At 26.9% G+C, this 60,948-nt stretch overlaps 3 protein-coding genes across 5 annotated transcripts; 2 read left to right on the top strand and 1 right to left on the bottom strand.

Annotated features, from left to right (window-relative positions):
* Positions 1 to 801: 801 nt before the first annotated feature.
* On the bottom strand, positions 802 to 5,076 carry LOC132935532 (uncharacterized). The gene is made up of 4 exons (XM_061002124.1): positions 4,764 to 5,076; positions 4,469 to 4,606; positions 1,557 to 1,710; positions 802 to 1,468 (listed from the first exon to the last, which is right to left on the bottom strand). The coding sequence occupies exons 1-4, from the start codon at positions 4,819 to 4,821 to the stop codon at positions 1,333 to 1,335; spliced, it is 486 nt and encodes a 161-aa protein (XP_060858107.1). The 5' UTR covers positions 4,822 to 5,076; the 3' UTR covers positions 802 to 1,332.
* A 5,032-nt stretch (positions 5,077 to 10,108) lies between these two features.
* On the top strand, positions 10,109 to 32,690 carry LOC132934378 (latrophilin Cirl). Of its 2 annotated transcripts, none has more exons than XM_061000692.1 (17): positions 10,109 to 11,782; positions 20,204 to 20,295; positions 20,384 to 20,576; positions 20,641 to 20,747; positions 20,830 to 21,120; positions 21,581 to 21,779; positions 21,871 to 22,021; positions 24,650 to 24,977; positions 25,044 to 25,404; positions 26,008 to 26,227; positions 26,292 to 26,457; positions 27,107 to 27,312; positions 27,403 to 27,503; positions 27,591 to 27,759; positions 27,825 to 28,022; positions 28,108 to 28,338; positions 28,407 to 32,690. In XM_061000692.1, the coding sequence occupies exons 2-17, from the start codon at positions 20,217 to 20,219 to the stop codon at positions 28,986 to 28,988; spliced, it is 3,582 nt and encodes a 1,193-aa protein (XP_060856675.1). In that variant the 5' UTR covers positions 10,109 to 11,782; positions 20,204 to 20,216; the 3' UTR covers positions 28,989 to 32,690. The 2 variants fall into 2 exon arrangements, with proteins under 2 accessions (XP_060856675.1, XP_060856674.1); XM_061000691.1 differs by having other exon boundaries at positions 20,372 to 20,576.
* A 4,893-nt stretch (positions 32,691 to 37,583) lies between these two features.
* LOC132934865 (coiled-coil domain-containing protein 39-like) lies at positions 37,584 to 54,920 on the top strand. 2 transcript variants are annotated; one of them, XM_061001252.1, is made up of 17 exons: positions 37,584 to 37,776; positions 41,858 to 41,977; positions 42,271 to 42,417; positions 45,720 to 45,878; positions 45,944 to 46,165; positions 46,231 to 46,422; positions 46,491 to 46,706; positions 46,789 to 47,004; positions 47,068 to 47,232; positions 47,293 to 47,392; positions 47,483 to 47,637; positions 47,787 to 48,216; positions 48,279 to 48,385; positions 50,142 to 50,354; positions 50,701 to 50,924; positions 52,180 to 52,259; positions 54,678 to 54,920. In XM_061001252.1, the coding sequence occupies exons 1-16, from the start codon at positions 37,669 to 37,671 to the stop codon at positions 52,232 to 52,234; spliced, it is 2,829 nt and encodes a 942-aa protein (XP_060857235.1). In that variant the 5' UTR covers positions 37,584 to 37,668; the 3' UTR covers positions 52,235 to 52,259; positions 54,678 to 54,920. The 2 variants fall into 2 exon arrangements, with proteins under 2 accessions (XP_060857235.1, XP_060857236.1); XM_061001253.1 differs by lacking the exons at positions 50,701 to 50,924; positions 52,180 to 52,259; positions 54,678 to 54,920 and having other exon boundaries at positions 50,117 to 50,249.
* Positions 54,921 to 60,948: the final 6,028 nt, after the last annotated feature.

The raw sequence follows: 60,948 nt of genomic DNA, 5'->3' as shown, positions 1-60,948 counted from the left end.
TATGTTATTGTTATTGGTTTATCTTGATAATAATACCTAATTAATAATTATTAATTACCAATATGAATGAGTTTTATAATACTTATAAAATCAAAATTTTTCTTCTATACAACAAATCTTATCTACTTATTTAATTAAAAATGTGATATCTTTAATAACAATGCCATAAAAATGTTAATTTATAAAATAAATAGTAAAATAATTATGGCATTAAAATACAAGTACCTGAAGTCTGAAGTACAATATTTTATACAAAACTAAGTTTAGACAAAAACTAAAAAAAGTAAAAATTTCAAGTTTCAAAAATAAAAAAGGGTTAATTAAAATTTTTGTAGCCTATAGTTATTAGCTTATTACTTATTGTATCTGCATCCTGCAATATTTAAATAGGTAACTTATAGTAATAACTAATAAATAATAATATTAAAAGAATCTTGAATAAGGTTATAAGAAAAAATATTATAATATTTAGAAAAAATGTAATCAAAAGTACCAAAAGGCTAAAATAGAATATAATATATACTATGCAATATGTAATAATACTTATATGTTAGTATTTTTGAATACAATTAAAAATATTAATATTTAAAAATTTTAATTAAATATATTATATCAAATGTATTTTCTTCTTTTTATATACATTTATGTTTAGATCTAACAAAACACAATTTCTACCAATCATTTAAAAATTGAAATTTTACCTTAAAATGATTTCTTCATATTAAGCTAGAAATATTAGATGCATGAATTAAAAAATATTTTCAATACTTATTTAACAGTATAAAATTATTTATTTAAGAAATAAAACAAAAAAAATGTATAGATGATTTTTGGTTTTAATAAAAAAATAGTATAAAATGGACGGATTTGGTAACCTTAACTAATTTATAATTTAATACAGTCATACTTAGAAATTATATATCAATAAACAAAATTATATAATAAAAGATCAAACACATTTGGACGGATATGAAAATTAAATGTTTGGTGTTTTAATTTATACCCTTAAACATGAATAACTTAATTAATGGTTTATCATTATAAAACTATTTGGTAAAACTGCTATAATTATTATAAATTGTTAAACAACAATTTCTTATCACAATATTGTTCTTCTAGTTATAATAATTAAATATAAATTATATAAATTAAAGTAAATGTACACCAACTTTACAATATGATTGAAAACAAAAATATTTCCGAAAAAAATATTATGAACAATATTTTAAATTATTTGTAAATAATAAAACTAAAAACCTAAATCAATGTTTGATTTTTTAGTACAAATGAACATGAATCTTTTGCATTAAATTAATGTTAATACAGGAATAGTCATTGGTCAATATTATGAATAAAAAAAAATATACTTATCAACACTATAAGAAAATTGGAAGATGTAGACATGTTAGCTGAGTTACACCAATGATCAAAATAACAAAAGCACCAGGTAGTTGAATCGTAATAGTCTCTGTAAATATTATAAATAAATAAAATAAAATAAATGTATTAATTAAATAAATAAAATGTAATACTTCATGTTTATTTAAAAAATATACCGTTTAATATCCAATTCAGGTATTGAATTATTCACATAGTGGCCTAGCTTAACATCCAGAGAACTTTTTCTGCAACCCTCATACTTGTCGGCTGGAATATCATTTCGAACACCTTTTAATGAACTCAAACAATCACGAGTAATACGTTCTTCAGCTAAAAAAATTTAAATAAAAGTTTATATAATTATAATAATTATTATATTAAATACTTATTATTAAAATTAAATGTTATATAAATATTGTTTAATAAATATTTAACAACGAAATATTAAGAGGATGCAATCTCAATATCGGTTTTCTCTCTTAGATCCACGCTTGACCCAGTTCCAATGAATAAAATAGTAGGTATTGTACACATAATATAAAATAACACTTTAAATAATTTAAATATTACAATTTTAGAATTATGCATTTCAATAAGAGTTATTTGATTACCTAATTCTAATGATAAATATAAAATTATTTAATAATATTTTCAAAATAATATATATTTTAATAATCCAGAATATTATATTACTATGTTCAGTAAAATTAAAAATAATGTTAATAATATATCAATGAATCCAGCATAAAATGTGATTATTTATTAACTAAACTTTTTTGATCTCTAGAAATTTATATTAATGATGTTTACATATTCGATACTAGTATTCATATTATAAACTTTAAATAATATCTTATATCTTAGAGAAAATGTCTTAGTATATCATGATTGTTAGTTAGTTTATTGAATATTATTAATATTTAAGAGGATATCAGCAATCACTATTTATTTTCTCTCTGACCCATGTGAAAGTGACTTAAAAAAAAATAGTAAGATACCTATGACATCTGATAGGATTACACATTTTTTGTTGAAAAAATACCCCCTAAGTTACATAATATTGGCTATATTGTGTTTATAAGCACAATTAATGTTCTTTGGAAATGTCGTAAGTAACAAAAAAAATTAGTAGTACTAAGTAATAATGCCATATCTTACATTTACTAAACATAAATGCCATATATATTTTTTTATAGATATGGCATATTTCGCTATTTTGCATATTTCCATGTTATAGACAAATTACGGTATTATTCCTTAGCATTTCTACCTTTTTTTTTCTGAACTAACAACATTGTATGTGACAATTTGTAAAATTCTGTTTTATAATATTAATAATTATTATATTTTTTATGTTATATCTTTATTATATTTACGGCATTTTATTCTAGCATATAAATTTAGAAGCAATTTATAATTATTAAGCAATATTGTCATAAAATGTACTAACTTATTTGTAATTATATTACTTATATTACAAAGTAATAACATAAAATTAACTTTTATTCATGTAATAAGTGAATAATACTTGTTTAATATTATTTGATTGCATTCCTTGCTAAAAAATAAAGGTGTTCGGTAAAATATATTTTATACTAAATCAAATAGAATAACAAAAAACAGAGGGTATATTAAATGAAAAATACAAATATGCATTTTTCTTTAAACAGTCTAAACTAATAATATTGGTTTTTACGGCACTTTTGCTTATCAGGGCAGTATAATTATGGTGACCAGGCATAATTTTTTAAAAAAAGTACATATTAAAACTTAGCTCCTCCTATATCTATTTACTATTCTAACCGTTTTACCCATGTCATAGCCCATTGGTCATTTTCTTCTATAAAAATTGCTTTTTTTTCATCTGATTACTCTATTTTTCTTATTATTATTATCAAGTATCAACTATAAAACCAATTATTTGAAATTATAATGTCAACTCATTTAGTCTTTATGATGAAAATACTTTTAAATTTAAGTAATTTACGAAAAAAGCACCGGACATACGCTGGGGGATAGTATCATCATTAAATTGCCGGTTTTCATGGGCCATGGGAGATTTCTAGACACTGAATCTTGACTTTCAAACGTTCCCCACCTTCGAAACGAGACCGCCAAAGAGCCAAGCCATATCAGAAATTCTTATCACCTTCTATATGTATAAATGCGACATTTATAATTCGAATGTGTCTCCAAAATCGGTACTCACTTACCTAACCGCAGGTGGATTGCATACCTGGTGATATACGTTTCGCATATAGTCCGCGATCCATAGTCGGATCGCCTACCTATGTGATTTTATGACTGATAGCTAGACAATCAAATAAACCTATCGACTCTACACTTTTTAACAATTTCAACAACCGAAAGCAGCGGAGAAACGGGAGATGATCCTGGAGATCGTATCCAGCCTATCCATTTACAACGTTTGTGACGGATTGCTAGACGCTCAAACTTTTAAACATTCCCGCCAAAGCGCCAAGCCTTATCTCCAATGCATATCACTAATCCTTATCACAAATCCTAAACTTTCGTCTTACAGCTTTTGCGACTTTTATAATTCCAACGACATTGTCTCCAAAATTGGTACCCACTCTCAGCGAGTCCAACTCTCCCAGAGTTTCACTTAGAGCTAGTCACTGATAAAACAAAACAGATAACAAAGTTTAACTAATATAACATACAGTACATAGTACATTAGACTAGTGCCAAAGTTTTATTTTACAAATGGAATATAATGTCAAATAATCAATAACATACTTAAATGATATTTTAAACTCTTAGAAATATTATACTTTATAATTTTGGTTATAGGTGATTTTACTTTAAAATTACTCAAATCAGGAATAGAAAATTCTAATATCATCTTAACAGAGCTTACCTTCATCATTATAACTAATTCAACGCAATATATTTAAAAATAAAAATTCTAAAAATGTACTCTTCATTAGCTATGCAAAATTAAAAATAATTTTAAGATGTTTGCTTAAAAATTTGTAATGAAATTAATAAAGTAAAAGTCAACAATTTAATGAAATATTAATAAAATGTTGTTATGTATAATACAAATAATGTTATGTATAATTACCTCCAACTTTCTCAATGATTTTTACGCATAAATCATCTTCTTCAGGACAAGAAATTGTTTTATACCACAACCATTTAAATGGTATGCCACAACCTGGATGTGTTGAAACACATTGGTAGCATAATAATGATGATTGAGCTATAAAATAACATTAAAAAGATGAATTTAGTTATATCTCCAAGGATTACTACATATCCTACTATTATAATGCTATAACATAATACATAAAAACATTTAATATAAGATAGTACAACAGAAAATACCATAAGGCCACTCCCTGTAGAGTAGTACTCACCATGTAAGAATATTGTAGAAAATATAGCTAATGAAAAAAAAGTTTTTGATTTTGTCATATTTATTATGAAGATACAATACAAAACTATATGTTTTACTGTTTAATTTTAATAAATATTTACTGTTCAAAGGTAGGTAAACAATTTTAAATGAATTAGTTAAAATTAATATTTCAATAATAAGTGAAACTCATTCCTGCTATATAGTAATCTATTATCTCAGATAACCAAAAACAAAATTTAAAATAATAAAACCGACAAGTCGATACAGATATTATACAGTCGTATACTCCGGGCACGATTTAAGATAGTACGGTTGCCCAACGATGATAAGACGGCATTGGATTTAAATCGTGATTTCGGTTCTAGCGCTTCTAGTGCACTATTTTATAATTTATAATTTAATACCACGGACAGAAATATATCTTAAACAGCCACAGTCTGCGCTGCGTACGCTATGGTTGCTACTTTAACCCGCGTAATAGAGGGATTATTCATATTTTTTTGCGTTTTTTGGAAAATATATGCATTATTTTGAACCATGACCCTCATTAGATTTTATAGCTTGTACGATTACGTATTTATATATGTGTAAGTATATTTCATAAACATGTTTTTCTTAAGAAACAAATTTGAGTACCCAGTGTTTAAAGTGGGAAAAATGTTGAGGCGGGACTAAAGTCACCAAAAATTGAGGAGCGTTCCCGAGTTTTTCCAAACTTTTTAAAGAAACCCCTTTTAAAACAAAAAAAGTACACCATAGGGTACCAAAAACAAAAAACGAAAACTTACCAACTAGTAACTATTAAATAATATTATTTATTAGTCATTAGGTACTATCACGGACTAAGATATAATCACAGATATAAACTAATCCATACTATACTAATGTATTAGTATACTAATATACTAATGTATTAGTATATATCTGTGGTGGGTACTATATATCGTGTATCATTATCACACTATCACGGTCATTCTCAATATCACATCAATATTAGAGCCTTAGATCACCATAACATTTTGACTATTTTTGAGCTGTTTACGGACATTGTCAGTTTTCAACTATTTTAGTTTCTTTTTCTATAATTTTCAATAACATTTTTTTGTTTGTCACTCTCCTCAGAATCTAATATAGTTATGTTATAACTTTTAACTTTTCCACAAATATTTCCTAAAATACATTATTTCATTCATAGTTGATCTTAGATAACTTTTCAACCTTTTTAAGGTTGAAAAAGATCTCTCTGGAGTGGCTGTAGTTATTGTCAAAGTACAAAACTACCAAATATTTGAATTAAAAAATGAACTCGGTGATTTTCAACCATTTTCGGTACCAAATGATAACAAAAAAAATTACGATATTTATTGAAAATGTTGATAACTGAAGCTTCGAAAATTTTTTACAAAATCCTTCGTATTGTATGATAAAATTTGTTTTTCTTAATCATGTAAAAACACGACATTTAACATGTAAGAGTCACGAGTCAATGAGGGGGGGGTCCAAACCGTAAATATGCCACTGCACGTCCCTCTTGTATACTGCATGCTCGGCCAATATGGCAATATTCTTATAGTTTGTTTAAGTTGAAACTTAGAGTGGAAGAAGATAGTTTTGAATTACAGAAGAAATTAGATATAGGATATAATCCGATATATAGCCTTTATAAGTTCTTAAAAGTTTAAAGTTTAAACTGCTTGGGTTCATGTTACAAATAGCTTAAAATAAATCAAAATATTTTGAAAATTGCATTGTGTATATTATAATATATAGTAGTAAATACTAAATAATATTATAATAATATACCTACCTATGTAATGTTAAAACGCTTTAACTCACTACGAATAATATTTTCGAATTACAACAAAATAACAAAAATTGTTAACTTTTATTTAAATATCTAACTTTGTCTAAATTTAAACTTGAAAGGCATAAAATAAAATTGTGTTTTTATATTTTTGAGATTTTTAGGTTAAATAACGAATAATTAGGTTTGTAAGAACTAAGAATGGCTCATGAGTCATGAGTCATGAGGAATATTCTATTAATATTATTTTAAGCATTAGCTATTAAAATTGAAAACTGAATAAACTTTCAACTATACGAAAATGAAAATTTACGTGCCTAATAGTGCTATTGTGGAATGTTTAAATTTTCTAAAATTACTTATATTTTTCAAATATAAAATAACAAAAATTGTTATTATACGTTTTTTTGTAAAAAAATTACAAAAATGTACAATAATTGTATTATTGATTTATAATGAATAATAAACTTTTTCATTAATACCAGCTACATATGATGAGATAATAATATTATGACCTAGAAATGACTGATTTAATTATTGTTATTATTGTGATTTGTGAAACAATACAATGGAATTCGTGGAATTTGAGTCTTCGACGGCGGCGAACGAACACACGATGAAAACCGTCCGAACAACACACATGATTGCATTTATTATTGTACATTTGTATCTATATAGTATATCTATATTGTAAGATCAAAGATGGTAGGAAAATAAGTCTTGAGGAAAAATGTCGCGACTCCCGGAAAAAAAGTATCAGGAAATAAAGTACCGAGGAAAAAAGTATCAATACATCATTAGTTTGGCTTGGGATCTAAAATTGAAATACTTTATTGAGAATAAATGTATAAACTGATTACTTCAGTTATCCCTATATTATACTATACGAATCGCGGACATCCCCCCCCCTACTGTTTTCGGTGTAGTAGGACATTTCCCCCTCCGATATATTTTTGATACGGTCATTTTTCCGCATTTTTTTTAAAGTTTACTATTTAATAATATTATTTTAATATGAAATTATTATTTTTCCTATTGTCTAATATTTTCAAATATTTTCATAAATATAATATATCATTGATGTTTATTTTTTATCAACTGAACTACTTGAATCAAATTCAAAAGCAATTATTAAATTGTTAAATATCCAAATTGGTCTTAACAAAAAAAAAATATGAACAAATTCTAAAATATATGTGTTTAGAAATAACAAAAGAATCAGTGATCAAATGTTTTTTACAAAATGTAACATTTTTATATCGGAATTTTCAGTCATTTTTATTAATTATTAATTATATTATATTTTAAATTGTTATTGTTTTAAGTAGTTTAGTGGATACATAAACATAAACAATTATAATCTATTATATTTATTAAAAAAATGTTTATAATATATTTTATATTTTATTTAAATAATATTGTATTATTAAATTCAATATTATTAGTCAATAATAAAATTTAAAAAGAGAGGGGGGGAAATGTCCGCATCAAAAATATATCGGCAGGAAAATGTCGTACTAGACCGAAAACAGTCGGGGGGAAAATGTCCATTTACCATATTATAGCCTGGGATTGTGATGCAATATTTACCTTATTACCTTTTCTGGTGTTTCAAAACATCGCTCCTCAAAGAAACAAAGAAAATAGTGAATTTAAAAATGCTTTCAGTGTTGAGTGTTCTGTCAACGTATTACGTAAGGGTAAATTGTAACCTGGTATAATAATATTGTAATTTGTATTTTGTATGAAGATTGCCAAAAAAGTAAAAAAATGTTATATACCATTGGTACCTATTATTATTCAGCATAAACAATAAGTACCTACATGTTTTGTCGTAGATTTTTGAGTTGAGCGTTTTTAAAAAGTTTACAACCTATACTTTACTTACTAGTGGTTAGTACTAACTCATTAGTCATAACTTGCTTAATTTTTAAAATATATCATAAAATAATTTTGATAAAAGGTCAAATCACTCTGATATAAAAAACACAACAACAAAATAAACAACACAAAATTGGAGCTGTTTGAACTCAAATTGTCCATGTTGTAGGTATACCTATATTGTATAAATAATACTTTCGTAATACGGAGACCAACATAATATTATATGCAAGTGGGCTGTTGTGGACAATTTTTAAATGTGTTTTAACCTGTCGAATTTAGATTGGTGATAGGTACACTGTACTGATTATTTAAATGTAATTTTTATTTAAGTGTTGTTTATAAAATACATTTTAAGGGGACGTTACTGCAGTGACATTTGTAGTCTCCGTCTTACAAGCGCGTAGCATAGCAACTTTTACGCTCAGCAGAACAGATTTATCTCCGTTAGTTTAAAAATTAGAGTGAATTGAGCTCTTATAAAATGTAAAGGTAAGACGTAGGCTTTTTATTATATTTTAATTTTAAAGCGAGTTATGTGTATTTTAAAATTGTAAGCTGTTTGTACATCTTAAAATACTTATAACTCGCTTTAAAATTAAAATATAACAAAAAGCCTACATCATTGTCTAGATAACAATCTTACTTTTAAATTGTATAAGAGGTCAATTCGCCCTAATTTTTAAACTAACGGAGATAAACGTGTTCTGCTGAGCGTAAAAATAGCTATGTTACGCACTTGTAAGACGAAGACAGCGAATGTCAATGTAACGTCCCCTTAAGTACAATTTCTTTTTAATTTTTTAGCTTTTAAAGGGAATCCTAAGTTGTCACATATCATATTATATATCTAAAAGCCAACTGCATTTATATGTATTCAATATATATATATATATGATATATCGATAAAGTAACATTTTGATTTTCGGCTTTCATTTCATTATCTGCACTAAAGGTACTAAATAGCTAATTAATAAGTGTAAATGTGTAATAGTATCTAGATTTTGATATTTTATCTTTTTTATTTACCGTTTTCCACAGAAAATATATGTTATAAATTAAAAATTAAAATAATTATTTATATTTTTTTATATTTGTTAAATGTTCTGAATCCTAAGTCTTAAGTTTATAGAATTTTTCTGCACTCAATATAATATTCTATTGTTAATAGGTACGTTTTGTGCGCCGTGTATTGCCGACTGCCGTCAACGCACAAAGACGGCGATTGGGACAGACGACAGTGTGACGATGATAATAATAATAATAATAATAATAATAATATTAAATATTAATATCGTCGTGATCGCTGCCGTAGTGCCGCTACAGTGTAGCACGGTCACCCTACGACGATGCGTACGCGGCGGCCGAGACAGGAATCGTTCTGCGTCGTCCGTCGGAGGTGAATTCCGTACTTCCGTGGGCGGCGCGACGCGCAGGTATATTATAGTATTATACACACGAGCAACGCACCACCGCCAGTCACCACATGAACCGTCGTTGACGCCGCTGCACCGCTATCGGCACCGCCCGACCACCGAACACAACTGTCGACGCGACGCTTGACAGGGGTGTCCAGACTACAGTTCAGGAACTTATTGAAAAAATCTACGGATCATAGTATAATAATACTAAAATTTTTATAGTAATGGTCTAAGGACGTCTCTCCGCTCGTCACCGTTAAGAGAAAATATTGTTGTAAATCACGATCACAGATCTATAATCGTGTAACATGTTGTAAATTCCAACAGTGCGCGGCGGAATGCCCGCGATTTGGTCACCACTGGTATGCGGCGCGTAGCGCGGCGGCCGTCGTGGTGTTGGTGGTTGGTCCGTTAGTTCGACGGGCGGGTTGAGTGGGACTGGTGGGAGACATCACCACAATATTATAGCGGTTCATGGTACGGAGCGGCAGAAAGGTAGCCGTGTACCTGCGTCCGCGGTCCGCGTTTTCGTACATGTCGTCGTCAATCGCTGTTGCCGGTACCCGTTATTCATTTTTTTATTCCTTTTTCCTCATTTCGTTTTCTCTTCCTAAGAATTTTTTTTTTTCCATACCTTTCAGTTCACCACGAGCAGTGCTATTACTATTACTACTACTACTACAGTACTATTACTATTACTACTACTACTACTACTACTACTACTATTACTACTACAAATGCAGTCGGCGCACAACACACGCTCCGTGACCGTACACACACGTATTACATATATATCATATATGTATAATATTTTATTATACGCACACGTTTAGTCGGGAAGAACCACTCACACTCGCACGCACACGCACAACAAACTTACACATACGCGCATGCACGCACGGCCCATCGTCAGAATGGTTGGACCGCACAGTGTATAGGTATAATATAGACCCGTCGTAGCAGCAGCTATCTTATTGTTATTATTATTATTATTATTATTATTATTATTATTATTATATTGTTCGTGCGGTAGCCCCGATTAAGAAAAAAAAATAATGATATTGTTGTCTCGTTGTCGCGTCGATCATCGGTGCGTCATACGTCGGGTGTAGCCGGGGATTGCGTTCTCGTCGTGTTTCGTTTAAATGATACCGCCGCTGTCGCGCTTGCACCATTATCGACGACAACAACAACAACAACAACAACCACAACGACGGCGACCAGTCAGCACGGACTCCTCCGAACGTCGCCATCAGACTCCTGTGTCGCAGTGACCGCCGCTGTCCGAAATAATTGATAATAACAATCCGTCGCCGTATACATTGTTGTTGATATTGCCGTTGACCGTACGACGGGTGTTCAGGTGTGTGTGTAGTGTAGTTTTCGTGCGGTGCGCGCCGCCAGTGACGTCTCTCAACAGTACCTACCGCGCGGCTCGCCGTCGATATTTCATAATTTCGTCGCCGTAAACTTGAGTTCTAGGTATTTAATTAATCGTTATCCGCACGGTTTTTGTGCGTCTGTATGTGGTGATCACCTCCACCCCCCCCCGTGTATGTCTGGTGTCGCGTGCGTTCGTAAGATCGTGTCCCGTCCAGCTCCCGTCTTCGGGCCGGTGACTAATGTCGACATCACTACGACTGTTGCGCAAACGTCGTACGAGAAACGTAGATTTTCATCGTTTGTCTAGTGACAGTCGCCCGGAAGCGTACAGCCGTCTCTCAGATGTTCTCTGCTGAACCCTTTGAGTGATCCGCTGTAGTACAGAGTCATCCATCCTTCGGACAATGTGCAAGTTGTCGCACGTCTGTTGATCAGCACCCATCCCGGTCACACACTGTCGAAAACGGCACCAGTCGAACACGAACAAACATGGATTTGCGACTTATATTGTTATAGCGAACATAAAAGGTAAATAGATTTTTACTTTAATCAATCTACCTAACCTAACCTTTGGTCAGGAGTACTGTTTACAAACTTAGATAATCACCGATTACAGATCTAATGTGCCACCATTTGTTTAAAAATAAATTATATTATTACCAACAAAACATGTCCTATAGGTAGTTGATATGGGCTATCGATATCCTGTGCAATATCAACTTAGTTACTAAAATCCAAAAATGTGGATTGATTGTAAATTGAACAAGTAACCCATGTTTTTGTTTTTGTGTATTATCAACCATTACTTAAACACAATTTTTGCTAAATAAGTTTTATATCTTGCAAAGTTATTTAATGATGTATTTATAGGTACCTATAAATACCTACATAAATAATTTGTGAAGTATGTAGATCATTAATCCCAGTTAAATACAATTACTTATTATACCTAAGCAATATTTAAACTAAGTTAAGTAATTTTTAAGTAAAATATATATTATTGTACAATGTTTAGTTATCTAAACAATTAATACGATTATAGTAATATTTAATACATGTGATTGACTCTAATCTGGCCACATATTTTACTTGTTAATTTAAGTTTTAAACTACCTACTGTAAAAGTTTATTTGTTACCTTACTTTATGCAGATACCTAATTCAAGTAGGTACTCACAGAAATGCTTATTATAGTTATATTTATTTTTATTTTAGTTATATAATTGTATCACTTAATAGTTGATATTGAGTAGTTAATAAGTATAATAAAATATTTGTAGGTTTAATATGTATTAATAAAATACACAACTGATCATTGTATTTTAATACCCATTTAATACCTAGTAATATTTCTCATAACATTAAAATTAGTTTAACTGTATAATCACCTTGATAATACCTAACTCATTAAAAAATCATTTTTATGTTGAATGTTAATGCAATCTATTAATTTTGTTTTTAATTAGGTAACTAGTATTTAAGTATTTTTTTTGAATTTTTGAGTATAAATCACTGTCTAAAATAATATTAACTTTACACCAAAGTAAGTACTTAGTTAGGTAAAATAATTAGGTGTCTGTTTGTCAAAATAGGTAATTTTATGTTATTTTTATTTTATTTTCAAAAATTAAATAACTAAATAGTATACAGTGTGTCCCAAAAGTCCCGTATCACCCTTAATATCTCCATGTAAAATCACTATATTTAAACGCGGTTTTTTTTACAGTACTAAGTATGAAAATTCTGATTGAATGGCATAAAATTCATTTATTTTTTTCTTTAAATTCAAAAATTTTCAAAAAAATTTTTTACGCATTTAAGAATTTAAAATTTTTAAGATAGCCATTTTGTTGAGCATATTTTTTAAAACAGTTCAAAAAAAAAAAATACTAAAATTAAATAAAAATTAACCAAGTTAGAGCAAGTTATGTTTTTGAATAATTGTAGTAAAAAAATAAATATTATTATTAGATATGAAATTAGATATTCATTATTGAAATGTGAAATAATAATATTTATTTTTTTACTACAATTATTCAAAAACATAACTTGCTCTAACTTGGTTAATTTTTATTTAATTTTAGTATTTTTTTTTTTTGAACTGTTTTAAAAAATATGCTCAACAAAATGGCTATCTTAAAAATTTTAAATTCTTAAATGCGTAAAAAATTTTTTTGAAAATTTTTGAATTTCAAGAAAAAAATAAATGAATTTTATGCCATTCAATCAGAATTTTCATACTTAGTACTGTAAAAAAAACCGCGTTTAAATATAGTGATTTTACATGGAGATATTAAGGGTGATACGGGACTTTTGGGACATACTGTATAATATGTATAATAGGTAGGTAGCTGTCTTAAATAAGTTATTTTGATTTCAAATTATATAGGTACCTAAGTATAGGCTACAGTTGTCTACCTACTTAAATTCTTCTTGTTACAACTGAAATACAAATTAATTATTATGTACAGTTATTAGTCTGTATCAAGGGATAAACCACTAGTGACAATGGCATATAACACTACAGATTTCTGATTTCTGAAGATTTACAATGATCTCTATTAATTTATTAGTGTTAGTATTGAGGTTTGCATTGAGTAACTGTATCCCCAAATATATCTTTTTTTGCTATAAGATATTTTTTCAATGTTGCAGGTACCAAAATTAAATTAGGTGTTTTGGTATGCCAGAAAAGTATTTAAAGATATGTTTTTAATATAGTTTCTGCACAACAAATGTATCATCTACATATTTAATATTAAGAAGGATATTGAGTATTGGTAAAAATTAAATTATCGAATCATTAGCGGACAAATGTTTAAGTATTTAAGTTAGGTATTATGAGTTGGATATAAAATCAAATAGGTACAGTAAAAATTGTTTAGTGAGTCACAAAATAGATGCACACAAAATAAGTCCCAGCTGAATATCCTCAGTTATTTGTGTATCATTTTGTATAACCTCGTTTATTGTGCCCAAACCATGGCGTTTGATCTTCCAAAGTAATTTCTACTGTTATATACAAGTTATATATCTTTAAGTACAACATTCACAATATAAAATGTCGAGTAACATTTATTTGATACTAAGATATTTTAGGATATTACTAAACATTTATTTGAATTCATAAATAAAATAACCTTTTCCAAAATAGGTATGTATGTATTTTATGTATAAGTAGCTATCTATTAACTTTTGAACAATATGTTTGATAAGGTGTTTGATGGTTACAAACTATAAAGTTATGGACAGTTTCAGGGTGGGTGGTTACTGGTTAGGTAATTAATAATAACAACATTTTCATTAATAAATTATTTTCAATAAAATTTGTCAAAAATTAATTTTAACCCCTCTCCCGAAAAAAATTCTCGATACGCCCCTGGATAGTGTACCTATAGATTGAAGGTACCTTTATTAAATTAAATATTTTATTATTGGATATTTAGATGACTAACTTGTTTAACATATTTATTATGAGGTACATTAACATTTTGCAATTGTTTTCTAATTTCATAAATATTTACTATAATATGTACCTATTCTATTATCACCTCGATTATCACATAGTAATAAATAATAATAATTATGAATATACATTATTTGAATAATGGTATTTATTTTACTCTAGTACCTAGGTACTTTTCAAAGTTCTTACAAAATAATTTTTTATTTTTTGTATTTAAAAATGTAATTAATATTTATTCAAATATTTATACGGTTTAATAAAAACATTTATTCTGTGACACAATTATTAGGAACATTTTCTATGTATTTTTTTGTTTGGGATAAAAGTATATTATTTTAACAATCAGAAAGAGAAACATTTTATAATGTTAAAACCAGGAGTTAAGGTGGGGGAGATGTAGGGGGTCAGTCCCAGTACATCTGATAGCTGTTAAAAAGTGTCCCCTTTAAAAATGTAGCATTATTTGTGATTTAAATTTAACATGAAATAAATTATAAATTTGATCATTATTCAGGGTTAAAGTGGGATGACTATGCTTACACATTCACTGTTCATACAATACATATACCTATATCAGATATTATACATAAAATGATATATCGTGATATATGGAATGCTTAAAATTATATGGAGACATAAGGTCTCCTGGAATTTTTTTCCAGCACTACACTACTTTCATTGGAATATTTCATAAAATATATATTTTTCGAGTCAATATTTAGTCTATATTTAAAATATGCAACAATATAATAGGTATGCATTATACTTCAAACTCAACTTCAAATATGCAAAAACACAGAATAAAAAAAAGATGAGGTAATATGAGGTAATTTGTGGACATTATTGACCAAATTTTTAAATGAACGCTGCAAAAAAACATTCTAACGCATTTCAATCATAGCCCTAGAAGTAATTGTATAACATCAGTTATAAACTTAAATAAGTGGCTTGGCGTGGCGCGTTGGCTGCTACCAGTCGTGGAATGCGACTGGGAGTAAGTAACGGCCACAGCTAATAGCTCCCGGATGGGTGACCATCCGGGTTCATAGTAGTTAAAAACCTTGCCACACATACACGTGTTTGCTACCTACCGTAACAACCGTTAAAACAATCTTAAAATCAACTTACCGTACCAACCTTACCCCTACCACAGTTCATAATCCCTACAACAGCTAATGGCCATAGTCGCCGAGCTTAAGTTCAATGAAAAAAAAAAAAAACTTAAATAAATAAATAACTATACATTTCAACTTGTATTAGGTAGGTATGCAAGAAAAATTTAAACTGCTTCCAAGTATATAAATAATAGGTATATACGGGGGTATATATACATTGTTCTCTCCTTTAACAATGAATTACATTCATACAGAGTTCATTTTATATTCAATAAAGTATCATTGTGACATAAGTCGCATAAGTTGTTTTTAACATTATTATGCGTAGTAATCATATTATATGTTTATAGAACTAGCCAGTTAGAAAAAAATATTACATAAGACAGCTATTATCCTAGCAGTTATCTACCACTTATCTGGTGTATATTGTTATACCATTTTGTTATACATACATATAAAAGTTGACAACTATTATTATTAACCAATAATTTTTGCTTACTAGGTTTAGTAAATGATTTTATTTTATCAGTTTATTTTAAATTTATATTTTAACATTTAATTCAGACCAGCGTAATAAGTTTGCCTCATTATATTTTAACTAGTAACCGAGCTAGTAACTAAAGGATTTAGTGATGAATAATTAAAAAATTAAAAATGGATACAATTAATCAATTTTATTGACAAATATATAAAAAAAAACTAAAAAAATTGAAAACTGACAATTTCCGTAAACAGCTCAAAAAGAATAAAAATTTTCAAAATTGTATGGTGTATAGAAAATGAAAATATAAACATTCAGTGAAATTTTTATGGGTTTACAGTTATTTGTTTTTGAAATACAAAAAAATAAGAAAATCGCTACATGAAAAAACAAGTAAATATCCAATGTTGTAAAAATATGAACTTCAAACGCTCATAAAAACTTAATATGTTTGCGTGTTGATATTTTTTTTTGAAAAAGGTAAACAATTTATGAGAAATCTTGTATTACATTTTCAAAGCTTGGATTTAAAAAGAAAAATTTTTATGAATTCTTAACTCAAAATAATTAGCTAAATTTCTTAATTTTTCAGTATTTTGTCAAGATATGAACTTAAATGCTCATAAAAAAAAACTGTGTCTAAGGATTTTTAATATTTTTTAAATGTCATTGTAACAATATAGTAGGAGTTTTGTATTAAATTTTCAAGATTTTTACCCAACAAATAAAGTTTTGTTGATATTTATAGAAAAAAACTAATAAAATTGGAAACTTACAATGTCCGTAAACATCTCAAAAAGAGTCAAAATATTTTTAAAACTTTATGGTGTATAGAAAATGAAAATATTAAGATTCTGTGAAATTTGCATGTATCTCCAGTTATTCGTTTTTGAATTACACCAAAAACCGAAATCGATTTTGCGTAAAAATTCCAGTTTTTCCTTAATTTTTCTTTAGTTTTTGAAAACTTCTGGTAAAATGTTTACTTTTGATGTCCCCAAGTACCAACTAGATTCACTTTTCCTATCAGAAAAGATACTTTTGAAGAAAATTTAAGTACTTTTACTGTCCTATAAAGTAATGACTGACACACACACAAAAAAAAAAAAAAAACATCAATTAAAATCAATATATTCATTGCTCCGCTCAGAATCTAAAATAATTTGGGTAAACATTGGGTGTTTTTTTAATTAGGTACGACTTACAAATTACCATAGTTATTGAGAAAATAACCAAAAAAAACAAAAAAAAAAAATTGATTTTGTATGATTTCTATGCATTACGTGTATAAGCATTTGTTCAAGTTCAAATTTTGATTGTCAACATTTGCAAATTATTTTATAGTTTAAAATGTATAAAATTTCTATAACTAAGGATTGAAAATGTGATACAAAATTAATCACATATAGTTCAGTCTGTTACCAAAAAAAAAAAATTTAAACACAACTTTTTCTAGAAATTTGAAGTTAAATTTAAACAGTAGGCAATACATATTATTTAAATAAATTACATTAGTGCATGTATACTATATTGTAAGTGTTTTAATTTGTTACCAGCAACCTATGATATACAAATTATGGCAGTAAAATCAGATTGATCCATAAAAGAAAATTAATATAATTTTTACTTATAATTACAAATTAAACTATACATTTGTTTATTATCATATATTTGTTAAGTTTGAAAATTACCTAGGCATACATTACTACAAATAATTGCTATTTATTTTAATTATTTGTCTACCTATAACAAAAAATAAAAATAAATTATAATTTAATAATTAATTAATTATAATATTTTATTATTATTTTATTAAATTTATGCTTTTCAGCTTTTATTGAGTATGATCAATAAATCCTAGAATTTCCAAGTGATCGGGCTTTGTTGGTAATACATAATATATCCATTGTATTGCAGAAACTCTTAATTGTGTGTTTTTGATAATTTATATTATAATATTGCATAAAGGAAAAAACAAACACTTAGATTAAATTATATCGATGGCGACAATGCAAAAGGGCATAAGCGACACTTTTTATGAAATCGACTTTTTGTAATTAGGGCATAAGCGACGTCATTCTGTATCAATTGCTTTTACTCATTTATCAATACGATTATTATTTACAATATAAAACGAAAATTTAGATTTAGACATAAGCGCCAAACAATTAAAATTAATTAACAGATATGTGTATAAATAGGGAATGAGAGACATTTAGTTTTAAATGTTAGCATAAGCGCCATAGGATTTTACTTTATGGGGCCTAAGCGACAACATCATTATTATAGTTAATAATAGATTTTATATAAAAAACCATTTTCTGTTGTCTGTTCGGTTGACGATAAATAATCTTAATCTTAAAAATACAATATCTTATGAAGTTATTAACATTTTTATTCCAAAGAGAATATTTATCTGTATTTCTATTAAAATAACATGTCATTTATTTATGATCATAAATTATAATATTATTATCAATGAAAACTAACTATGATTGACTATTTGTGTTTTATAATAATTATTAGTTTTGCGTGTGAATATTCACACAATAAGAAGAAAATTAATACGACATAAGTGTCAAAATACTAGTACTAAAATTATAGGTAAGGAAATAAATGGGGCATAAGCACCAAATTATATAATAATAGCCAATTCTAACTAATACTAATGTTTAACTAAAAAAATTGAAGAACAATTGTCTTAAATAGAGTATAACTCATCTTTTTTATTCTTATCATATTTTTTTAAATTAAAAATATAATCTACAAAATGTAATTATTGTTAAAAAATAGTTTTTTGGCTCTCCTGAATAATTTTGAAAATGTTGCTTATGCGAGTTATGCCCTTTTGAATTGTCGCCATCGATATTATGTAATTGTAATACAACTATTTCTACATATTTTTATATTATAATATATGATTTTTAAATAGTTGCCCATTGTAGATAGGTAGAGTTGTGAGTTTCAATGAAATTTTTTTCATTGAAATTTTCAACGACTAAAATTTTTCAAATTCTTTCCAATTTTCAATTTTTTTCCTACAGGAGCTAGGTACATGAAAAAATTTTTTTTTAATATAATATAAATAATGTATTATACACGTCATGTACTGATGTACCTAATAAAGATTCAATTAATTCTAAATTCTAGATTTTTTTTTAAAATTTATAACCCTTACATTTTCAAGTAATAAAATATATTAAACAGTTAAAATTTTTATATTATAAGTAAGTCTATAAGTGTTTTGTGAATAAATGATTAAATTAATAATTATCAAATGGCCTATAATTTAAAAAAAACATAATTACAAAATCCGTGTAAAAAAAATGTTTTTTAAAATTTTCAACTTAAAAAATGTTTATGAAATTTACAGCTTTTTGGATAGGTGATTTTGACTAAGTTTATTTTTTGATCAATGTATTAATATTGTTTGAATTATTATGAATTAGTAAACTTGTTTATAATCTCATTATATTAATGTTAAACGTAGAAAGTGTAATATAAAAATGGAAAAAAAAATTTTAATTCAAAGTTTTTTATTCATCTATTTTTTTTTTACTAAAATGTATTTTAAATTAACGTAGGTACCTACTTATGTTTATTTAGAATATAAACTTGATCGGATACAGTTATATATAAATATATAATACATTTATTATTTTTGTAACAGTTCTTAATAAATATTTTATTGAGAATTCAATTTACTATAGGTAATAATTTGAAATGTTAGTACTCTTTAAAAATTAAAACACATTAAATGACTTAATAATATCACTAGTGATCACCTATTGGTTATTATTTAAAATAATTGAATGAAAGTAAAAAATAAAAGTATTAAAAGTTAATGACGAGGCTTTAAATAATGTGTTGTTTTATCTTTGTTTTTAGTGTCAAAAAGGAGATGGCAAGATTGAGCAGTGCAAATGTAAAACTTGTATTCTTCTTGTTGACTGTTTTATTTCCTGTCACCTTAGCTAAAGGTATTTTACTTATAGTTAATTATTTATATAAAATAATGCGATTTAAGTTACAAATATTTTCACTTTAATAATTTAGTTCAATTTATAGATACTTCTCGCTATGATACTGTTTATGCCTGTGAAGGAAAACCTCTTAAATTGGAATGTAAAGATGGTGAAATCATTCATTTGGATAGGGCTATATATGGTAGATATTCTATTACCGTTTGCAATGACCACGGTAATACGGACTGGAGTGTCAATTGCATGTCCACAAATACTTTACCACTACTGCAAGCCAGGTAATTAATATTTATTATATTGTTCTTATTAAATTTATGATATTCATTTGTTTTTTTAATTTAGATGTAATGAAAAAAGAAACTGCAGCATACAAGCAAACACAAGTTTATTTTCTGATCCATGCCCCGGAACTATGAAGTATCTTGAGGCACAATATCATTGTGTTCCTGGTAATTCAATGCATATAAATTTAATATTTGATTTTATTGGTTCATTTTCACATTTTTCACTATAACATTTATTAAATTCTAGCATCACTATCAACTACAACACTCAGACCAAATCCTCCTTGGTTAATAACATCACAACCCAGTGTTTGGAATGCAGATAAATTATTAACTTTGAAACCTGCTACACCAATCCCACCAATTTTGTCTTCACCACAATTAGATGATATTGTTGGGTCTAGTGTAGACGAAGAGCCTGTATCAGTTTCTGTGACTACTACTAGTACTAGTACAACTGCTACACCAGAAGTTTCTATTATTGTTAATAATTATAAAGAAAATAATTCCAAGACTGATAATGAACACTTACAATCAAGTAAGTGTTACTTAAATTATTATAAGTAATTAAATCTAGTTTAAAACATGAACATTGGACAATGTACATTAATTTTGATACTTGTGTTTTTTAAATTGAAGCTTTGATACAGCAAGATCAAGTTTTACAGGCTTCTAATTGATAAAATAGTATTATTTATTTAGAGTCCTTTTGAGTATTTTAAATTTTAATTAACCTGAAAAATATCCTATAAATAAAAAAAGGTTAATATTTTTCATGATTGAACTACTTAAAAATGGTATATTATACATTTTAATTTAATAAAAAAAAATTGTTTAACTTATAAAATTCTAAAAAGTAAGAATCCATGATAAATTGTATTTCTAATTTACCAGTAATTTTTGTTTAACTTGTTATTTTTTAATTTTTTAATTAAACTTAATATCTAGTTTCTAAACACTTGTGTATTTTTATTTATTAATGTTTTTTGCTATCATAGCTGGCGCAATAACGACTGAATGGATTGTACCTACCAGTGATTTGCCACCACAGTTAAGCATAATTGATGTTGAAGGAATGGATGATAGATTATCGTTGTCGTGTGCTCCTGAAACATCAAGAAGTTTATTTTGGAATTGGACTAAATCAGGAGAAGAAGCTGTACAACCATGTCCTGGTGGTGCTGCTGGTCTTGCCAGGTAAAATTTTATGAGATAAGACAATAGAATTATACTGCTATATATTGTTATTATTTAAATTTAATTCACTTTGTTCATTTGTATTTAATAGATGGAGATGTCAGACTTATATTAAAGGTGTAACATTTAGATCACCTCCTACACCAGATCTTTCAGAGTGTCGTTCAGTATGGTTATCAAGTTTAGAAGGTAGACTTCATCAGGGAGATTCTATTATCAGTATTGCAAATGATCTATCACAGGTATATACATTTATAATACTTAATATTATTACTTTTTTTTTGTATCTCAATTATGCAGCAAGTTTGCCTCACTATGGTTTTCATTTAAGGGACAACAATTAGGCAATTTTTTATCGTCGCCCGAGATCTATGTGTTAGTCTAAAATTATTATCTGTATGCGTTGGTTTCAATGTGGGTACCAACACACAGGGACTGGAACCTATAGGATTTTTCCGGTTCTGGTTCCAGTTCGGTTCTTATAAAAAAAATATAATAGGTTCCGATTCTTAAAATTACAAAATATGAGTTCCGGTTAATTCTGGCTCTTACCGGTTCTTAAAAATGAATTTTTTCAAACATTTTCGTAAGATTTTTTACTCATAAAGTCATAACTTGGCCCAGTCTTATAAAATATACTTTTAAAATTTTATTTAAATACAAATACAAATACATCCATTCAAAAAGTATTTAAAATACATTCCATATACTTTTTTTAATTTTACTCAATTTATTTCAGTTTGAAAAATTAATTTTATAATTGCTAATTTAAAATAGTGTAATGTTAGTTTGTTACATTGATCCAGATATTATAAGAACTTTTTGAACCTCCTTCTTAAATTTATACTGGAAAATGAAAACTAATAAAACTGGCTATATAATAATTTTGAAATCATTTATTATTAGGTGGGTAATTAAAGAATTAAACAGTTATTAATAAAATCAGAAATTAATTTAATAATTTTACTATGTAAGAAATTATTAATTTAAGAAGTGTATTCAATTTTCAAAAATGATTTTAAATGATTAACAAGTGTACTGGGTTTAGGTCTTAGAAGTTGCTAATAACTAATAAGTAAAACATAAAATTACAGTATGACCATAAGATTAATAAGTCGTAAATTACTCGTATGTGTCAATGTGTGAGTGTGTGACTGTGAGACAGAGTTATAAATAACTATATAAATATTATTTCTCGTAATAGTCTAAGATATTTGGTAAAGATTGTAGAAAAACACATCATTGTTGTCGACCATTCTCGGTGCATTACCAATGATAAATGCAACCCAATGATAAATGTGTGTAAATTAATCAGTCTCGGTCGTACCTATAAAACTATTATTTTGAGTTAAAATTTTAAAATACCACATATTACTATGTACAAAACAAAAATATTTCTATGAAAAATAACTATTTGATTACAACAAAATCCAATTTAAATAAAATGTTTAGTTATTTGAAATACAGGACTTTTTCTTAGAACCGATAAGAACCTAAAAGAACCAGAAAACTTATTGTATATTAAATTGGGATTCCGGTTCTAATTCCGGTTCTAAGCATTGTAAAATATAGATTCCGGTTCCGTTTCCGGTTCTTAGATTTTCTCCAAGAACCGGTTCCAGAACCGGTTCTTTCGGTTCCGGTTTCAGTCCCTGCCAACACATGCTACTCTCGTACTCACATCTAATTCGATAACAATATAAAATTCACTATTTAATTTTACAGCAACTAATTGTGTTTTGACAAAAATTAAAGTAAGTTAATGATGTTTAATTTTAATTTAAAAAAAATGATTTTAATTCAGCAGTATATTATTCACATTGTACATAACATTTTCCATTTTCAATATTTAGTTTAATTGTTATGATTTGATAGTAAAATCCATATTTTCAATTATAGTTCAAAATTAAATTAACCCTTTGAGGAGCATGACGTATATACGTTTTTCAAATATTCTGTCAAAAAAAACACGTTTTTCCCGCAAATTCTTTTTAATTTCTTTGTTTATGTTTCATAACCGTAAAATACTATTTATAAAATATGTGCTGCCATCTGTGAAGTTTAATTTCAATCAACCGACTTATTTTCATTTATCAATACATGAAAAATAGGACGTACGTCTTCGCTCATATTTTTTTTCCAATTTTTCATTCCTAAGTTGCTCCCTGAATTGCATTTACGTATACCAAGGCTGCTCCTCATAGGGTTAAGGGGATTCTATACCATGATTTTCTGTTTTTGTCTAACACACGCGTGACATAGGATTTTTGACGGATTCATTGCCAAACATATCAATTGATCTAATGAAATAATGAGAATTCTGAAAACAGATTTGAATTCGTCGTCAAGTCTACTTGAAATTGACTTTCCCACAATTTTGATTTTTTGATTATAGTTTCTCCAAAAATTGAAATACAAAAATGTTTAAATACTCTTTTTTTAATATGACGTTTTCTGGAATTTGGGGGGATAATATCAAAAATGTGGGGAAGTCGATTTCAAGTAGACTTAACGACGAATTCAAATCTGTTTTCAGAATTCTTATCGCTTCAATAGATCAATTAGAATGTTTGGCAAAAAACACGTCTAAAATACTATGTCGCGCGTGCGTTAGACATAAACAGAAAATCACGGTATCGAATCCCCTTAAAATAAAATGTTTTCAAAATGTTCCTTCTGATTTAGAGACATCTTACTGCTGAATTCAATTTTTTTTTAGAATTAAAATCGGACAACATGAACTAACTTTAATTTTATAAAATTTCTCTGGAACTAAAATTGTTAGTAGTAGCAAGGTCCCTTGAATAAATAATTTTTGTATGAATGGATTTCATATAACCTAACCTAACCTAATCTATTTTTTACTTTAGGTGACTGATAGTAAACCATTATATGGAGGTGATATGATGACTACAACAAAAATGTTACGAGATGTTGCTCAAAAAATGGAAAAGGATATGGTTACATTTCCTGATAAGCAACAACAGGAGGCTATGGTTACTGATTTATTACAATGTGTGGTACGGATTGGCAGCAATTTGCTTAATGCTTCTCAATATCCTTCATGGAAGGACCTGACGTTTAGTGAACAAATGCGTGTTGCAACAAGTTTATTGATTGGTCTAGAAGAGAATTCATTTCTACTTGCTGACATAATGATGAAGGAAAAGACAATCACTCATAGTGTTCAAAATATCCGTAAGCTACTAATATTTTATACCATTAATTATTATAAAATATTATTTAAATATTTATTTTTTTCAGTATTGAGTGTACGGGTTATTGCTACACAAAATGTTGACACTGAAGTATTTCCACATTCATATTCATCTAATACAGGATTCTTCATGAATAACACATGGTTACAATTGCATAGAACAGCATTGCTTGAGAATAGTGAAGCAGGATTCATAAGACTTGTTTACATAGCATTTGATAGTCTAGAAAATATTTTACAACCGCAATCAACCAATGGTCTTCGAATAATAAATAGTAAAATAATATCAGCATCCCTTGGTAAAGGAAAACATATTCAATTACATCAACCAGTAAAATTATGTTTTCAACATCTTCAAATCGACAATGTCAGTAATCCTACTTGTGTATTTTGGGATTATACAGAAAAGTGAGCAAAAAAATATTTTTTAATTAAAATTATTTAAGTATAAAAATATTTAGGTAAGTATTGCAATTATATTTTTTGTTTTAAATTATAACCTTAATATAATTTTATATTTGCTATAATAGTTCATAATAAAAACATTACATCTAAGAAATACAGATTAAAATTATTATGTATTGATGTCTGTAATTTTACTTAAATCACCTGTTGATCCTGACAAAACTTACCATATTTTCATCTTACAAATCATTCAAATTATTAATGGGCTGATTCAAATGTTTATTATTACATTTAATTATAATTTACTATTTATAACAATTCTTTAATTAATTATTATTTAATATTTAACAAAAATGTGATGAATGTTCCCAATGCCCATTGGTACCTGTTACCTAAACTATGATATCAATTTACGATTAGAAAATTAATGCAATAACACTCAATTTTCAAAAAGCTATAACCTTCTCTATTATTATAAAAATAATTGGTGAAATCTATTAACCAGTGATTTTATTAAATAAAATTAATAATGTGTTGTCTGTTTTGTATTATTTATATTATTTTTTAGTTTCTTACATAATATATTATATTGATATTTTTTCACAGTGGATGGTCAGAAGAAGGATGTTCCGTAATATATTCAAATCAAACTCATACATTATGCAAATGTAATCATTTGACAAATTTTGCTATTTTAATGGACCTTAAAAATTCCGGTAGTGAACCTTTAAGCATTGCAACAAACAATATGGTCATGTACATAAGTTGTATATTTTCTGGAATTTGTTTTCTTTTGGCCGCAATTACTCTACAACTAACAGTTAAAGTAAATTAATTAATTATTTTTATAAGTTAACATGTAAATAATACATTGTAATTTTTATTTTCAGTCAAATCGGACAGTTATATTGAAAAATGTATTTTTTTGCCTTTTCTTGGTTGAATGTTTTTTTATGTTTGGAATTACACAAGAAAATATTGTATTTATTTGTACAATCATGGCAGCAATTCTACATATTTTATTGCTGTGTTCATTTACATGGACACTAATTGAAGGTATGTCAAAACTGTATCTAAAAATGGATTTATTTAATCATATTATTCATGATATTAGAAAATAAATTTAAAATTAATTTAATTTAATTGTTATGACATAATTTATTACTACATTAATACAATTATTTAAAAAAATGAAATCAGAAATATTACCTAGAACCAGTGCTTTATAAGATCAAATGGTTCAATTCAACTTCTTATAATTATGACATATATTATTATGCTTTTATGAGTGTTTAATATATGTATTTAAAATATATTAAAATTAAAATAAATAATGATAGTATATTATTTCTGTACAAAAATATAGAAATAATTAATCCAAATTATATCAAACAGTGTTTAATACCTAAATGTTTCTCCATTATTTTATTAGACTAGTTGAAGTTTATAATAATATTAATATTTATATATGTATAAATGTCTTATGTCGGGTTGCCTAAACGATCGATAAAAACATCACTATGCATAGGTTTGTCGATAAACCATTATATAAATATCTTTATCGGTTCCATAAGTACATCACTGTTGATATAATGATGAACAAATAAATAATTATTTAGATGATGCATTATATACTTATAATATTCCAGAAAACCTCAATTGACATCACTATATTTTAACTGTATTATTTTTTGTATACTTTTAGGTTTCCATTTATATGCTACATTAATTGAAGCATTTGACTCGGAAAAATTGCAAATGCGTTTATATTATTTAGTTGGTTATGGAGTTCCATTGACAGTGGTTATTGTAGCTTGTTATATGGATAACACTTATATCTACAACACAAATAATTCCTTCTGCCTACAAGCAAATACTATTATTATTTATAGTATAATGTTTGTAGTTTCAGTAAGTCATGAACATTTTTAATAATTCATAGTATTTTCACTAAAACATTGGTTTGAAGTAATATTTATATTCTTGTTATTCTTTGAATAGGTAAATCTAGTCTTTCTATGTCTATCATTATATATTATTAAAAGTAATTCTTCTATGATGTCGGTCAAATGCAAAGAAAATGTTAAAATAACATCTCTGAAGTAAGTTGTAGAATATAATGTAATAATTACAATTAATAATTATTTATTTGTTGCATTAATTTTATATTAATATAAATTTATTTATAGGATGTGGTTGAAAAGTGCTATTTTATTATTTGTTTTCATAACATCAACGTGGACATTAGCATTTCTATACATAGCATCATATTCAACATTTATGTTGTATATATTTTCAGCAGTAAATTGTTCACAGGGATTGTTAATAATAATACTTTACTGTATTAAAAATAATTCAGTGAGTTGTATGAATTTAAGTTGAATGGACAATTATATATTTAACTCATATTATTGTTTTTACAGGTGTATAAAGTTTTTTCTGAGTTAACAATAATTTCATTTTTACCGTGGCAATGCTGCTTAATAAATTCTACACCAGAATTGAATCTCAATTATAAAAATCAAAGGACTAGTTTGTATGGTACATCGGTTGGCCAAAACAGTCAAGGCAGTATAGCAGAGTCTTCAACACCAAGATCTTTGTCATCTCATAGAATGAATGTAGGTTTATTTAACACACAAGTCTATATGTACTAAAATTATTTATATTCCCTTAAAATTTATTCTTGGGATTTTTAATTTTAAGACATTTCACCAACCTCACGAGCGACATGCTGTAACAAAAGTTGTTGATATCCAAAATGAAATGGACCTGCCAAATTTGGATAATTCAATATGTAATGAAGATCCAAAATCTGGAATATGTGGTGCAACGTTACCCTACTCACGTTCTTGCCAAAAAAGTTATTCTCGTACCAAATTGCCTAAAAATTCTGCTGTATTCAGTAGTGGCACCCTTCATAAACAGTCATCTCAGGTACCTACTTGAAAACAAATTCATGTTAAAATTTCAGTAATAGATTTATACTTTATTTTTATTTTTAGAGTAAACCAAATATCCAAGATAACTGTTTTACACTAAACAAACCTACATATGTACATAGCAGTCGTGGGGCACCCAATATATGTTCACTTCGATGTAATACTATTGGTGATGGTTTTGTTGACAACAATTGTTCATCAAAAAAATATATTGGAGTAAGCGGTGTACGAGCTACTAGTCCATGGAATCACACATACTCTGAAATTATGGGGGGTATATCTGCATCTGCCGGACTAGATGATCCAGTGTACGAAGAGATAGAACGAGAACGTGAACGAGAGCGAGAACAGGCTGCTCTTGTGTCTGATTTGAGCGATGAAGATGGTCGACGAAACAGTGACATGAGTCGCCAGTCATCAAAGAGCTATGGAGACCATAGGCCACTAATTATGGCTCCCACACAAAACCCAGAAACTCATAATTTCCATACAGCTCTCAACGCTGCATTTAGGCAACAGCTTAAGGAACAAACAGCCAGGACAATTGCTGTTCTGGATGGGCAAACCGTTGTCTGTCATTTGCAACCCGAGCAAAATGATGTATTCAACTCTCAGACTATTCAACATTATTCATACGAATGTTGATGGCCTATAATGGAGGGTACCTATTAATGATTTTCATTATGTATAAATTAACTTTTCTACTGCTAAACCTAAACATGACTTCATACAAGTTACATTAAAATTAAATATGAATGTATTTAACATAAAATTTAATTAACTAATAATTGATAAACAAAACTTACTTTGATTTGATAGTTATTTCTTCTCTAGTTGATACATGAACAATTTCTATATTTCAAACTTATGATTCAAATGAGATAAAAAGCTCATAGTTTATTGGAACTTCTTAACATTTTTAATAATACCTATTCAGACTATAATATAGAATAACATGAGCATTTTTTGGCAGGTCATTTAGATTTTTAGTCTAAAATTGTTTTTTAATAACAAACTTGTATTAATTTAAATATTGATATTCCAACATGAATTAGCCTATAAACTATTCCTTAAATGTCCAATCAATTTGTTTTAAAATAAATTAATTCTATAGTGGATTATTTAATTATTTTGGAACATACGTTAATATTATTAGAGGAATAATTTAAAAGAATCTGTTGTAATATCGTCTAGTCCTATAAACGAAAGCAATACATTTAGATCTTATTCAATAACATATTTGATATTAAACCATGCAATAACAAAACCTGCAATATATACTAAGTATTAATTAATTTTAGTTTTTAATTAGAAAATATTTCATTGACATAAAAATTTGATATTATTTTTATTTACTCAAATACAAATAATAAATGCATAAGTTTTTATGAATTTGTATAGTTATTGTCTTGAAAGTAAAACCATTAATTTCAACATTATTTTCCTATAAATTAAATTAATTATTAATAATATTACAATTTTTATAGAGTTATATATACAGAATTTATATACCCATGGTAACTAAAACAATTGTATATTTATTAAATACATGTATAACTGAACACTAAAAATTTTTCCCAACATTGAATACTAATTCATAGTAAAATTTTAAAACATAGTATTAAACTATTCATTAATTAGTATAATATTTATATAATTTAGAGGACATGAATTCAAATCATTTAATTTCCAACAATCAAAATATTTATTATTATTATTATTATTATTATTATTATTATTATTTATTATTAATACATATTGCATTTTTATTCATTGAAAATATCAAATACAACGGTTAACTCAAATAGTTGTATAGTAATTATAGTAACAACTACATTTATGGAACAAATTAGTTTGTTAATTATTTTCTGAGGATTTCAATCTATTTTCACAATGCTGTTAACAAAGTAGAAATTAATTTTATTGTTTACTGAAATGTCTTTAATTTCTTATAGGGGTTTATTTATTTTTTTAATTACTTTCATCCTATAACTATTATTGTTAGTAATTATTTACCTATTATGTTTATTTCTGAAATACATTATTTTTTTAGATTCTTTATCAATTTTATTTTTAAACTGATATAAAATAAAATCTACATTTTTAGCTTACAATTTAATTTAACCTACTATTTAAACATATATTTCATTATTTGCTGCTTTAAACGTTCCTAAATAGATTTATTCTTCTCCGATGCATTGTGAATTTTAATATTTTATTGTCTATATTTTCATTGAGACTGATTATTGAGAGTTGAGACTGGCTTTTCAGTTTGTATGTTTTATCATCAAATAGTCGTATGAACATTTCCATTTTTAAAATATTTATGTACAAAGTTATCATTGAGTTATTCTGCAGATATTGACAAATTGTAATATTAACTAGTTAATTAATTTTGAATTAAAAAAATAGAATTCTACTTAATTTATCACCTCTTAAAACATGATCCTCCATTAGTAGTTTAATTTTATTCTCAAGGTATTTAAAATTATTGAAAATATATGCTTATAACCTCTCTAGGATTTTAATTATAATTAAATGTTAGTATGAGATCTTCTAAATATTACAATATAAATAAATAATAATAGTAATAATAATTAAAACAAATTATTAGTAATATTTTAGCTTACATTTACCTGGTATTTATTATTTGTCCAATGATGAGATTTTGAAATTTTTGACAGTTGGTATAAAATGGAGGGATACATTTGGTATAGTACATCATATTTATGATACCATTTCAGTTCTGAGAAGTTATAAAATCTGTAGATAGAGAATAATTTTCCCTTTCTCATAAAATTGTATTAGGAGATATTTTGTACTGATGTCATAATTTTAATTTAATTTAATTGTTTTCATAAATAATAAAACAATTTGAATTAAGTACGTACTTAATTAAATCCCAAATTGTTGTGTTCTTTCAATATATAATTACTTTTATTACTTTTAAAATTTAACTGTTAATTGATAACTATTTTCATAGCAGAATAAGCGATGTAGCTCATGAATATATAAAGAGAAGTTGACAACAACTTAATGCAATATTACTCAGATTTATTTATGCTTTAATATAATACATACAGTTTTACTTTTAGTACGTTCATAGTAGACAAATTATGTTGGAATTTTTATTTATCACGCCTTAGATGTTATCAAAGTAAATCATTTACGTTATATATTTACATACATTTTTTTTATTGTATAAAACGCATAAGTTGTGTTTGATTAATATTATTAAAATCAAAACTTAAGTATGTTTATTTGTTAAAATGTTATAGTTTTAAAATGCTTATGATCATGTTAAATCTCTTTAAAAGAATCGATTAACATTCTCCCAATCCTTACTACTTGATTACTTTATGATTAACTATAAGAATATATTATATTATTTAATATATTATAGTCTGTATTTGATTAGTTATCGTTTACTCTTATAAATTATGTTATTTTTATATAATAAGTAAAGACATGTCCAATAATGTACTTTAAAATTTAATATAGCTTGTTATCTATCATGTTTTATATTTCATTTGAAATATCAACATTTGGTCTTTAAGAACAGAATACATTGTTTATGTAATTATGATTTATGTATTGTTAAATAACTGCATTTGTGTGACTTGACATTTTCAAAATTGAATTTTTATTTTATTTTGTTGTATATCTTATGTGTATCAATTATTATTATTTATTTTATTTTTTATCAATTTTTATATATGCCATAAATTCAGTATAGGGTGTTTTTATAATTTATAGTTTTCAACAATGTAATCATTGAAATAGTTACAAAGAGCCAAAATGTTATTGGTAAATTGTTATAATATAGGTATTGAAATCAATGAATTTAATGAAACTTTTCAAACTGTTTAATACCCATTTTAATTATTGAAGTATGCAGGTCGTAATACACTTAATGTCTATGATATATATACATAATAATTAATACTTTGTAGCTCATGTTGGTTAAATGGTTTATGTAGTTGTATATAGGTTAACTTTGAATATAATGAGTAATAGGTATCCTTATTACAATAGGTTTGTCATTATACATGATTGACGTATGCTGTGATCATATACATTAGTATTATATTAATATTATTAACGTGTAAAAATTGTACTATAAATTATATAATTAGTTTTAAAAATAAATCCAATTAATTTTGTATTCAGCCCTCTCATTTTTATACTCGTTCTTTTTATTTTACGCAAAAAATACAGTAATGTGTATATAATGTAAATCAAAAATGTATACAGTTATAGAATATAAGGTTCCTTTTTGTTTCTTTTTATTTGTATTATTTGTGTCTTAATATTTCAGATTTAAATACATGAACATGACTTCGATCAGTCGTATATTAATAATAAAAGTATTCAACATAATATGTTTCAATTGTTATTATGTTGTGTACCTATATAGCAAATTAAAGCTTTTTTTACATATAACTTTTAATGATATAACATAATATACCATATAAGCTTTTCAAATTATAAATGAGATTCCAGTTAAGTTCCAGTTTGAATTAGTTAGGTACTAGGTACTGTTGGTCTACATAAACATGTAATGTGTCTACTATACTGATGTCTGCTGTTCATGACATGTTGTAAAATAAGCGACAGAGATGTCTTATGTTGGATGCTGGATGTTGGATGATGGATTATTATTAATACGGTAGCTGGTTAAGTTGAATTATAATTATTTGTTTATTATCATATTTGGAAAATTATTAATATATAATATTACAATTATATTTTTTAAAAATTGGAAACTGAAAATGATTTTAGTTCATTAAACTGACAAATCACAATGTTAGAACAAGACCTAGTTAAAAATTATAATTATTGACATTTATTTTAAATTTTTATCATTTATTTGACGATAGTTATTTATTAAATTGAGAAATGAATAATAATTTCAAATTTTTTTATACAGACTGATGCTTAGTAGACTATAGTTTATTATAGGTCGATGTAAGTAGGTAGGTAATTATAATAATTGAATTTTTTTTTAAATAAATTATTTTAAATATTGTTATATATATATAATTACCTAATTACTACCTATTTATTTTGTTATGAATTCATAATAGTACATTATACTTTGGCCGCCAAAGGCTAAACAATAGTCAACGTAAGTGTAATAAAAATAAAATTATAATAATCATTATTCATAACGAAAATTGAGAACCGGGAAATTTATATTTTTATTAAATATGGTAGTCACGGCCTAAGGGCTAAGTTCGTTCTTACTTGGTGCCCTGGTTACAATGTCCGTTAACGCTAACCGGTGGTTAGTCTAATATTAAAACCGACGTAATTTATAACCAACGTCAGGTTTGGTTATTCTCCGTTATTTTAAGTGAATGCTAACGGTTGGATTCTGTCGGTTTTCATTCGGTAAGAAACATGCCTATAACCACCGGTTTGCGTTAACGGACACTTGTAAACTGAACATTGTAAAAAGATTATTATAATTTAATATTGTATATTTATTATATTATGAAGGTGGCGGCGGCGCGGCGACACACCTACAACCAGTTTGCGGCACACTTCAACACTTGTGTAGTCTTGTGCCGCCGAACACTGATTGAGAACCACTGGCCCTAGAGGCATAAACTAATGTGAAGCCATGGATATTAAAGAATGGATAGGCCATGGCTACATTAATAAAAAAGAGGGAAGTGTGCCGGAATGGATAAGAGATACTGTTTTTTATCATTTCAATAGATTATTACTTGAAAATTGGAGGGTGTATACAGCTTGATTTTTCAACTAGAGATTTTTCAATTGAAATACCAATATAGGTAGGTTGTGGATAGGTAAAGAGTGGCACACACATGATTTTTTTTAGCATACAAAAAAAGAATTTTTATTTTTGTCAATCTAAATGGTTGCAATTTGTTAATTAATATTATATTAATATTATATAGTGTTGCGAGTCTCGTAAATTTACCATGTAAAATTTTACCAGTAAAGTAAATGTACAAAAAAAAATTTACAATTTACATTTTTTTTACCGCTCAAACAGTTGAGTGACCACTTTATTTGTATGTTATTGTATTTTTTATTAAGATATAAGGATAATAATACAAATCATGATTTTTATAAAATGATAATGACAGTTATGTGATACGAATTATTGTGATATGGTGTATGTGGTTACCACGATTTATTTTTATTTTATATTTTACTATAATTACTACCTAATCGTTATTTTTAATCGTAATAAAGGGATAAAATACTAATACTTTATTTTATATTTATCTTGCCTTCTTTACGTACTATTGTGAAAAAATTCAACAGGTACACTATAAATTTAATTTTAATAAAAATTTACCAATTTTACCGTAAATTTGGTAAATTTACCAAAAAAGTTGTTTACGTAAAATCCACATCTCTAATATAATAATTAGAAGAAATATGGTATATACATTTTCTACAAATATATTTATTAAAAAAGGTAGATAAGTGGGTTACTGTAATGGATGGTGTTAAATTTGAATTCAATGATATAATGTCATTGTATAAGAAAAACGATTCTGAGCGAAAACGGTCAGTCAGCCTATATTACCAAGTATAATTGATGATATTATTGTGAATAAAGTAATTATTTTATATATAACCTATTTACGTGGAGCCTTGTTTTAAATTTTCTTAGCCATAAAAGTTAAACATTTTATACATTTTTAACTACAAAATAATAAGTAAATTATAAATTTGATAAATGTTGTCAAAATTTAAACTTTAAATGCTTATAAAAAAAAATTGTGCATATGTATTTTTAGTATTTTTTAACTGCTATTTAGAACGATATATCAGGAGCCTTATATTAAATTTTAACGCTTTTTTACCCAACAAATAAAATTTTATTGATATTTATAGAAAAAAAATACTAAAAAAATTGAAAACTGACAATGTCCGTAAACAGCTCAAAAAGAGTCAAAATATTTTCAAATTTTTATGGTGTACCTATAGAAAATGCTAATATAAACATTCAGTGAAATTTTCAAGTATCTATAGTCTATCGTTTTTTAATTAAAATAAAATAAGAAAATTGTTACATGAGAAATCGAGTGAATATCAAATGTTGTAAAAATATAAATTTCAGACGCTCATAAAAATTTAATTTAAGTTTCTTGTAGACATTTTTTTTTTGATAAAGGTAGACAAACTTATGAGTAATCTTATATTACATTTTCAAATCTTAGATTTAAAAATAAAAATTTTTATGAATTCTCAACTCAAAATAATTTTCTAATTTTCGTGATTTTTCCGTATTTTGTCGAAATTTGAACTTTAAATGCTTATAAATAAAAACTGTGACTAAAGATTTTTAATTTTTTTCATCTGCCTTTGAAACAATAACCTAGGAGCCTTCTATTAAATTTTCAAGCTTTTTTACTCAACAGATAACATTTTATTGATATTTATAGAAAAAAAAAACTAAAAAAATTGAAAACTGACAATGTCCGTAAACAGCTCAAAAAGAGTCAAAATATTTTCAAATTATTATTATTATTTTCATAATATTTTGTAAATTTTATGGTGTATAGAAAATGCTAATATAAACATTCAGTCAAAATTTCATGTCCCTACGATCATTTGTTTTAGAGTTACACCAAAAACCAAAATCTATTTTCTCGAAAACAGATTTTGCGTAAAAATTCCCGTTTTTCCTTAATGTTTCTTTTGTTTTTTCACGTCGCTTTTGAAAACTACTGGGAAATTTTTATTTTTGACCCCCCCAAAGTACCAATTAGATTCACTTTCCTATCAGAAAAGTTACTATTGAAGAAAATCCAAGCACTTTTACTGTCCTAAAAGGTGATGACAGACACAAAAATAAAAAAAAAAATTAAAAAAATTAAAAAAAAACACACATCATTGTAGAATCAATACATTCATCGCTTCGCTCAGAATCTAAAAAACACACATCATTGTAAATTCAATACATTCATCGTTTCGCTCAGAATCTAAAATACAAATCTTTGGCCTGGACAACGTCGGTTGGGTATATTGTATAACATTATGTCATTAACAATGTACTTACTTATTAGTTATTATCCATTAGGTATGGGCTGATTTTGTAGTTATTTTTTAAAAAAAGTAACTAAGTTCTACTTTTTGAATGAAAAAGTAATGTAACGTGATACAAACAATGTCAGGTAAGTAATGTGAGTCTAATTTAAATAAAAATACATTATGTAACAAGTCATGTAATTGTATTACTTTTCAAAAGTAATTTACCCAGCACTGGACTATTTATTAATATTATAGGTCTTTGCTCAGAAACGTTTTTCGTATAAAGTGATTTTATATAATTTGATTCAAATTTAAGTTTTTAACACATCCATTATAACAGCGACTTCTCTAGTACAAAAACACAAGTTATGGTTGGATAGATATTTTGTGTCTGTGTACTCCTTACTCGTTAGTTACTTGGGTAATTAGTGATTACACAGGTGTTTACGTGCTCATGTATCATATTTTTCTTCTTCATCGATTATTTTGTTCAATTTGTAAAAAAGCGTGAAAATGTAATACACAATATTATAATAATAATATATTGTTACAATAGCAGTTGAAAAATATTAAAAATACATAGGCACAATTTTTGTTTTTAAAGCATTTATAGTTCAAATGTTGACAACATTTATCAAATTTAAAACTTAATAATTTGTTTGTAGTTAAAAATTTATAAAATGTACAACTTTTATAGCAAAGGTTTGAAAATTTAAAACAAGGTTCCATGTAAATAGCCAAATAGGTTATATATACATTTACTTACCTAGCTTATTATACATTTATGCTCAAATTTAAAATGTGGTTGATACACCGAACACATAGTAGGTACGTATTAATATATTATTAATTATTATACACGAAGTACGAATGATATAGTCAAGTACCCACGTAAGAACTTTTATAAAAATAGTACTTATACAGAAATCTAAAGTCTACATTCAGAATAGACGAATAGTCGAATAAAATTTGATATTAAAATAAATGTTTTCACGGCTTTTCAATTTGTTAACATTTGTTAGCTACCTGGCTCCCTACCTACCTATATAAGCTCGACGATACTCGCACCATGACAACGTTGTATAGTTTAACTAAACAACATGATATAATTATGCATCATACTAGGTAAGTATCCTTTTACCATAACGTTACCATACTATGTTACTATAGCGACAGTTTTGTGTATTTCACGTTTGTTTTCACAATTTTTTCAACAACTCTTCCTCTTCGTTCATGTTCAATGGCTTTTTAATTTAACTTTTGACTTAAGTTTCTAACTAATCCACGGTTCTGGATACCTAGTGAAATGGCGTACGACAACACGTTGATTACAGATATAATGAAGGATATCGGCTGTGGTGACGGCTTTCACATACCGGTGGCCAATGAAGAAAATCAATTACTTGAAAATGAGGTAGGTGCACACTATCCAACTATAACATAACTGTTATTATGTACCATTAATATTTACTTTTAATATTTATAAAATTTTGTTTAATAGTATTGCTTTGTAAATCATTCTAAAAAAGTATAGAAGTATTTAAGACAAATTTTTCACCTTTAGTTTATACTTTTATGCCTATATATATATATATATATATAATATGTATAAAATATGTTTACCTACCCGTCTATCTATTATATATTTATACCTATTACCTATTATTCATTTTAAAATATAGGTAGGGTATATATCCCTATATTTTCGAACTATAAAGACAATTCGATGAATTAATATATTATTATATATTTATAATATTAGTTTTAGATTCTGAGCGAAGCGATGAATGTATTGATTTTACAATGATGTGTGTTTTTTTTTTATTTTTTTTTTTTGTGTCTGTCACCACCTTTTAGGACAGTAAAAGTGCTTGGGTTTTCTTCAACAGTAACTTTTCTGATAGGAAAGTGAATCTAGTTGGTACTTTGGGGGGTCAAAAATAAAAATTTCCCAGTATTTTTCAGAAGCGACGTGAAAAAACAAAAGAAAAATTAAGGAAAAACGGGAATGTTTACACAAAATCTGTTTTCGAGAAAATTTAATAGAAGGCTCCTAGGTTATTGTTTCAAAGGCAGATGAAAAAAATTAAAAATCCTTAGTCACAGTTTTTATTTATAAGCATTTAAAGTTCAAATTTTGACAAAATACGGAAAAATCACGAAAATTAGAAAACTATTTTGAGTTGAGAATTCATAAAAATTTTTCTTTTTAAATCTAAGATTTAAAAATTTAATATAAGATTACTCATAAGTTTGTCTACCTTTATCAAAAAAAAAATGTCTACAAGAAACTTAAATTAAATTTTTATGAGCGTCTGAAATTTATATTTTTACAACATTTGATATTCACTCGATTTCTCATATAACAATTTTCTTATTTTATTTTAATTAAAAAACGATAGACTATAGATACTTGAAAATTTCACTGAATGTTTATATTAGCATTTTCTATAGGTACACCATAAAAATTTGAAAATATTTTGACTCTTTTTGAGCTGTTTACGGACATGGTCAGTTTTCAATTTTTTTAGTATTTTTTTTCTATAAATATCAATTAAATTTTATTTGTTGGGTAAAAAAGCGTTAAAATTGAATATAAGGCTCCTGATATATCGTTCTAATAGCAGTTGAAAAATATTAATTACTGTATAGAATTTGAGTGACTTTATACAGAGTATTCTCAGTACTTAACCCCAGTCTAAAGCAATACTGGTTTTTTGATAATAAGTTATTTTTTTCTAAGAACTCAATCAGTCTGGCTTTGATAATTTTTTCAAATATTTTAGAAAAATTGATCAACATGGATATTGGCCTATAGTTACTCATAATCGATTTATCACTACTTAGTAATATTGTCAGTTGTCAGACCGTCTTCGCGCAGAATCAACAAATGAAAACAATGATTCGTAAACAATGATTTTATATACTTGAATTCATATTTAACTCATCCATTGCACTATGGCAGTGACCCACATGGCCACATGACACCTGATGTGCAGCAAAGAGATAACCACTTCACACTTGCTCACCTTTTTTTATCTTTTTAAAATATAATTATACTTACAGGTATATGCATATTATATAAACCTATACGATTTTACACTATTTTTAAGCTAACTATTCATAAGGAATTAGAGAAATACCCTTGTATTCACAAGGTACCTACCGCACCTTTTTTTTTGTAACGTGAAAGTAACAATGTTACTTCTTTTTTATTGAAAAGTTAAATAATTGTACTACAATTTTATTTGGGTGTGACGGGCTAACGTTAAAAATAAAAATAAAAAAAGGTGGATAAGTGGATGTCGCTCTGCTGTACAGTAGGTTACAAGTGGGTCACTGCAATGGATGGTGTTAAGTTTGAATTCAATGATATAATATCACTAAGTGAACATCCAATGTTGTAAAAATATAAACTTCAAACGCTCATAAAAATTTAATTTGATTTTCTGATAGACATTTTTACTGATAGCGAAAACTTAATAAACTAATTAGGAAAAGAAATAGATGGTTTAAATACTAACAATAAATTAACCGGTTATAACTGGTGATATGAATGTCAATTTATTCGGTGTACAAGAATATAATAACAAATAGCTTAATATATTACCTGGAAGTGCATTTATCTCTTTTATAAACGTTTACACCAGATTGCCAAAGGGTTTTTAATCATTCTTGTTTAGACCACATTTGTATTATTAGTAATGATAACGTAACGAGTAAAATTAATGTTGGTGCAATACTCATTGATAAACAGATCACTGTACGGTTTGTGTTTCAATTCCAAGTAATGCTAATTTTGTTAATAATCGAAAAATGTTTAGTAAAATTGATTATAAATCAATTACGTCAATAACAGCCAATGAAAATTGGACCGAAGTATATGATGCCATTATATATCAATCCCTGTTAAAATGTTTTTGATAAAATAATTAAAAATGCAATTGATAAATCTACTAGTCGTATAATGGATGACTAGTGGATTATTAACCTTAGCCCGTCGCAAACAATTTCTTTCAATGAAATGCAAAAAAACATCCAAATAATTTAACGTTAGCTTTGCATTATAAAAAATACAAGAATAATTTCACAAAAACTATAAGGCTAGCTAAAAATAATTTTTATGAACAAAAATGCAAGTTCTAATCCAAAATCGACATGGAATCTAATAAACGAAGTTACAGGCTCTAATAATTGAGATTTAAATATGACATTATCAAACTACAAAATAATGAGTATGCAGTAAATGTGAAAAATGATCTAATAACAGCATCTAATATGTTAAATATTTTTTTTATAAATATCGTTCAGAATAATATAAAAAACCAATCAATTCATGAGTAGTCATGTTCAACGTTTCTTTTAATGAAGTGTTTCTTAAAACAATCGAATCGTCGGATATTGTTTATACATACAATTTAAGTATTGAACAAAGTATTTTTTCTGATACCTTAAAAGTAGCTGATGTTAAACCTTTGTTTAAAAGTAGTGATAAATCGATTATGAGTAACTATAGGCCAATATCCATGTTGATCAATTTTTCTAAAATATTTGAAAAAATTATCAAAGCCAGACTGATTGAGTTCTTAGAAAAAAATAACTTATTATCAAAAAACCAGTATTGCTTTAGACTGGGGTTAAGTACTGAGAATACTCTGTATAAAGTCACTCAAATTCTATACAGTAATTAATATTTTTCAACTGCTATTAGAACGATATATCAGGAGCCTTATATTCAATTTTAACGCTTTTTTACCCAACAAATAAAATTTAATTGATATTTATAGAAAAAAAATACTAAAAAAATTGAAAACTGACCATGTCCGTAAACAGCTCAAAAAGAGTCAAAATATTTTCAAATTTTTATGGTGTACCTATAGAAAATGCTAATATAAACATTCAGTGAAATTTTCAAGTATCTATAGTCTATCGTTTTTTAATTAAAATAAAATAAGAAAATTGTTATATGAGAAATCGAGTGAATATCAAATGTTGTAAAAATATAAATTTCAGACGCTCATAAAAATTTAATTTAAGTTTCTTGTAGACATTTTTTTTTTGATAAAGGTAGACAAACTTATGAGTAATCTTATATTAAATTTTTAAATCTTAGATTTAAAAAGAAAAATTTTTATGAATTCTCAACTCAAAATAGTTTTCTAATTTTCGTGATTTTTCCGTATTTTGTCAAAATTTGAACTTTAAATGCTTATAAATAAAAACTGTGACTAAGGATTTTTAATTTTTTTCATCTGCCTTTGAAACAATAACCTAGGAGCCTTCTATTAAATTTTCTCGAAAACAGATTTTGTGTAAAAATTCCCGTTTAAAAAGTTTTTAGATTTTACTTTTCGGTTCTGTTTAACTTTAATGTAACATTATATAAGTATATTTATATCATTATGTTTCTTTATTGTATTTTAACAGTGTATAATACTTACTAAAAATTTAATTTTAATAAAAGTTTTATTCTTATGAGATAAAATGTTTAACAGATAAAAGAATTACTTAAAAAAAAAGCGGAATTGTTGGTTATTGATGAATCAATGGATAATGAATTACGTGATAATAAAAATATATTAACCAATTTATCAAACCACGAGAATCAAAATCAGGTAATCCTACTAAATGTTTATTTTAATAAGGTGTATTATTATTATTATTATTTTTTTTTATTGGACTTAAGCCTGGCGACTACGGCCGTTAGCTATAAGTGTTATTGTAAATAATTTAAAATCAGTTAAACTATAATAAAACCCAGTATAATCAAAATACTTTTCAAAAATAATTTTACAACTTTGAGAATAAATTAATAATAATAATTATAAAATAATATGTAAATATTTATATTTTGTATTTGTTCGTAATATAATATAATTCATATTTGTATATTTCATTTTTTTGATAGAAATTGATCATAGCCAACCGCCAACAACACGAGACGGAACAGCACATGCTGATTGCAGCTCAAAGAGACAACGACTGTTTATCCAAGGAAAATAAAAAATTGAAAAATAATTTCAATGAATTGATTGAAAATCAGAACAAAATGGAAGTATGGGATATTTGGATACTGATTAAAATCTATTATATTTATTGCAGAGTTGAATATTTATAGTTTATATAGGTACTATTACTATTATGAGTTATAACCCATAATTCGATATCGCTTACTCAAATCGTGAGTTATGAATTATCAATTAATAAAATTAAAAATTATTTAGTAATTTCTAACGAAATTACGCAAGTAATAAATAGTGTTTCCATAATCCAGATTGTTAGGTCTATCTAATAATTTATTTTTATTCATAGTTTAGTAAATTTCTAAAATAGTTGAAAATATTTAATTTAAATCAATTTAAAACAAACTGTAAATATTTATTTGATATTATCAGGTACTTACCTACCTACTTATTTCTTATACTACTTATCATCCGTAATGATTATCAGATACCTAATAAGAATAAGTAATGAACAGATATTGGAAGTTATAGCACTAAAAAGTGAAAAATATTTGTAAAATACAATTTAAAAATTTAAGTTTTATAATTATAGGTTAAAGTTGTCATTGGGTGGCTACTCTTCTCGCATGTCTCATGTAATAAATATATTATACATCTGCATACAGGCTTATTGTAATAAATAAATTATAGATTGCTTGTTTTTAAAATAAAGTTTAAAAAAAATAAAAAATAATATACAAAACAATTGATTGTTATGTAATAGGATCTGGCTCTGACTCTCTTAATTTTTAAAGGAGGAAAATAAAGATAGGTAAAGTATTTAAAGTAAAAACTGAGTATTATTAATATTGTTTAATAATTAAGCTTAATGTTACCTTAAAATGGTAATTACATACCCACTAAAATAGCTGAAAACCTAAGTAAAAGTCACTAGGTCAGTCACGGAATGGTTTAGTTCGTGTGCTACGTTGTAGAAACATTAAGGTTAGGTTTGAATATTTAAATATTGAAAACAATATTCAATGGGGTCAATCAGAGTTTAATATGTATAAGAAAAGTATACTGCCATTAAATAGGCCGTTGAACGAGTTTCCACAGCTGCTGCCGTCGCCACCATTGACACGGAAACTGAAGAACGAGTAGCGACTAGCCCGTGTGTCCCCGGTACCTACTTCAAACTCCGCTTCGTCGGAGTCCTAGGACTAAAATAGTATATTTTCATTAGATTGACCTAACTTCGTGACATGGTTTGAATGGTTTAATAAAGTACAATTTTATAAAAATTTGAGAACAATTTAAATTTTAAATATTTTATCATATTATCTTATGATTTATGATAATATTTTATACTAAATTGGCCATTGGTTGCGTGATTACTAGATCGTATGGAAAAGCTATTTCGTGCGGGAAAAACGTTGGTGGGCTTCAAGAGACTTTCAGGAGGATATTAACAGTAAGCAGGCGACAGCTAAGTTAAAAATGAATTGTAATTATCAAAAGTAGTTTATTGTGAATACTAAATAGTAAATTTTAATATTATATATTTATATAAAATACTAAAATAAAGTATAACAAGTAAAATAAAATAATATAATAAAATCAAAGCACGTTATGTTATAATTGTATTCGCATGTATAACACGTTAAACCAAATTATAAAAAAGGTAGGCAAGTTGGTACCCGTTCTGCTGTACAGTAGGCGTCAAGTCACTATAATGTATGTGTTAAATTTGAATTCAATAATATAAAATTGTTGTATACGAAAAATGATTCTGAACGAAGATGGTCCGTCAGCCATTTTTTAAGATAATATTGCTATTTAAGTATTTTATTTTAGTATTAGTAATTCGGTTTGCCGAAAATATTTAATTTAAAAAAGCTTTTGCGTGTATACAAATACTCTAATAGTTTCAAGTACCCACGAAAATTATTTTTAAATTATAACAAAATAACTAAAATAACTAAGACTTTTTACTTCGTTTAAATATCAAATTAGGTCAAAACTTGAACTTAAAATATCTATAAAAAAATTGTATTTATTTGTTTTTTAGATTTTAAGAGTACCATATTAAATATTTATGAGTAACCTATTTTTTTTAGATTTTCTATCTATAACTATATAAATTGAACATTTTATACATTTTTAAGTACAAAATAATTTGAATATTTTGTACTTTAAATGCTTATAAACAGAAACCGTGCGTATGTATATTTGATATTTTTGAACTACCATTATATCAATTTATGAGGAACCTTGTACTATATTTTCAAGTTTTTTGACAATAATTAAAAATATATAATTGAAAATGGTTTTAAAATCTATTTAAAAAATATTATATACATACAAAATATATTTAGGTATTATAAATTGTTATGATTCATATTTAAATGACTTTTTATAAGCATTAGTTTTTACTTTAATATAGCTTTGTACTATTTTAATCTTTCTCCTTTGAAATAGGAATATAGGATAGTCAAAATGTCAGATAGTAGCTATATAAATCAACTCATTTTTTGTTTGATTATAAAATATAATATAACATAGGTAATATGGACTGACTGTTCCATTTATATACTAGGTACTCTCTGTTCTATGAATTTCAACCAAATGAGTTTGATTCCATTTTATATGAGAATATATTATCTAAAAAACTCAGTTAATAATAAAAGCAAAATAGTACTAAATATCTGACATAACTAAACAAAAATTAGAAAAATTAAACTTCGTATATATTATCAGGGAAGTATGAAAAAAGTTGTCTTACTATGGATGATCTAAGACTTATAAAAAAAAATGTAAGTGAAAGGTCCTAATAAGTAATAGAACTTTATGTCTTCATGATATAGTTTTTACACAACCTACCTATTGAACTAGTGGCTGATATTATAGGATGGAAAAAATGTATACAGATGTATATTTTTAGGTAATACCGAATGAAAGGTAATATTGTTCAAATCTATGTTCAATTTTTTCGTTCATGTATAAAAATAATATATTTTTCCTCTAAAATGTTTAATTTATTGTTTTAATTTTAAGATTTTACGTCTATAATCACTTACATGTGAATTGTAAAGTGTTGAGAATGAATCAAACGTATTCCTATTTATTTAATAAAAATAAATGTTTTTTTTTTAATAAATCCATAGAAATATTGTGAAATATATTCAAAACTATTTATTTGGTTTTTTATAAAAATGTTTCACAATTTGTAGTACCATCTGTGCTTGAAAATAAATCAATGTACAACACGTAAGTTGTGTATAGGTTATAATAGATAATGGTACTTTAGGTCTGTATTGTTACACTTTTATAACGATGGAATATAATTAAAAACAAATTATAAATTGATTATGTGTTTATTATATTACATATTCTTATAAATTGTATTATTCAGAACGAGTTGTCAAAAACCGACGAACAAATAAAAAAACTGAGGGAAACTATCGAATGGGGTGAAGAAACGCTTTTGGCATGGAACAACGACTTGGATAGACGATGTTGTGATGTTAATATTCTTGAGAGATATCATTTAGAGGATAACAACAGGTTTAAGGTAATGACTATATTTCAGCGTAAATAGTTTAAAATATACACATTTATGTTATTTGTTTAATTTAGGAATTGGAATTACAAAGACAATGCCTTCAACAGAAAGTGATTGAAAGAGAGTCAGTAGTGGAAAAAGAAGTAAGTGAACTCCTTCAAGTAGAAAGAGAGCTGGAACAAACTTCTAGGTTAACTAGACAAGCACAACATGAAAGAAACCACCGGCTCGAACAATGGGAGAATGCTGCTAATTTTTTGAACTCTAATCAAAAAGATTCTCAGAATACAGTCGAAGTCAGTATAATTATACCTGGAATGAAAAAATCATTCAAAATATTTTTAATGAATGGCAATTATAGGAAATAAATAAAATTAGATTAGCTGCTCGTGAAGTGTATGATAACATGAATGAAAATAAACAAAAGTATCAAGAATATTTAGAGAAAAATGAAGAATTAGAATATAAAATGGATGAAGTTAATAAAGTCAACAATGAGCTGAAATTATCTACCCTTAATAAACTTTCGGAAACTGAAAATTTACAATCAGAGGTTAAGATTTAAAATATACATTTTTGTTTAAATTGTATCAATATAATTGTTTCCTTAAATGTTCATAGGTGTTGTCAGTTCAAAAAGCTCTTAGTGTTATGGGTAATAAGTTAGAAAATGAGCGTACAAAACGTAAGCATATGGAAAATGAACTAACAAAATTAAAAACCCAGATACAACAAAAGGAAAAAGGCTTAGCAAAAACAAAGGATGATTTGTCTAAAATTAAAAATCAGTCTATGACTACGGAGGAGAGGTTAAATGAACTGAATTCGATCTACAATGTATCATCGTTTGATTTGAAATTTAAAAAAATATTATTTATTATTAAAAATGACTTGGTAATTATTGTTCTTTTTGTCTTAGCAAAAAAAAGGCGAAGCAGAAAAATTTTTGACGGAAAAAAATAAATTGCTTAATATTGCATACAACGTAAGAAATGAGATAAGCCAGGAAAAAGTTAACATCGATTTGTTGACAAGTCAATTAGAACGAATTTGTAACAAACAAAATATATTAAGTAAAGAAGAAACAAAATCAAAAAAATTAATTTTGGAAAAAAAAGAAATCGTTTATAACTTGGTAATAGGATTGCAATATCAAAAAAAAATAATGCATGCAGATTTAACACGCCGATTATTTTAGAGCTTTCAGCTCGAAACTATACGTATAGGAATTGCTGAAGCCAAAGGAACCACCGATATTGAAGAGATGAAAGTTATGCAAGAAAAGTTGCAAAAGTGTAACGAAGAATTAATCCAAGCCAACGATCACCAGCATCAGTTAGAAAAGCAGTTAAAATCGACTGAAGTAGGTGACGAAAAATAGATAATATTTATTTAAAAATAATGAGAATATTATGATTTCTAGAGCGAAACCCGGCGTATAACAAAACAAATTGAAAAAAATAATGCAGAATTAGAAATTCTCCGAAACCGAGTAGAAGAATTGAACGTGACCAATGAAGGAGGTTCGATAAGATGGCTAATTGTACCATCGGTGTTATTGGGGTTAAACTAGCTAACGGTGTTTTACGTTTTATTTTTCACGCATAATACAGGTGTAAAACAAATTCAAGTCTTAAAGGAAACTAATCATCGGTATCACATGGAGGAAATGATGGTAAAACTTAAGATAGAACAAATGAAGAAGTTGACGAACAATGAAAGTGATAAAGTGTACTCGTTGGCTCAGCAGCGTGAAGAATTAACTTTGGTAGGTACACGTTTTTGATAATCCATAAAATTACAACATGACAACATTTTACGATGACAGCTGAAACATGTTTATAATATTAAATTTAATCTTGACGTGTATAACATATTGTAATATTATTTGAGCATCGGCGTTTTGCGCGTGCATAGGGTATAAACAACAGGAAAAAAGAAGTAGCGGAAATTTACAAGCGGATCAGTGACGAGAAAAAATTGCTGTTGGAGGAGAAGTCAACGGTAAAACGCAAGTTGGACTCGATGGTCCAGTACATCGAACAGCGGAAGACTAAGCACCAGATACTTTTGTCCACAATGGGAGGTACCTCGTCCCGGGTTACTGTGGATGGCAGTGGTGACGACAATTGCGACGGTGCTGACGGAGACCTATCGTCGTTCAGGATGAGCGAGCACCGAATTCGGGTGGCCCAGGAAAAGCTTGAACTGCAAGAGATTGGTGACCGGCTGGACGAGCGCGTGCAAAAGCTGGAGACCGAGATCCGGGCCATGGAGAACACGTTGCACGTGCTCAACGCCAACAACAGCTGTTACAAGTCCGGAATGTCTTCTGTGAATCCGGCCAGTTGGTTCACCTTGGACCCGGTTACTGTCACTAGCTGTTAAATGTCTGTGTGTTTATTGTAGGTGAGGAGTACAAGGAAAAGGTCGTTCTAGAGGAGACATACGAAAAACTCAACAGCACGTGGCTGGAGAAAAAAAAAACACTTGAAAAGCTGAAGAACGAGATTCAGGTGAGTAGTACTGACGAGTACCTATGTACCTACCCTAATATGATATGGGCTTTAGGAATATATTGTACAGGGGATTATATCTTTGATAAATGTAAATACGCATAAAAAATGTCTAGATTCCGAGATTAATGAATTGGCGGTTGGTGACCCCACCTGACGCTATAGCCAATCAAAACGATAACTTTAGGTAAAAATCACCCCCAAAACTGCATTCCTATGGGTATAGCGCCCCAAATAAATGTGGTACCAGACCAACTTTGTTGTACCTACCTACTTATCTATTCACTTACTAGTTACTTCCTGTATATTTTGGATTCTGAGCGAAGCGATGAATGTGTATTGATTTAACAATGATGTGTGTTTCTTTTTGCGTCTGTATACAGTATACACGATAAATATTCGAAATAATTCATAGACTTTAAACTTCAGTATCTTTTCTGGCGGGAAAGTGAATCTAGTTAGTACTTTTAAGAGTTAACAGTTTAAAATTCGAGGAGTTTTTAAAAAACGGGAGAAACGTGGATTTTTACGCAATACCAACTTTTGACAAAATCGATTTAGTTTTTTTGGTTGAACTAAAAAAATAGTAACCGTATATACTTTAAATGTTCACCAATTCGATTATTTAAAAATATTCTGACTGTTTAAACTATTAATAAGCATTTTTATTGATGCCCAGTGTTTATCTAGTTCAGATATAAACGTAATATTAATATTGTTTCTAATAGTAGTACAATTTTTGTCCTCATTGTACTTTAAATGTAAGATCAAATTTATGTAAAAATTGAGTATTTATTTATTTAATTTTAAAAGTGTAAAGGAATTAAAATTTTGTTTGTATAATCTTAACTTCGATATTATTTAAAGATATCTTACTCGTATTTTGTTAAATTTTTATATCTTGCTTAATCTTAAATTTTGTTTATTCTTTCTGACATTTTTGGCATAATAGCCAGGGCTTGAAACCGTTTTCAAAACCGAAACCGAAACTGTAATCAAAACCAAAACCAGAAAAAATTGGAAACCGGTATTCAGAACCGAAACCGAAATTTCTTAATACCGGTATTGCTAAGTTGAAACCGAAATCGTAAAATTTCAAAACTGGTATACTAAATCGAAACCAAAACTGAAATTTCCTAATACCAGTATTGAAAAATTGAAACCGAAATTGAAAAAAAATAAAAACCGGTAAACAAAATCGAAACCGAAACCGAAATTATTTCAATCGGTTTCAAGCCCTGAATTAATAACATGTATACTAATATTATAATCTGGACTCTACTCTCCCAATACAAGCTATGCTTACAGAGAGTATTTACATACTGTCTATTGTCTTATTTTTGAAATGTATTGTATTATTATTTGCGAAAATAAAAATTATTATTAGGTATTATTATTATTATTATCCTCGATTATGGCGTAGTGCCCAAGCAGAAATTAACGTAGTTAAACAATCTTAAAGAATCTTTAATTATTTTATAAAACAATAAATTAGGTAGGTACTATGTTATTTTAATATTTAAACAAATTTTGTCTTACATTTTTGACTTGAAAGTCATAACAGAATAATAAAAGTAGTAAGTACTTATCAACGAGTATACTCATCATTTTTCAATAGACAGCAGACATGTACATAATATTATATTGTTGTAGACATGGGTATTATAATTACTAATTAGACAACTAAACAAGTTTAATACTTTAAATTTGACCATTTTATATTCTATATAGTAAATAATACACTACACTACTACAGGATCTAGAAGTTCAATATAAGATAATGAGTGAAGAGCTAGAAAGTTTGATTAACATACGAGACATCAAAGACAGTGAACATGAACGCGTGCTCAAAGAGTCCAATGAACAAATAATGAAACTAAACCGAGCAAATAACCGAATCGAGTTCGATATGAAAAAAATTGATAAATGTTGTAATCCCGATAAACGGAATGCACTTGAATTGATAAAAGTATGATAAGTATCAATAATGCATACCTAATAATAAAAATATTGGAATAATTTGTAATATTATACTATCATACTTTAATTTGTGAGAAAAGATAATATAATTAATTTCAACATAATTTTATAAGTACATATGTACATATTTATAAGTACAAAAGAAAACTTTACCGGTTTGTGACGCCTTGAAACAATTGATGTTACTTGTTAGTTGTTTTTATTTTAAAAATACAATGATAGAAATCTACAAATTATTCTTTTGGTTATTATATTTAATTTTATAATGCCTCTATGATAAATAAGTACAAACATTAAAATTATTAGGACATGTTTAATGACTCGAGTTTTCACAGCGAGATATCGTGGTGAGGATGATGAAAAAAGTGAACAAGTGCGTTTTGGAGCAGTTGTCGGAAATGTCTGTTCGACACATTGGAGTCGAACCTACTGTTAAGCAGTATTTGTTGGAAAAGGATTTGGAATTACCCATCGTGTCTGGTCTGTTTTTGAATAAAGCCAAATCAAGTTGCGGTTCTAGCTCGGTATCATTGATCAGCAGTAATTCCAGCGTTAAAAGGTGCGAAATCCCAATGACAACTATAGTTTCAAATGCAACAGAATACGTAGATATTATCCAATATAATATTATGTTATTGTATTAAAGACTATTTTAGTCCAAAGATAACATTTTTTATAATATTATTACTTATTTAGGGGAGAGTGTGGTAAGTTGATGAACTTAATGATTTATTGATATTTACATTATTAAATGTATATTAAAAATAAAATCTTGAAGTTTTGAATAAGTAATGTCTTAAATATCAAGAATAATATGTAATAATAGCTAGCATTAATATTAAAGGGCTTTTTACTTATACATTTTACAAAAATATTCTGAATTTGTCATCTTAATGGGGGTAAGTTGACTTTCACTTGGGATGAGTTGACTTTTGTATAATGTATATTATTTAATATTATTCCATGGATAAATCAATGAAATATAGAATAAATTAATCTATGATAATATTAAACATACCGTAATAAATTACTCAAAGTAAATTAATGAATATTATTTTAATTCAATTATACTTAAACACTTAATTTATTAATTTTATTTTATTAAAATGTTTTATAAAAATTGTATGAACCAATGATATTTGGAATTCACAACATAATACACATTATTATTTAATTAAATAACAATGAATAAACAAATACAAATGTGTCAATAACCTTTATTAAAATTATTAAAATAATGTCATCTTGCCCCACAAATGTTTTTTGACAATTTTAATTATTCATTAGCAGCACATACATTTTATCATACTATCATATATATATTCAAAATATAGCTTATAATTAGTTATAACATGTACTTTCTAAAGTATAAAATCGATTTAGTAATTATACTTATGGTAATTAGGAAATCCTTACAGTAATTAATGTTATAAAAGATTTTTAATTTAATGTAAATACTTACCATTTAAAATCAACAGTTATACCTAAATTTATAATACGAATAGGTACTTCTATTTAATATTTTATACTAATGTATAAAGTAACACGTTCTATCTATGTAATACAAATAATAGTATCTATTTTTGGAAAAGCAATCTTTGGACGAAAAAAAAGTTTCTTTTTTAATTTCTATAAAAAATGTTGTTTGAAGATGTATCTGCTTATACTAATACGTAGAAGAGATTGTGTGTTTATATTTTACTTGAAAAATATACAAACTTAAAAAGTACCCAAACCTTACTTTGGATAAGAAAAAAAAGAAATTTCTTAACAATATAAAAAATATTGAACAAAATGTTATATTTAAATTACAGCTATTCGGACGAAGACAAGCAGTGCTCGTATTCCGTAGTGAACTTACAACCTTAAGCTTTAAGTGGCTCCGTTAAATCCGGTAAATATATAAAGTTACACTACCGAATCATATATTCGAATATCGAGTATTTACAAATACATACATATTATATATACATATTTATTATACATGCTACTTATATAATAAAAAATATACAAATCTCGTGTCACGGTGTTGGGATCGCACTCCTCCGAACTGTTCGACCGATTTTAATGAATTTTTTTTTTGTATATTCGGTAGCTATGGGAATAATTATAGGTATAATTATAGGTCGTAAAGTATTCTTTACGATCCTGTAGTTAAATGAGGTTACCCCCCTAAATTAGTTTTTATAACTGAGGTGTGGATATGAATCTGTATAATATGTAATGTGTATACGAGACTGTCCTGGGTGAATCTAAGGATTTTGCAAAATTTAAAAATTTAAAATTTAAAATTAAAGGGTTTAAAATTGGCAAAAAACAAAATCTTACGTGTAAATTGTGTACCTATATATCTACGTAATGGTTCCTATTCACATTTGGTCATGGGATAAATTATTAGTAGAAATTAGTATTTATTTATTATTTGTTGCCAGTGGTTATTCGGATTAGATCAGGTACAAGCTTGCTTCAAACATTGCCTACCAAGGTGGATGAGTTGCACTTTGTCCGCGATCTGAAGTAATCGGATTTCCTACCAGAGTGGCTGAGTTGCACTTACTGCAGCAAGTTATACCCAAAAGGAGTTGAACACAGAACAATCATAATTTTTTTAAGATATGCCAACAAAATGCACGGTATCAGCTAGTCTGTTATATAATAATATAATATTACTATTGTATAGGTCAGGATATTTTCCTATCGGAATGGATTTATATATACATAATATAGTTCTTTTATCAAAGAGCTTGCATACAATAATATGTATTATTTTAGTTATATATTATATTATACATAATACATATTATAGATTACTATAGCTGATCCCGCGCACTTCGTTGCCCGTATAAAATAGCAACTTAAAAAAAAATGTGATTGTTCAACTCCTTTTTGGTGTAACTCAGCCTCCCTGGTTGGCAATCCGACTACATCAAATCGTGGACAATGTGTGACAGCATATAAAAAGGCAATATGCTAAAATTTTATTTGATGCATGATTACACCTGATCTGCCCGATTAACTAATTGCAACCAAATAATAAATACTAATTTCTACTAATTATTTCTCCTAGAACCAATAGCAACCATTATTAAATAAAAATGTCCACTGTAAATTTTAAAATCCCCGTTTGAGCACCTCCCCGAGTTTTTTATAGGAGGGTGAAAAATATTTTACGATCTATTCTCATCATACCAAATATACAAAAAAAATGTCTTTTCAGGAGGAGGAGGAGGAGTGCGACCACAAACATCGTAATACGAGATTTTTATATATTAGATTATGGAAACAATAAATAATGATTTAACTATTTATGGATTAGGATCAGGATTTCAACTAATTTTCATTTATTGTATGAAAAGTTTATAATGCAGTAACTATGGCTTTTGTGTCATAACGGTACATTTTTTGTTTTATTTTGTCTGTACCTAGATTTTTTTTGTTTTTCAAATGTTCAGTTGTCTATAAATGGAAAATTCGATACAAATGAAAATTTTAAACGCTAACATTTTATAAGTGCAGTTATACTTTTATATATTTGAAAAAAAATATCAAACACAAAAGCACTGAACAAAATCATTTTTCAAATGTAATAATTTGTATTTTTTTAATTTTATTTTAGTATGACCACAGATAATGTAAATACAGTATAATATTATATAAAAATAAATAGTAAAACATGAATATAACTTAAATTAAAACAATTAAATAAATAGTAAAATATAGGTAAAAATATACTAATTAATTTGTCCTTTCGTCATTGTTGTTAAATGTCCACGTCCAGTTTATCTAGCCATTGTACTGCCCGTCCGATGCTGTGTGTAGATCTTCGAGAGTTCTAGTAAACTTCCTATTTTCACATTCGCTATTTCGCTAACTATGTGCATTGCCTAAGCGTCCGCAAGCACATCTTTGATACTCCCACTTGTGCATCAGCTAGGTGGTTACATCGACCCTGACCTGTACATATTCGATTTTAGTCTAGTACAAAATCTGCGTGGAAGGGACAATCCTGGTTGCACGGAAGGGACATCTTTTACTAAATTCCTGTTATTGAGAAATTTCTTTCCCATCCTTCTTGCCATATAATTTGTATAATAATGCATAGTTTGTATAATCATACAGATACACTATTCAATCATTGATTTTTTTTGCAAGGGAAGATTATCTTGAGTATTACCTTCTACAGTTCTACATTATAAGTATACAGAAAATAATATATTATGTTTCAAAATGCCATGGTCCCACGATAGGACCGCAGCAACAACGCTTTTATTATTATGTATTAATTTAATTTTTTTGTGTTTTTTCCCAACAGGTACTTCAATTATGACGAAACGAAACAAATAATGGAATGTTTAAGTCTTACGGATATATATTATTTTATTTTGGGAATATGTCAAATGAAATGACGCTTATTAAATTCATTGAAATATACTATTCTATATTGATACCTGTATAAGAGAGTGTTAATGCGATAAATTATCTTAGTTATTTGTTTCCTAATTTAGATCAATGATTAGACGATAATACACCTTTTTAGAACAACATAATAATTTTTTTATATAGTATATTGTACATTTTTTTATATCTAAGATTTGAAAGTTGAATACAATATTCCTAATAAGTTTTTCTACTTTTAACAAAAATATAGAGTTTACTAGGAAGTCAAATTAATTTTTTGTGATTGTTTGAAGTTTTTGGCATTGGTTACCCGTAAACTAGGTAACGGTTTCTCGAGCAATTTATTTTGTTGTTAAAAAAAAAATGTAGATTCTTGACATTTTTATCATATGTTTATATTAGCTTTTTTTATATCTTTATATCTGAAACTTAAATATCTATATATCAATAAAATAAAATGTCGATTTTTTCCACCGCAAGAACTCGTAAATTACCAGATCTATTTAAAATTTAGTAGTAATTTAAAATTAGTAGAATATCCTAAAAAAAAGATTACATTTTCTTTAAAATGCTCGATGTACCCCATATAACACATGAAAAATATCATAAAAGCATTGATACTTCTAATTAAACTCTTGAGTTTTTCCTAGATACAAGATATATTCTAGAAAATCACAATCTCTAAAAAAATAATAGACATTTCTCATTAAATCCATGACATTTCCCATTAAAGATTGAAATATCAAAGAAAAGCATAAACTTCCTACACAATTTTACATTTCTCTCAAAATTCATGCCATAACACATTAGAAGGAATATATCCCCATTAGAGGCTTAAAATGTCACACAATCCTATACATTTCCCATCATACACTTGTCAATTATTTTTAAATCTATTACATTTCCCATTAAATCCATAATATTAAATTTGAATCAAAACTTTGTACAAAATTACATGGTTTCTCTGCAAGATTAGTTACGCAGGAAACCACAATCCTTTTGGATATTTGTACGCGATCTCCAAGGGAGTAGCACCATTCCTAATGAAGTCATGGTGAAATTATGGCTTCTGATTTCCAAGTTGCAAATTTGTGTGTCTTTTACTTTTCTTTCATTTTTGTTGACCCACGTGTTATATCTGAAACGGATCTTGTTCCTTATACTTATAAATTCTCTTTGCATCTCTTGAATCACGATCAAATACCTGTAGTTCCGGATGATGGAATAGCTACCACTCTTTTATGACGGTGTGACGTAATTGGTTCACCAATATTTACTATTTTTATCAAATCATTTGCTGAAGGGATATTTCCTTCTATTTGGAAATGTAGCCGTGTTACTTTGATTTTAATATCAGGAAATCTGGCAGATATTACCAACTACCAACCAATCACTGTCTTCCCATTCTTAGGTAAAATTTTCGAATCAATCGTACCTAAACGTATTGAAAGGTCACTTTTGTCGACACTTTCTCAGGATCAACATGGTTTTTTCCCTAATTTCTCAACAGTAACCAGTGCCGTAAATTTTAGTTCTTAACTGTATGATTTAATTAGTTATAGATTCAAAGTACTAAGTGGACGTCATTTACACTGACTTATCAAAAGAATTCGACTCATCGACCACGGTACCTTGATTTTCTTTCTAGACCAACTCAAAGTATTATAATAGAAAACTGTGATAACGTAACTGAGTGGTAAAGTAATTTAGTAATTATCGAAAAGTTTGACGGAACTTTAAGGCTGTATTTAGATCCAAAAGAAATCAATAAATATATAATTAGGGATATGTACCAGATACCAACATTTACGACACGAGACCAGTACTTTCCAATAAAAGTTGTATTACAGTTTACTAGGTTTAAAAGATGGGTTTTATCATTGTGAATTGGATAAATAATCAACTAAATTATGTACATTTAGTAGTCCTTTGGAATATCAATAGCAACATAATTATTCCAAAAAAGAATGAGTAAATATTTTGGTGACATTGAGAATGTTCAGATGTATTTTGATGATTTATTTGTGCAAATTCTAGAGATGGAAATGATCAAATTATGAAAGAAATGTTGAATAGAGCTCGTAGAATAAATATTAAATTTAGTCCTAAAAAATTGCAGTATGTCGTTAAACAAGTTTAATTTCTAGGTTTTATATTTAATAAGGAGGGTGTTATACCATACCCTGATAGGATCAAATCAATAAAGAAATTAGGGACAACAATAAATAAAAAACAATTGAAATCTTTTCTGGGCATGATTATTAATCAGAGCATTCATACCCAATTTATTTGAAATAAGTATACCTTTCAGAGAATACTTAAAAAACATGTGATATGGAATTTGAGTAAACAATGTGAAACAGTGTTTAATAACTTAAAATAAATACTCTGCAATACCTCATTTCTAAAAAACTTCAAGAGTAAGCATGAACTATAGATACAGTTTGACGCATCAGAGAAGGCTTTGGGTTGTTATATATTACAAAATAAATGTCGAATATAATACTATGCGTCAAGATAATATCATTCACACAAATAGAAAAGGAAATATTGGCGATTTCTTTTGCATATAAAAAATTTCACTCATTAATTTATGGAAGGAGAATAAAGGTATACAGTGATAATTTACATTTAGTGTTCTGTCATGAAAGAAGAATTACATAAAATTCCTAATAATCGCCTAAAAAGATTAAGATTTATATTCTTATTATGTGATATAGAGTATAGATCTTGAGTATTTACCAGATAAGTATATGTATATTGCTGTTTTTCAGTAGGGATTTCATAAAAAGAAAGGACAGATAAGAAGATAATATGGGTGATGTGAAACATACAATAAGTAAACTTCTGATACATTTAAAAGGTAAAGAAATTGAGTTTGTCGAGAAAACCATAAGTGATGAAGTATTGTCTAAGGTACTACCATTTTGTAAAGAAGTATGTAAAAAATATGGTGAATAAAATATGATGAAAAATCAGTTCAACAATTAAATTTTAAATCACCGATTTCTCTTTGGCACTAATTTTTTTCGTATAAAAAATAATATTTATATAGAAAAATTTTGATTTACGTGATACATAGTTCTGGTTTGATTTACGTAATATAATTGAAATTAATTTAACTCAACAAATTTAAAATGTGGTCTAATCAGGAAATATTTTAGGTATATTCTTTTTTCAAGAAAATAATATTTTTGAAAATATTTTATAAAACCATTTACAAAACATTTTAATCATATATTTTTAAAAAACATTTTTTACGAAAACTTTATAAAAATATTGAGTAAACATTTTTATGCAGTCATGTAGTACAATATTTTGTTATCACGAGAAGAAAATATTTATAAAATATTATTAGTCAAATATTCACTATTCAAGTAGGTACCTACTTTATAATATTCATAAGATAAAAGAAGAAAAATCACTCCAGCAATTTTCACTAATTTTTAAATCCCCAATTTCCCTGTAGAACTATATTTTTAGATTCTGAGCAGATCGATGAATGTATTGATTTAACATTGATGTGTTTTTGTAATTTTATTTCATTTTTTAATTCTTGTGTCAGTCATTAGTAATTACCGTTTGAGGCAGTAAAACTGCTTCGATTTTCAACTCCAGTATCTTGTTTGATGGGGGAGTGAATCTAGTTGGTGTATTCGGGAGGTAAAAATTGTAAAATTGCCAATATAACTACATTATACAAAATTAATTTAAATTTAAATCGAAAAAGACACAAATACATACATTATTATTGAAAGTATCGTTTTCGATTATCTATCTCTTTTAAGCAAAGCTTGTGTTGGAGAAAGAGAGTTATTATATATATATATATATATATATATATATATATATATATGATACAATTATTATAATATTATAAAATTTAAAAGATACAGAGTATAGGTTCTAAGTACATATTAAGCTAAATAAACAAATATAGTTTAGAAAATATTATTAAGAAATTGTACATGATAAAGAAAGAAATATAAAATAAACATATTAGTCTAAGATACACGAATAAAACCGCCTAGATTAATATTTACATAGGCTATATAAAATAAAATTACTGCAACTCATTATTTAACTCCAGAAATAAATATTTATATACCAAGCATTTAATAATAATTCGTTCATCCTCAAATATTTTATTTTTAAATTCAGAAGGCATAGAATTCAAAAACATTGGTCCAAGATAATCCACAAAACATTAACCAAAAGATTTATTTGCATAATTAACAGTCAAATCGTATTTTCTCAGTTCTCTTTTATTGCTTAACGCTTTATGATAATTATCTAAGTTAAATTTCTTAACCAAGTACAAAATAGCAATTTTTTATACAAAAACCTTATTGGCAATATACCAAGTTCTTTATAGTTTGCATTCGTAGATCCTTCTAGAGTGAATTTATTTAGGCAAATTCTGACTATATTATTTTGATCAACTACCTAGTGCATTTAGTATGTTATCCCGAACGCCACCCCATACCAATAGACCATATTGAAAATTTGATTGATATAGTGCAAAATAGACTATTTTCATTATTTGTTTAGGTACCTTGTTTTTGAGTTTGATCAATTTAAATGTAATAAAACGTAGCTTTCCTAATACATTTTTAATATGAAAATTCCATTTTAAGTTGTTATCAAAGATAACACCCAAATATCGAATTTTTCCAACTATTTTAATTATTTTGCAGTTTTCCTGATTACATATTTTGTTATTCACGCAGCCATGTCCTGCTTAGTGTTGAAGTTAAAATCTGTTTTATTAATTGAAAACGGTATAAACACAGTTTTATCAACATTTAGAGATAGATTTCTATTGTTTAACATTTTTATTATCTGGTTGAAACCTCTGCAGGCTTTCTCATATACCCCATCCCATGATTTATGTGAGAATAGAAGACAAGTGTCATCAGCATAAGTAACTATTGACCCATCAAAATTAATATTACAAATTTCGTTAATATATATTATAAATAGACTGGGTCTAAGAACACTACCTTGAGGTACACATTTTTTAATTCCATATGTGCTACTATAGTAAATGGTACTAATAGTAAATACTTCATTAATTTTCACTGACTGTTTTCTGTTATGCAAATAGCTTTTAAACCAGTTTAGGGTAATAACTTGACCCAAAAGCTAGGTAGTACGTATAATAAGATTTCATGATTCACTATATCAAAAGCCTTGGCTATGTCTAAAAATATTGCTAATGATTTTTTGGTATTATCTAGATTACTGTATAGAAATTGAGTGACTTTATACAGAGTATTCTCAGTACTTAACCCCAGTCTAAAGCCATACTGATTTTTTGATAATAAGTTATTTTTTTCTAAGATCTTAATCAGTCTGGCTTTGATAATTTATTCAAATATTTTAGAAAAATTGATCAACATGGATATTGGCCTATAGTTACTCATAATCGATTTATCACCACTTTTAAACAAAGGTTTAACATCAGCTAATTTTAAGGTATCAGTAAATAATTTTTTCAATACTTAAATTATATATATAAACAAGAGGATCCACTACAAATTTACAAATACATTTTAACATTTTTACTGACACTTTATCCAAATCACTTGCTGTATCGTCTTTAAAGCTATTAATAATATCAAGTATGTCCGACTATTCGATTTTTTTAAGAAACACCTCATTAAAAGAAACGTCGAACATGACTATTCTCTGAATTGATTGGTTTTTTTATATTATTCTGAACGATATTTATAAAAAAATTATTTAACATATTAGATGCTGTTATTAGATCATTTTTCACATTTACTGCATACTCATTATTTTGTAGTTTGATAATGTCATATTTAAATCTCAATTATTAGAGCCTGTAACTTCGTTTATTAGATTCCATGTCGATTTTGGATTAGAACTTGCATTTTTGTTCATAACAATTATTTTTAGCTAAATTATTCTTGTATTTTTTATAATGCAAAGCTAACGTTAAATTATTTGGATGTTTTTTTGCATTTCATTGAAAAAAAATTGTTTGCGACGGGCTAAGGTTAATAATCCACTAGTCATCCATTATACGACTAGTAGATTTATCAATTGCATTTTTAATTATTTTATCAAAAACATTTTAACAGGGATTGATATATAATGGCATCATATACTTCGGTCCAATTTTCATTGGCTGTTATTGACGTAATTGATTTATAATCAAT

The sequence above is a fragment of the Metopolophium dirhodum genome, chromosome 1 (assembly GCF_019925205.1).
Source record: "Metopolophium dirhodum isolate CAU chromosome 1, ASM1992520v1, whole genome shotgun sequence".
NCBI lineage: Eukaryota > Metazoa > Arthropoda > Insecta > Hemiptera > Aphididae > Metopolophium > Metopolophium dirhodum.
This window is presented reverse-complemented; position numbering and strand designations above follow the sequence as displayed.

What these genes read in the sequence shown, in the direction of transcription:
- LOC132935532 (XM_061002124.1), bottom strand. Translation starts at nt 4,821, where the DNA reads ATGACAAAATCAAAAACTTTTTTTTCATTAGCTATATTTTCTACAATA. An exon ending in TTCTACAATATTCTTACATG is followed by an intron (nt 4,607 to 4,763) that starts GTGAGTACTACT and finishes GTTATTTTATAG; the next exon opens with CTCAATCATCATTATTATGC. An exon ending in AATCATTGAGAAAGTTGGAG is followed by an intron (nt 1,711 to 4,468) that starts GTAATTATACAT and finishes AAATTTTTTTAG; the next exon opens with CTGAAGAACGTATTACTCGT.
- LOC132934865 (XM_061001252.1), top strand. Translation starts at nt 37,669, where the DNA reads ATGGCGTACGACAACACGTTGATTACAGATATAATGAAGGATATCGGC. An exon ending in ACCACGAGAATCAAAATCAG is followed by an intron (nt 41,978 to 42,270) that starts GTAATCCTACTA and finishes TTTTTTTGATAG; the next exon opens with AAATTGATCATAGCCAACCG. An exon ending in GAACGTGACCAATGAAGGAG is followed by an intron (nt 47,393 to 47,482) that starts GTTCGATAAGAT and finishes CGCATAATACAG; the next exon opens with GTGTAAAACAAATTCAAGTC.
- LOC132934378 (XM_061000691.1), top strand. Translation starts at nt 20,217, where the DNA reads ATGGCAAGATTGAGCAGTGCAAATGTAAAACTTGTATTCTTCTTGTTG. An exon ending in TAATGAACACTTACAATCAA is followed by an intron (nt 21,121 to 21,580) that starts GTAAGTGTTACT and finishes TTGCTATCATAG; the next exon opens with CTGGCGCAATAACGACTGAA. An exon ending in TTCATAAACAGTCATCTCAG is followed by an intron (nt 28,339 to 28,406) that starts GTACCTACTTGA and finishes TTTTATTTTTAG; the next exon opens with AGTAAACCAAATATCCAAGA.